Here is a 72,089-nt window from a genome sequence, read left to right as displayed (position 1 = left end):
CAATTAGTGCTATTTCTCATGGCATAGAGCCAGAAGCCCAAAGTCTCAAAATAGGTAATCAATACTGTTACACATAATCAGTTGAATTTAGACTGTAGGTAAACATAGGACTAAAATAAATAAGGTCAACTACAAATATGCTTATGTGAGTAAATAACACTCCATAGGGAAGTATAAAAGTACAGTAAGTCCCCTACATACGAACCTTCAAGTTGCAAACATTCAAAGATGCAAACATGCGTTAGCCTGTCCAATCGTGTAAGTCAGTTCACGTGTCTGGTGTACACTGTCACGTGCATGCATCCTCTACAAGTGGTTGTGCTTTTATGTACTTTACTGTACTGTAAGATTAAAAATATTTTCTTTATTTTTTGTGTTAATTTGTTTTTTATGTAATATTTGTGTGAAAAAGTATTATAAACCTACTACAGTACACTACTATATAGCCAATTGTGTTAGTTGTGTACCTAAGCTAACTTTGTTGGACTTATGAACAAATTGGATTTATGAGCACACTTTCAGAATGGAACTTGTTTGTATGTAGGGAACTTACTGTATTTGAATAAAAGTATCCATTGCTTCCAGGGTGAATTAATCTTACCTTAATACACTGTTAATTTATTTATTCAACCTGTGTTTACTGAACAGCTATTTAGATCCAGACACTCTGCTAGTAAGTGCTGGGGATATGATTGTAAAAAATGCAGCCTCTATAGTTTATAGTGTAGAGGAAGAGACAAATGTTAAATAATCACAAAAACCTATAACTACAAAATGTGATAAAACCTGTGAAGAAAGATGTAGTGGACAGAAAAGTGTCCCTTCCCTTCAAAAGATGTTCACATACTAATGCCTAGGACCTATGAACACGTTACCCTATATGACTTAGCAGATATGATTAAGAATCATGGGATGGTATCCATATGAACACGATGTGATCACAAGGGTCCTTAAAAGAGGGAGGCAGGAGGGTCAGAGTCAGAGAAGGAGTTGGGATAATGAAAGCAGAGGGTGAGAATCAAAGAGAGATTTGAAGATGCTGCTGGTTTTGAAGATGGAGGAAGGGGCCATGAGCTAAGGAATGCAGGCAACTGCAGAGGCTGGAAAAGGCAAGGAAACAGATTCTTCCCAAGAACCTTCAGAGAGAGTGCAGCCCTGCTGATACTTTGACTTCAATTCAGTAAAACCCATTTTAGACTTAAATATGTGTTGTTTTAAGCCACAAAAGGTTGTGATAGCAGCAAAAAGAAACTAATTTTGTTTTATTTTATTTATTATATTTATTTTTATTTATTTATTTGGCTTTGTCAGGTCTTAGTTACATCACGTGGGATCTTCGTTGTGGCATATGGGCTCTTTTAGTTGTGGCATGTGGGATCTAGTTCCTCGACCAGAGATCAACCCTGGTATGCCTGCATTGGGAGTGTGGAGTCTTAACCACTGGACCACCACGGTAGTCTCAAGAAACTAATTTTAAAAGTTCAAGGACCTATACAGAGAATATACAATGAGGGGATCTGCTTTGGAATCTCCCATTTCAAACATGATTTTGTAATTCTAGTAGGAAACATGCCAATCTCCTTAAAATGCTTCCATGATTTTCTTTTGCTGTTAGAATAAACAGCAAAATCCATAATATGACCAACAAGGCCCTGATGATCCATCCTGTGTATATTTCTCTAATTTCATAGAATGCAGCTGTCCCCTTGACGTCACCATTTCAGCCATGCTGCTCTACTTTCAGTTCTTTGAAATGAGTGATATCCCCTCTCACTGCAAGGCCTGTAGACAAGGTCTGAAATGATCCCTCCTACAGTCTCTGCCCTTCCTCCATTTCATTCCATCTTATCTTCAGATCTGTGTTCCATTGTTACTGCTCTAGTTCTGTGAATGGTAAGTATACTAAATGTTGGGGGGAATTTAAGCTTATTTATATATTGAGGAAAAACACTAAATTATAGAAGAAGAGGTGGCCAACACAAGAAACGATAACCGATACTGTGACTTTCTGGAAAAGGTAGGAAACCATGAGATTGAGGGCAAAAAAATGAAAGGAATAGTCTTAGGAGAAGATGACACTCTCTAGTTTTTTCCTCTCTCCTTTGTTCATTCTCATCTTCCGCACTTAAATTTGGGATGCCACAAGTTTTAGTCTGAAGTCCTTTTATATTGTCACTTTTTATATATTTTTCTACTTAGTTCATCTTATTCAGAGTGAACTTGGTGGGAGGTGGACTGTAGAGGAACCTAGCAGGAACTGGTTATCAAACTGGGTAAGCTATGGGCTTTGCCTTCCGTGGCCACAGGAAAGAGGAAAATAAGGATTTGGATTCTTAAGAGGTAAGATGCTGAAGTTGAAATGAGAGTCCTAATGAGCCAGTACAAATACAAATCTAAGTAAGGCTGGATGATGAAAACATCCCTGAGAAATGAAGAATAGTATCCATCAGAAATGAGAAATCAGCAGGCATGAATAACATTTAAAATGTAATAAAATAGAAATGTAGAAAAAAGAATTAGGGTCCCAAGTGCATAAAGAATAGAACTCTGAAAGAGACTACTGTACTTAAATGTGTATATGTTGATTAAATGTTCAAGGAAATAATAAGAGAATAGAAATAAAATGGGCTAAATTGAAGGACAAAACATATTCTAGAAATTGTCTTCTTTATGAATTGGCTTTTTTTATTATAAAATATTACTCTTTATCTCTACAGTATGTCTTGTAGTAAAATCTACTTTGTATACTAGCTTATATATCCTCAGTATTTGTATGGAATATCATTTTCCAATTATTTACCTTCAAATTTTTGTATCTTTATATTCAAAGTGTATATTTCTTATAAACATCATACAGCTTGGTCTTGAATTTTTATCAAGACTGTCAGTACCTTTTTTTTAATTAGAGTTTAATCTATTTACATTTACTGTAAACATTGATGTGTTTAAGCCTCCTGTCTTGTGATTTGTTTTCTATATGTTCCATCAATTTTTCATTCTCTTATTCCTCCTTTCCTATCTCCTACTATGTGACTCATGTTTTCTAAAATTTTCTGTAAAGATTAAGACAAACACTTTTCACTTATTCATTTATGACAGGGCTCCCAGAGCTGTATCAATTAGTTCATAATGGAAAGAATATCATATACATAAATTGGGATGGAAAAGGCAGAGTTAGAAAAACTCTGAACACTAAAAAGTTGTCAAATTGCACAGAAAACCAGAGGGGCTTAGAAAAGCTTTATATGTCGAAAAAGGATTTTGATGACTATCTCCAAAATCTTTCTGATGAAAATAAATTGACTCTAATCAAATCCTGCAAGAAAGAAAAGGATAAGTCCACTGGAGACATTAAGGATAAGCTTTTTAACAACTTCAGATAATACTCAGGAGTGTATCCTGAAGCAAATGTGAACATAGTTTTCTCCTCAGATTTTTTTTTTGTGTGTGTGAAAAGTCTTAACCAAAAATACAAGATTTAGTATGCAAGCAAAATTCAAATGGAAAATAGTCCCTTTGTAAAATATTCTGTCCATTGAATATTTTATGAGGCTGTAGAACAAAAATAGAATAATACCTAGAATAAACCAATGTCCTTACAAATAACGCAAATAAATATTCCAATCTCCGTCATTTTAAGGATCATAAGAAGAAACCTCTTCTTAAGACACCAATGCATATGCCATAAACAAAAGTGACATTGAGAAAAATTACAATTGTCCAATGTTAACTAAGAAAGTAAAAGAAAACAAAATGAAGTAGGCAATCAATAAAGGTCACATAAGGAAGAGTCAAATGTTCAAATTTCTGTTTTATTTTTTAACTTCCAAGAAGAAATTTATTGAAATATTTAAGGACAACTTTGTATATTTTTGATTGACACATAATAAAATAACTAAGCATAAAGTTTTACATTGTTATACACCTCTGCTTTAAAGCCAACAAACTGCTCACGGGGTAAGTGTGTTGACCCTCAGATACTCACTCTCCTATGTTTAACTGATATTTGTGACAGCACAGCTGCTAAATTCATAGAGAGGGGTATACCATTCTAATTGCCAGAGTCGATGTTCTCCTGATAGCCCCTTACTTTAAATTTTTCAGGATTTTCTTATTCATATTATGGTCATCGATAATTTGAACATTGACTTACATGAGTCTAAATCCAACTCAAATTGAAGATTTTCACGAAGAACTAGAATATCTCTGCATTAAAATGTCCACTGATATTAGCAGAATTATTGAGGCTGAACCCATGGAAGTTCAGACAGACCCATTCAAACCTCTATCAAAGTTTTTAGAACAGTCTTTAAAACTAGAATTAAAAAAAAAACCCAAATCAATAGATGAAAACCTAGAAAAGAAATGATACATTATGCCCATAGCAGTTATTGTAATATTTTTATCCTTCAAGTCAAGAAACCCAACAGGCAAGGATAAAGAATTGTTTCAGGCTCATAAGGCCACAGATAAAATAGTTATTCCCAACTTCCCTGTCGAGTCAAAAACAAAGACAGTTTTATATTTGTTGTCACAGGAGGTCTTTTTATGGTCATAGACTGGTATTCTGCTTTCTTTATTGTCCCTTTGGATCAAGATAATCCATACCTCTTGGCCTTCTCCTTGCAAGGTCAACAGTATACCTGGGCATTTATGCTTCAGGATTTACTAACCCACCTTCTTACTTTTCACAAGTTCTTTACCAGGGCCTTCACAACCTTACATATCCTTTTGATTCTATTGTTATTCAACATGTGGATCACCTTTGGCCACATAGTATGAAAGACTTGAACTCAAAGATGAATTCCTTTTATTTACATACCATTTTAGTTCAAAAAGGATATAAATATTCTCTAAAATAAATTATAATTTAATCAATAAATGTGCACTAACTAAACGTGAACAGGATTCAACTTACTCTTGACAGTTTAAAAGTCATGTAAAACTTTCATACATCTGTTACTAAGAAAAAAATAAAAGAATTCCTTGGTCTCATGAGCTATTGTAGGTAGCTTGAGTTTCCAACTTTTTCTGAAATTGACAAATCTCTTTGGTTTAAGCAAGTCTTCAGGAACAAAACTTCTTCTTTGGGAACATAAACATGAGCACAGAGTTTGTGATCTAAAATTAACTTTATAGAGTTCTCAATAAGAGATCTATGGATCTGGAAAGACTGTTGTTCCTAAACATAAAAAAAAAAAATGGACAAATGACAAGATCATGCTTTTTCTGAACTCATCAGAGTGAGGTAGTAGGGCAATGGACTGGACTAAAAGTGAAGAAGAGACAAGCACCTGAAGAAGAGAAGACATAAGTTCTGGCTTAATTTGGTGGGATGCAGAAACAACTGTAAGAATAGTCTAGTAAGGGAGTTTGGTATAGTATCGGAGTCTGAGTGCACAATAGCAAGGGTGGGTGGCACCTTTAGGAATGGCAAACATGGCATGAGTCCACAGGCTCTTGCAGGCTTTTCTCCATGTATGCAACTCATTAAAATAATTAGAAAAACCCCACAAAAGTCTTCTTAATGTTACATACATTAAGGAGGGGAATAAAAACAGCCACTGCAGGAAGGCATGAATTTCTTCTACTGGGATCCTTCTTCTCTAAATCCCCTATGAAACAAAGCTTTAATTTGTGAAGGAAGAGGAAATGCAATGAACATGGTGCTAATTAGGGTACTGGTGAAGACCTGTTGCACCCAGGAGAAGAGAACAAGGGGGAGAAAATGTTCCCTATCCTTGCAGAGAGGCATGGATAAGTACTCGTGTCAGAGATATACCAGAAAAGGGGCAGGAGTACTGAGAATGCCACACCCCTGAAACTTAGGATGTGATAATTGTCTAAGACTAAAGCTTAATTATATACATAAAAAAATCTCCCTTTCCCAACCCAAGACTAACAAGTATCAAATAACAAGTTAACTACAAAAAATATACCCTCTCTGAATGTGTGTTAAAGGGGATACCTACATCTGTGAATGGAGCAGCCACTGAAAATATCCCTCTGGCAAACCAGCCCCTACCCTAAACAAAAAGTACCCCCAGAGATTTTGAAGCCTGTGGTAAACTGAAAGTAACTATAGAAACCATTCAAACCCAACTCAACTCCTAAGTAGATTAACTAAAATCCCACACAAAGGACTAGCAAAAAGAAAGGTGTGTTTATTTTCAGGAGTAAAACATATTTACCTCAGTCTCTACTTTCCTACATAATATGACTGCTTTTCAATAAAAAAGCAAGAAAAAACACAACCAAAAGACAAAAGAATTCTTAAAACCATATCCACATATGACAGATGTTGAAACTACTATTTTAAAATTATTATGATTAAAATATTAAAAGTTCTAATAACAAAGTTGGGAAACATGCTAGATGAGATGGATCACTTCAGCAGAGATTGAAACTATAAAAAATAAAAGGAAAACACCAGAATTAAATAAAATAAGATAGTATAGAATACTTCTGAAATAAGCTTATCAGTAGACTCAATACAGCCAGGGAAAGAATTAGGGAACTGAAAGATAGGTAAATAGAAATTATCCAAACTTCTCCACAAAGAGAAAAAAAGAGTAGAAGAAGAATAAAAAACATACAAAGCATCCAAGAATGTTGGACAATATCAAACTCTCTGCTGTGCACATAATTACAATTCCTGAAGAAGAGGGATAAGACAGAAAAAAATTTGAAGAAATAATAGTTTGATTTTTTCCAAAATTAATGACAGACAACAAACCCAATTTCCTAAAAAAAAAAAGAGAGAAAAGCCAACACACATAGATGTATCATATTATCATATTCAAACTGTTAAACAAAATACAAATTCTTGAAGAAAGTCAGATGAAAAAAGACACATTGCAGATGAACAGAGATAAGAATTATGTCAAACTTCTCTTCAGAAACCATTCAAGCTAAAAGACAAGGACCAAAAATTTCAAAGTGCCTGTAGAAAAATTTGTCAGCCAAGACTTCCATATCCAGTGAAAACGTCTTTTTTTTTTTTTTTTAATGAAGGGGAAATATAGTCTTTCTCAGATAAACAAATAATGAGGGAATTCATTGCCAGCTCATCTATTCTCCAAGAAATATTAGAGATAGCTCTTCAAGCAGAAGGAATATAATCTCAGACAGAAATTTATACTTATATAAAGCAACAATGAAGAGTACTCAGAATGTATGTCATTGCCTTAACAAATTTGCCCAATGTAAATCAATTCCATTTTTTTTTTTGACAAATTCACTGTTTTCAGATCCTGGGCCCAGATCTAAGGTATTCTGTATTGTGTTCATTTCTAACATTTTAATTTGATTCTTTCACAGAGGTTACACTTCTCTTCTGGAACATCATCCCTTGAGTACCTCTTTCAGAGACAGCTTTAGGACTCTGCTGAAATGGCTTTTTCCCTTATTACAATAGGAATAATAAAGTTAGCTTTGCTTAACCAAGAAGTCTAACGATGCCTTATTTTATTTGAAAGTCAAAATCAACAAGCAAACACTTAAAACTTTTAGCATAAAACACAGGAGAATATGTTTATGAGCTTCTGTAAGGCAGGGTTTCTTAAACAAGGCACAGTAAGAACAGATCACCAAGGAAAAGACCAATCCATTTGATTGTTTATATGAAGAACAGTATGGAGTTTCCTTAAAAAACTAAAAATAGAGCTACCATATGATCTAGCAATCCCACTGTTGGACATATATCAGAGAAAACCCATAATTTGAAAAGATACATGCACTCCAAAGTTCATTGCAGCACTATTTACAATAGCCAAGTCAGAGAAGCAACCTAAATGTCCATCAACAGATGAATGGATAAAGAAGATATGGTACATATATACATTGAAGTATTAGTCATAAAAAATAAAGAAATAATGTCATTTGCGGCAACATGGATGGACCTGGAGATTATCCTGCTAAGTGAAGTAAATCAGACAGAGAAAGACAAATATCATGTGATATCATTTATATATGGAATCTAAAAAAATGATACAAATGAACTTACTTTCAAAACAGAAACAGACTCACGGACTTAAAAAACAAACTAATGGTTACCAAAGGGGAAAGGTCAGGGGGAGGATTAAATTAGGAGGTTGGGATGAACATATATACACTACTATATATAAAATAAATAATCAACAAGGACCTATTGTATAGCACAGGAAACTACTCAATAATCTGAAATAACCTATATGGGAAAAGAATCTGAAAAAGAATAGGTATATGTATATGTAAAAAAAGAAGCTTTCTGTATCAATAAAAAGACATCATAAACATAGTGTAAAGACAAGTCTTAGTCTAGTAAAGTTAGTTGCAATGTATATGACTAAAAATGAATTAATATACAGAATATATAAAAATCCTTCCACAGATTAGTGGTAACAAGTAAGTAAACTGATAAAATAAATGGGTTGTAGTACAATAACATATTCACAGAGGAGAAAACCCAAATGGAAAATAAATTTATAAAAATATATTATACTTCATTAGGAATTGGGAAAATGTAAATTAATACAAAAGTGAGTTCTAATTCAGGGCTATTTTGTTTGCAAAAAAAATAAGCTTCCTTGTATTTGAGGATATGAAGCTATGAATAAATTACTAGTAAGAATATATATTGGGTAGGGAGGGTGGGAGGGAGATGCAAGAGGGAGGAGATATAAGTATATATGTGTATGTACAGCTGATTCACTTTGTTATAAAGCAGAAACTAGCACACAATTGTAAAACAATTATACTCCAATAAAGATGTTAAAAAATAGTAAAAAAAAAAAAAGAATATATATTGGTTCAACCACTTTAGTAGATAATTTGGCCATTCCTAGTGAAGTCAAAGACCTGCATATCATTCAACTTAAGAATTTTACTTTTAGATTTTACTTTATATGAGCTAATTCATGCGCAAGGAAGCATATGCATTTATGTTCATTTGCTACTCTGTTTTTAATGGTGAAAATGTGGAAGTAACATAATGAACCTCAGTAGAAAAAGCCTAAATAAATTGCTGTATGATTGCAAAATAGAATTCTGAAAAGCAGTAAATATTAATAATGCAGATCTAATAATAATCTTAAAAATAATTTTGGATTTGAAAAGTTATATGTACATACAAATGAAACCATTATATAGCAGGTTGAATTAGCTAAAATTGGTTTTCTATAGATCAAATAAGGTCAACTATCATCAGTTTCATAGGGTTCAGCCTAATCTAATTTAAAATGATTTAAAGAATAGTATATATTGTTTGTGAATATTGTTTTGGTAGCTAGCTAACAACCTATTAACTAAATAAATTTCTTGACCATATAATGTGTCAAGCATTGTTACAAGCATTTTACATGTACTAACTAATTTAATCCTCAAAATAGTCCAATGAGGTAGATATATTATTATACTCATTTTTATAGAGGACACTGAGGTCAGGGAAATTGTGTAACTATTTAATAAAAGAGAAAGAAAAAAACCCTGGAAGGAAGCACATCAACCTTATGGTGAGTTTACTTGTGAGAAGGAAGGGAGGTGAGAATGAATATTATGGGGAGGCTGGAGAGGGGCTCATTTTATTATTAAAAAAGAAAAAAACAAAGAGGATGAGAGGTCTGAAGTTAATATGATTATAACCTGTTTTATTTCTTGGCAGTTCATAGTTGTCTATTATTTTCCTTTTTATACTTTTCTTAATGTTTGAATTCTTTTTTTATTTCAAAATAAAGACAACCCAAACTATTTGTGAATCGCTCCCCCTTAATTTGCTAACAGTTATTGGTCTCTAAGTGATCTTCAAGGTCCTTCAGAACAGTCCTTGATAATAACAACTGACACTTATGTGCCAGAAAAGTTTCTGTAAGAAGTAAAAAAGAAAAAAGCCTTAAAAAAAGATAAAAGAACTTTTCTCCCCAATACAAAAAATATGTATTTCATCTGTACATGTACTTCAAAGTTGCTCAGTAAATATTTTAGAGTTCAAAAATCATACAAGTATTTAGCTTCCTGCACTTGGAAGATAATTGCTCTTTGAAATTATTCAGCTGAAAATCAGTAAAAGCCAATAGAAAGCTCAGAGAAAGTAAACTAACCACAGAGAAGTAATCAATTCATAAAACTCTAGCAATGAAAATATTATGGTAAAGGAACACTTCTAAATTAGGGTAAGATCATAGGCGGTGCTTCTCCTAATTAAATTTTTAACTGTGAATGTGCTTAAGGGTCAAAAAAAAAAAAAAAGGAAGATAAGGTTGATTCTCCTTCTAGTTCATTTTTTTTTTAAGTGTAAAAGAGCACAAGGATCATAAGACAAAGATATTTTTTAGCCATTGTGACTGTGTTTGGAATTTTAACTGTGTTGAGGACAGGAGTGAAATGCTTAAGTTCCTCTGGAGGTACACTGTACTCAGGAAGGTTTTTCTTCAATGAGACTGGAATTAGGAGGAGTCTGGGGAGAGGCTCCTACCTGGGAGCAAACCTGACTCTGAAATTGAAAGTGCAGTGTTGATGGGTTTTATGTTTAATCCTAACGCTTCACGTTTTCCCTTATTCAACTTTCCCCTGATAAGGTGAATTAGGGTCTAAAGCTGCTTCTGTGACTTGGAAAGGTGTGGGGAGGATGATTTCAACCACTGGAAAATGGTTTTGCTCTTGCTCTTCATTTTTATCTTCATGTAACCTTCTTGCTTTTATATATCCCTCTGCTTTTGTCACTGGTTTCATTTTCCTTAGAATCTATCTCTATCTTTAGATAGAAATGGAAATATCTCTAGATAGAAATATTCTGATTGCTTTAAGACTATCACCTGACTCTTCTTGGTGGATATGGTTTAAGAGATGGTTGTGTGGGACTAAAACTGATCTGTGTTGATGGGTAAAACCAAACAAAATCATCCATGTTGGGTCAGGATGTGAATTTTGGTGTAATCAGCACTGCACTTTCACTAGAGAAGCAAACCTTTATTACAAACTCTGAATTTGGTTTTTAATTAATACTCATTATGATTATAGATATATTTCCTAAAGATTAACAACTGGGCAGGGGGACCTTCAAGATGACAGAGGAATAAGACGTGGAGATCACCTTCCTCCCAATAAATACATCAAAAATACATCTACATGTGGAACAACTCCTACAGAACACCTACAGAATGCTGGCAGAAGACCTCAGACTTCCCAAAAGGCAAGAAACTCCCCACATACTGGGTAGGGCAAAAGAAAAAACAGAGGCAAAAGAATAGGGATGAAACCTGCATCTCTGGGAGGGAGCTGTGAAGGAGGAAAACTTTCCACACACGAAGAAGCCCCTTCACTGGAAGAGATGGGGTGTGGAGGGGGTGGGGAAGCTTCAGAGTCATGGAGGAGAGTGCAGCAAGAGGGGTGCAGAGGTCAAAGTGGACAGATTCCCACACAGAGGAGTGGTGCTGACGAGCACTCACCAGTCTGACAGGCTTGTCTGCTCACCCACCTGGGCAGGTGGGGGCTGGTAGCTGAGGCTTGTTCTTTAGAGGTCAGACCCCAGGGAGAGGATTGGGGGTGGCTATGTGAACACAGCTCGAAGGGAGTTAGTGCACCACAGCGACCTGGGAGGGATTCTGGGAAAATGTCTGGAACTGTCTAACAGGAAAGAGACCATTGTTTTGGGGTGTGTGAGGAGAGAGGATTCCTTCCTGGTCTGCCCACAGAAGGCAGAGCACCGCTTAACTGAGCTCCAGAGATGGGGGTGAGCCATGGCTATCAGCTTGGATACCAGAGACAGGCATGAAATGCTAATGCTGCTGCTGAAGCCACCAAGAAGCCTGTGTGCAAGCACAGGTCACTGTCCACACCTGCCCTCCAGGGAGCCTGTGCAGCCCACCACTGCCAGGGTCCTGTGATCCAGGGACAACTTCCCCAGGAGAATACACGGCATGCCTCAGGCTGTTACAACATCATGCTGGCCTCTGCTGCCACAGGCTCACCCCACATTCCAATTATAACTACTGTACCCCTCCCTACCCCCAGCCAGAGTGAGTCAGAACCCCTTAATCAACTACTACTTTAACCCCCTCGTGTCTGGGTGGGGAACAGATGCCTGAGGGTGACCTACATGCAGAAATGGGGCCAAAACCAAAGCTGAAGCCCAGGAGCTGTGTGAACAAAGAAGAGAAAAAGAAATTTCTCTGTGCAGCCACAGGAGCAGTGAATTAAATCCCCACAATCAACTTGATGTACCCTGCATCTGTGGAATACCTGAAGAGACAATGAATCATCCCAAAATTGAGGCAGTGGATTTTGGGAGCACCTGTAGACTTGGGGTTTGCTGTCTGTGACTGATTTTTTTCTGAATTTTTATGTTTATCTTAGTATAGTTTTTAGCACTTGTTATCATTGGTGGGTTTGTTTACTGGTTTGGTTGCTGTCTTTTTTTGTTATTATTATTACTTTTAATATTTTTATTTTTACAATATTTTATATTTTAACAATTTTTAAAATTTTACTTTATTTATCTGACTTAATTGATATTTATTGGACAGTCCATCCAAAAATAACAGAATACATTTTCTTCTCAAGTGCTCATGGAGCATTCTCCAGAATAGATCATATCTTGGGTCACAAATCAAGCCTCAATAAATTTAAGAAAATTGAAATTGTATCAACTATCTTTTCCAACCACAGTGCTATGAGACTAGATACCAATTACAGGACAAAAAAAACTGTAAAAAATACAAACACAAGGAGGGTAAGCAATACATTTACTAAATAACAAAGAGACACTGAAGAAATCAAAGAGGAGATCAAAAAATGCCTAAAAATAAATGAAAATGAAAACATGATGACCCAAAACCTATGAGATGGAGAAAAAGCAGTTCTAAGAGGGAAGTTTACAGCAATACAATTGTACCTCAAGAAACAAGAAAAATCTCAAATAAACAACCTAACCTTATACCTAAAGCAATTAGAGAAAGAAGAACAGAAAACCCCAAAATTAGCAGAAGGAAAGAAATCATAAAGGTAAGATCAGAAATAAATGAAAAAGAAATGAAGGAAACAATAGCAAAGGTCAATAAAACTAAAAGCTTGTTCTTTGAGAAGATAAACAAAATTGATAAACCATTAGACAGGCTCATCAAGAAGAAAAGGGAGAACACACAAATCAACAGAATTAGAAATGAAAAAGAAGTAACAACTGACACTGCACAAATACAAAGAATCATGAGACATTACTACAAGCAACTTTATGCCAATAAAATGGACAACTTGGAAGAAATGACAAATTCTTAGAAAAGCACAACCATCCGAGACTGAACTAGGAAGAAATAGAAAATATAAACAGATGAATCACAAGCACTGAAGTTTATTAAAAATCTTCCAACAAACAAAAGCCCAGGACCAGATGGTTTCACAGGCAAACTCTATTAAATATTTTGAGAAGAACTAACACCTATCCTTCTCAAACTCTTCCAAAATCTAGCAGAGTGAGGAACACTCCCAAACTCATTCTACAAGACCACCATCAGACTGATACAAAAACCAGACAAAGATGTCCCCAAAATGAAAACTACAGGCCAATATCACTGATGAACATAGATGCAAAAATCCTCAACAAAATACTAGCAAGCAGAATCCAACAGCACATTAAAAGGATCATATATAGATCAAGTGGGGTTTATCTCAGGAATGAAAGGATTCTTCAATATACACAAAACAATGTGATACACCATATTAACAAATTGAAGGATAAATATCATATGATAGTCCCAATATACTTAGAAAAATCTTTTGACAAAATTCAACACCGATTTATGATAAAAACTCTCCAGAAAGTAGGCATAGAGGGAACCTACCTCAACATAATAAAGGCCATATATGACAAACCTACAGCCAAGATCATTCTCAGCGGTGAAAAACTGAAACCATTTCCTCTTAGATCAGGAAAAAGACAGAGTTGTCCACTCTCACTGCTATTATTCAACATAGTTTTGGAAGTTTTAGCCACAACAATCAGAGAAGAAAAAGAAATAAAAGGAATCTAAATTGTAAAAGAAGAAGTAAAACTGTCACTCTTTGCAGATGACATGATACTATACATAGAGAATCCTAAAGATGCCTCCAGAAAACTACTAGAGCTAATCAATGAATTTGGTAAAGTAGCAGGATACAAAATGAATGCACAGAAACAGAAAAATCTCTTGCATTAGTATACACAAATGATGAAAATATGAAAGAGAAATTAAGGAAACACTCTCATTTACCATTGCAACAAAAATAATAAAATACTTAGGAATAAACCTACCTAGGGAGACAAAAGCCCTGTATGCAGAAAACTATAAGACACCGATGAAAGAAATTAAAGATGAGACCAACAGATGGAGAGATATACCATGTTCTTGGATTGGAAGAATCAACATTGTGAAAATGACTATACTACCTGAAGCAATTTACAGATTCAATGCAATCCTTTTCAAACTACCAATGGCATTTTTCACAGAACTAGAACAAAAAATTTCGCAATTTGTATGGAAACACCAAAGACCCCAAATAGCCAAAGCAACCTTGAGAAAGAAAAATGGAGCTGGAGGAATCAGGCTCCCTGACTGCAGACTATACTACAAAGCTATAGTAATCAGGATAGTATGGTACTGATATATAAACAAAAATATAGATCAATGGAACAGGATAGAAAGCCCAGAGAAAAACCCATGCACATATGGTCACCTTATCTTTGATAAAGGAGGCAAGAATATACAGTGGAGAGAAGACAGCCTCTTCAATAAGTGGTGCTGGGAACACTGGACAGGTACATGTAAAAGTATGAAATGAGAACACTTCTTAACACCATACACAAAAATAAACTCAAAATGGGTTAAAGACCTAAATGTAAGGCCAGACACTATAAAACTCTTAGAGGAAAACATAGGAAGAACACTCTTTGACATAAATTACAGCAAGATCCTTTTTGACCCACCTCTTAGAGAAATGGAAATAAAAACAAAAATAAACAGATGGGACCTAATGAATCTTAAAAGCTTTTGCACAGCAAAGGAAACCATAAACAGGACGAAAAGACAACTCTCAGAATGGGAGAAAGTATTTGCAAACAAAGCAACTGACAAAGGATTAATCTCCAAAATATACAAGCAGCTCATGCAGCTCAATATCAAAAAAACAACCTAATCCAAAAATGTGCAGAAAACCTAAATAGACATTTCTCCAAAGAAGATATACAGATTGCCAACAAACACATGAAATGATGCTCAATGTCACTAATCATTAGAGAAATTCAAATCAAAACTACAATGAAGTATCACCTCAGACTGTTCAGAATGGCCATCATCAGAAAATCTACAAACAATAAATCCTGGTGAAAAGGGAACCCTCTTGCACTGTTGGTGGGAATGTAATTTGATACAGCCACTGTGGAGAACACTATTGAGGTTCCTTAAAAAACTGAAAATAGAGCTACCTTATGTCTCAGCAATCCCACTACTGGTCATATACCCTGAGAAAACTATAATTCAAAAAGTTTCATGTACCCCAATGTTCATTGCAGCACCATTTACAATAGCCAGGGCATGGAAGCAACCTAAGTGTCTATTGACAGATGAATGGATAAAGAAGATGTGGCACATATATACAGTGGAATATTACTCACTGTAAAAAAGAGGTGAAATTGAGTTATTTGTAGTGAGGTGGATGGACCTAGAGTGTGTCATACGGAGTGAAGTAAATCAGAAAGAGAAAAACAAATACCATATGTTAGCACATATATATGGAATCTGAAAAAAAAAAAAAGGTTCTGTTGAACATAGGAGCACGACAGGAATAAAGATGCAGATGTAGAGAATGGACTTGAGGACATGGAGATGGGGAAGGGTTAGCTGAGATGAAGTGAGAGAGTAGCATTGACATATATACACTACCAAATGTAAAATAGATATCTAGTGGGAAGAAGCTGCATAGCACAGGGAGATCTGCTCAGTGCTTTGTGACCACCTACAGGGATGGGATATGGAATGTGGGAGGGAGGCTCAAGAGGGAGGGGTATGGTGATATATGTATACATATAGCTGATTCACTTTGTTATACAGCAGAAACTAACACAGCACTGTAAAGCAATTATACTCCAATAAAGATGTTAAAAAATAGTAAAATAAAATACAAAATTTTTTTCCTTGTGAAAATAAATAAATAAAAGGTTGGATTTTACTAAAACTTTCTTACAATCAGTGAAATTTCTACACCTGGGGTTCAGCAAATTATTCTAAATGTAATTGAAGACTTTCACTTAGACTTAACTTCTTTTGATTTGACCCAACTGAGGCTCCATTTGAAAGCCTTTGAGCCTTGTTTCCTATTTTTCTCGACACGTTCCAGGAAGCAGTGATAGTTTTCTTGCTGTATCTCCAGTGCTGAGACAGTTCTAGACTTATACTAGGTGCACAGTAAATGCCCATTAAATACTGAATGAAATAAATGGGCATTGCTGTCAAGTGCATTTAACATGTATCTACCAATTCTCCTCTAGTGTGGATTTACCAATTGCTGGGAAGGTTCTGAGATATTTTGATTTCAATAAGTTTAGGTACTGGGAACAAGCAGGAATGTCTCTGAAAAGAATGAGCTACAACTGTTTGCAGAGAAAACTTTCCTAAATCAGGTGTGGCAAGCTGACCTATGAAGTGAATCTAGTGTCTAACCCTTAGCCTTGAGATCATTTTAGTGACTGAGTTTCAAGGTGGAGTATTGACTGTGAACTTCCTAAGGTCCTGAAAGGAATAGAACTCAAGAGTCGAGGCTTTGAGTGAAGTAGGGACTTAAACACTAGTGGTTCCTCCAACTGCCCCTAAAAATTTTGTCAAACTGCCAACAAGAAATAAGGAAGGAATGGAGAATATGACTATTTGTAGACCAGGTGTTGAACGATGTAGTAGCTCTTCTGCAAGTTTTAGGAATGGCTTTAAGGTGGAAGGAGGTGTCTAGGGATGTCATTAAGCCAAGGGGGACTGTATTAAATAAAACAATGTTAGATGATCAAAAAAAAAATAATAATAACTGAGAGAAAGAATCCACACCAAAAGAGCTTTAAATCTTTATCTCAGAGAAAGATTGTGCCACTTATAATCTCTTCCTTTTTCTTCCTGTTATTTTAGTAGAAGAGATATTTTGGGTCTTTAACCAGTTTATGCATCCTTGTATTATATAGTCCAGTTTTTCCAAAATGTTTAACTGCCACTCACAATAAGAAACACATTTTATCTATATTCATAAACACATCTATGTGTGTTTATGCATATATGTATGTACTTTACTGTATGAAACATATTTCTATGTGAAACAAAAGCTTCAAGAAGCAATACTTACATTTCTATGTGTGCTGCACTCTTATATTTCTACTCTATTATTTTTCAATTAAAAAAGCGTTGGTGTTATCTCATTAATTTCATGACCTACTACCAGATTACAGACTATAGTTTGCAAAACACTTGTTAGTTGACATAAATATAAATCTATCTTATTAAAGCAAATTATATATCTATATATATGATTGACCTTTGAACAATGCAGGGGGTTAGAGGCACCAACCCTCTTTGCGGTCAAAATCTGCATATAACTTTACTGTGTATGTGTATGTATGTGCATAAATAAATAAACAAATATTATATATATATATATATACATATATATATATATACACATGTTTACTATATACTATTTTTTTATTGGATTGCCCTACTCTTGTTTCTAAAATTTTAACTATACTAGTGAAATAAGTACATCCAATTTAGATTCAAAATGATATTTTTCTTTGCTTTAATTCAAAACTTTATGCAAACAATGAAAAAATTAGATAAGAATGGTTGAGCTCAGAGTTGAGATGAAAATAAAGTACAGCTTACTCCAAAATTGATATTCATATAAACATATGGAGCTACCTATATGTAAGATATCTTTTCAATTCTTCCTCAGTGATAACCTGTTAAAAAAAACAAAACAGAACAAAAAAAACCCTTAGTCTGTTATAATTAAAAAAACTGTCTTTCCACAAAGAAGATTCTCAATAAATGCTAGATGCTATCTACTCTTCATTCTGTGTTGGTTATTTTAAGCCCACCTTTATGGGTACCTGAAGATGACATCAGCTGAGATGAGGCACTGAGATTTTTTTTTTCATGTGATTACTCTGGTTGTGCCTAAATAATAGTGGAAACTTTTTGCTAAAATTTTAAGTTCTCTTGAGTTTTTAGTGGTTTTTGTGATAAATTCAGACAATAAACTACAGACAATTGCCTTACTCCTCCTTTTTCACATTTCTTTACCCTTACTGTGCTTGCAGGTCAAGCAGAAAAGTATTGTTTTTGGCTACGGTTTTACCTATTATCAGAAAATAGTGGATATTATCAATGACAAACATGTAGCAAGAATTGAAAGGGTCTTCCTGTCTGGGAAGAGGAATGTTAGAAAATCTACCTAGCTGTGACTGAATCTATGCATCATATCATATTCTTGCAATAAATAACTTTTAACTTAAATGTAATATTTAAAATGCCTTGTTCTATAACTTAGTGTTTAAATTATTATTTTTGTTTATGACACATTCACAAAGAAGAAAATTAAACTCACATAGTTTGAAGATAAGGGAATAAGTCAAATCCTAAAACCAGAACCTAGTTCCCTAGCAGCCTATAGGAGTTCTGAGAGGACACTCAGGTTTTTTAACAGAACTCCTTATGGGCAATTGGAGAAGGACTTGAATGACATTAGCAGAATTGTATTTCAGAAAGATCACTCTGATTGCAGTCATAATATCCAAGGTCAAAAACAAGAAGAGAAACAACCTCAATCCCTTTTTATCTCCTTGTTAATAGCTTCTAAAGCAGAGGAAATGTAGGATAATCAGATGCAATACAGAACAATGTAGGGACATATAAAGAAGGACCAAGTGTTCATCTGTGAACAGAGATGGTCAAGGAGCACTCAGTTTTATTGAGAACTGACCATTTGGTGCATGGCTGAGGCATCTGGAGGCAAAGCCTCCAGGTTAGATAACGTGTGGGTGCTTATTCTTTGGAGAGTCACTCAGGAGAGTGAGCAAGCTGCTTCACTTTATTCTGCTTTTTCTAATAATTCTCCCTGAATGTATGAATATCAAGTATTATTAGCATACACAATTAAACAAAATAACTTAGTAGAAGAATTAGAAAAATAATTTTCTAGTTATAACTGGATTCTGTACTCATACATCAAAACTGTAATAAGGTACACAAACATTTGAATGCTGAGCTATTTGTTTGACGGTTTTATATTCATCTTCTCTCGGTACTAAAATATCTTTAAAAAATCTGATACATTGAAAGATACTGCATGTTCCACATATACACTTACCTGAAAATATCTAGGTGAATCAACTGACCTGGAGTGTTTTCAAATGGAATGTTTTCAAAGTTGAAGAAAAATCCAGTTAAATCTGGTTGCTTCATTCATTGGGGAGCCAAGTGTCTAAGCAACATGCCACAGAATCACAAACACCTCCAAACAGCCTTTACTGTTCGGATTAGGATTTAAGACCCACAGGACACCTTTGGAACATCCTCCCATGTGAAGATATTCACAAGAAACCTACCAGCCCTTTAAGGTGTTCTCTTTCTACAATTTCTTCATCAGTGTTTTTTTACATGTACATTTTTATACACTCTGACTAGATGAGCTGATACTGCCTTAGATTTTATCAATTAAAAAAAAAAGTCACTTGGAAAAGTTATCCTTTCTTTCCTCATGAGAGACATTTTCTATTTATTCATTCATTCAACATACATTCATTGTGGTTTACTAATCTAATTCAGTAATTTAATAAGCTTTTGCTGTTCATCCACCTGCATGTCTTTCCTATGTTAGCCCTTGAGAATTCAGAAAGAAAAGGCACAATCTCACCTCTGGTAGTCCCTATTCTAGGGAATAAAGAGAATACTAATCTGATAGAGTGCCATTACTTCTGCAGTGTTGGCATAAAAGGTTTGAGTAGAACCCAGAGAGCTAGAAGCCTGATGATTGTAATCCCCTGATGAAACAGCCCATTACATCGGATGACCTAATTTGCAGTCCACTCAGGCAGACTGCTTAAAGCCTAAGAGAATGGCAGAATCTGGCTCAAGAATTTGATGTTGAATTCCAAAAGGGCTTAGCAGCTCAACATTGTTACGGATAGATTTTCATTTCAAGGTTTAGACCATCTGTCCACTTATTTCTCAATGAACATTTCACTTCATGGAAACAACTATTTTTTAAATTATATTCTACCTATAAAATGACACCCATATCAAATCAAATACAGAGTCAACTTCAGAAATGTAGAAAATATAAGCTTGTGATTTAATAATAGCATTGTGGAAATATTTTGACAACTAACTCAAAGGTGATTTTCTTATAATGATAATATGAAATTGTGTATAATTTTAAAAAATAGGCAGTGTAAAATCCTCTTACGTTTGAAATAAAGGTGACAAGGTGAAAGTCAAATAACACACTTGAGTCTGAGACAGGTATATTTCCAGTAGTGGCCCCTGATGAGTGACTGACAAGCAGAGAGGAAGAAATAAATATGTATGTGAAGGATTTCAATTATTCATGTTTCTTAGGAGGAAGCTCAGTTTAACCTAATGGCATCTCATTTACTGTCTGTTACACTTGGACCAGGTAGTCTAGCAGGTCTAGAGAAGAGAGTGTCTTTTTCAAGAAAACCCCTTTGCCATACAGAATACAGGAAAGGACAGCTTCACAACAGTTCCTAGGAGGGAAGGAAAGGCTGAAAATTCCATATTGCTTTGAATATACAATAGTCAAGTGCATTTAAGTAACATATCTAAATTTATTATGATAAAACCATGAATTATGTTTGCTCCACATTTGCAATTATATGGTACAACAGATGGTGAAGATTTACAGAAACATTTACATTCTGGATAAGACAAGTTTAATAAATTCATTGATGGGAGTCTCTGGGGCTATGGGAAAATATTTACATGCCAAATAAGATGGTAGTTAGGTTTATAAGAAGGCACAGACCCAGAGAAGGAGATTTTTCACATTTCCGTTATCAAATCCTGAATGCCAAAGATTTTTTTGCAAAGGTTTTTATTGTTGTGAGCACTCTAGATAGTTTCCAAATTTGTTTCACTGAAGCCCACATATTAAGCCAAGAGTAGACCTTCCAGAAAAGATGTCTATGGACAAAACTGCAAAACTTCTGTCTTTGAACATTCCCTAAACTCAGTAGCATCAGGTTATCTGAGGTTTGGCTTCTCTTTGAAATATAAGGAATGAAAAGTTTTTCAAATCAGAATCAGCCCCAATCTCAGCTCTCATGGCTTTTTCAGGCCACACAAACCATACACTTCACTTAGCAAGTCACTTGTTTATTCATTCATTCAAACAAACAAACACAAATTTATTAAACATTTCTTATTCCAATAGCATAATAGTAAATTTCATATTTTTTATATTGGGGAAAAAACGTTTATTCCCTAAACATTTTATTAACACAGTAAGAATCCAGAATCCTCTTTAGAATGGATTTAGCTTCACCAGTAAAATTATCTCTTGATTTACCTACGACTGAATTTTCTCATTTGCGGTGAAAAGCACAGTAATCAGATTACTAAAATATATTTTAAACAGTCAGTAAAATTTCATTAAAGCAAACAAATAAAAACATTACAGTTTTAAAGAAAAATGTTAAGTTAATCTTGCTTGTAAGAGTAGTTTTAATGCTGTACAACAAATCCTAAAATTTCTGTAAGAACCATTTCATAAAACTATACATCAAACCAGGACTACATGATGCCTTTTTAAGTGAATTGTGTGGGTCAAAATTCTAACCTCCTAGCTTCCTAATTTAAATGGTTTGATAATGCCGAGAACCACCCAGCTAGCAAAGGATGGGAATTAGATGGCCCTCCAGCTCTGTCTGAGCTGTTTCTCTTTAAGTTTCTCTCTAAGCATCTCTGCTATACTTTGCTAAAAATACTGCCTCTCCTCGCTTTCTTATGGGTGGGCAGCACCTCATACAGAGTTATTTCATTTCAGTAATGGCACCAACAAAGATTCAGCTGCTGTTAAGTTTCTGGAATATGTTTTAATTTTATTCCATTTTTAAATATTAATATCCTACTTATCTTAACCTCAGCGCTCTGGCTGAGACAAAACTTTGAAATTCTATTTTCCTTAGCATTGATCAGACTGCAGGATTGGCAACACCACACCACTGGCACTAGTATTTTAGTCTCTGATGCTCTCATATGTGAGAGCAAATCTAATAGATTTTCCATCTGTTATTCTGTCATCTTATTGGTGTATAATTATATTACTTTATGTGGTAGTGGACTTGAGGCAGGAGACAGATGGGACCCCAGGGCAAACGGTTTGAGTTTGTTCCTTATGGACCAATATTGCGAGACTGGAATAACAGGACAATTGAGAGAGGAGTCTGGGCCCTGACCAGATAGAAGATGAGACCACATATTCCTCAGTCTTGAAGTCAGGAGACCTCCCTGACTACACATGCACAGAAAGGCTCCTTGGAGGTCAAAAGGGGAGTGATGCTAGTGGCCAAACCTACCCATAGGCCTCTTTGGTAGAATCCATCTTGGCTAAGAGATGTGCACGCACACATGGAAAAATCCTGAGATACACCAAATGTGGACTCCAAACCAGGCAAATTAAAATGATTGGTCAAAGGGAGCACGGAAGAAATGGCCCATAAAAGTGACTCAAACTGCCACAAGGGCACAACTCTCACTCTGAGCCCGCCCATTGTCTATCCACACATATTATACTTCTTTTTGTTTTTCCTAATACTTTACTTGTTTCACTACTTTCTGTCTTTGTTGGAATTCTTTTCTGCAAAGCCATAGGGTCAGGGCCTTGTCACTGACCACTGGTCTAGTGGCTAGGATTCGGTGCTCTCACGGCCACAACCAGACCTCAGTCACTGGCCAGGAACTGAAACCCTGCTTCAAGCCACTGCAGGCCGAGGCCACCTGAGATCAGACTGAGTCATTGAAGACAGAGTCTCCAGCTACACCCTGAAGGGTAATTTAGTTAGAAACCTGCCCCATTCAATATCTCATACATTGTGTGTTTACTTCAGCAGTAACTAAAAACAATAAGATTCCTAATATTAAGACTATATAAAGCACACAAGCTTCAAAGCAATTTTAATATGTAAAATACTCCAAATATTATACTGCAATACTGTTGTTTGAGTTTTATAATTTTTTTTTTTTTTTTTTTTGCGGTACACGGGCCTCTCACTGTTGTGGCCTCTCCCGTTGCAGAGACCAGGTTCTGGAAGCACAGGCTCAGCGGCCATGGCTCACAGGCCCAGCCGCTCCGCGGCATGTGGGATCTTCCCGGACCGGAGCACGAACCCGTGTCCCCTGCATCGGCAGGCGGACTCTCAACCACTGCGCCACCAGGGAAGCCTTATAAACTATTTTTAATAAGGAAAACAAAAAATAGAATGGAAGACCTAACTTGGTAACTAAAACAAATATATACGCTTTCAAATAAAAAGAAAAGTAAAAATGTGTACAGTAAAAATCTATTAAATAAAAACCTGTTGACATTTTCAGAAAAAAAAATTATCATAAATTAGATGAGATTCAGCTCTATCTTGAGAACACAGATAGAGCTGTTGGAATACTGATAGAGCTGTTGGAACACAGATAGAGCTGTTGGAACACAGATAGAGCTGTTGGATAATCCTGTTGGAATGTGGTATAAGTAACAAGTTAACACTTAATCCGCATTTGCTTTCAAAAGACAAAAATAAATTTGTATATGTCATAGCTAAATATAAAACACATTTAAAATAAACAGTACATAGAAGAAGAGCTATAACATTGACTACATTTTCTGAATATAAAAAATCCAAAAATCTAGGAAATGAAAAATAACCAATTGTCATTAAATCAAATTAGAAAAGAATAATACCATTAATAAAGGCACCAGGCAGAAACTATTGTACACATACTTTCTTTCAAATTTTTAAGGGACAGAAAATTTCCATGCTACTTAAACTGTTCCAGAATATTTAAAAATGAAAATCTTTCTAATTCATCTTACTGAGAGCATATAACCTCAACATTAACAAGAAAATTACAAAGGCAGTACAAAATAAAGAAAATTATAAAACAATATAATTTACAAATACAGATGCAAAAATGTTAGCATCCAAAATTCAAAAAACCAAAACCAAGTAAAATAGACCCAGAAATAAAATAAAACAGTATGACCAAGTGAGGTTAATTCCAAGAATGTAGGTGTAGTTTAAAATTTGAAAATAGTACATTATATCAATATATGGATGGTAAATGTTATCTTGCAAAGGCTGTAGTAGTATTATGTAAAACTAATGTAAACTGCTTCTGATAATAACTCTCAGAATGAGAAAAACAAAGATATCTTCATAACAAAGGAAACATATATATCTTAAGACTATAGCCAATATTTAAATGTGAAAAGAGGGAAACAAACTCAATTTTCTTGTTAATTATATTTTCATTTTCAAAATATAGTTAGTTTTCATTAAAAATGGTGATATTTGTGTTTACATGCAATGGGTTTATCATTATTTTTAAAATAATATATATTTTAAAGATCTCAGCTTTCATTACTATTATGATAGATATTGATGCTTGTAACTCACTACTGTATCTTGGATATATGCCTAGAGGTGGAATTTTGGGGTTACAGGAGAGGTGTCTATTTAATTGTATAAGAAACTACTAAACAGTTTTCTAAAGTGGTTTACCATTTTATAGCAACAGTCCATGAAAATCCTTCTGCTTCACATCCTGGGCAACATTTTGGTGGTTTCATAATAATATTATACTTGGTTTTCATTTGCATGTCCCAGATATATAATAACACTGAGCACTTTTTTATATACTTATTGACTATTTGGATATCTTCTTTGGTGAACTCTCTTCAGGATGTTTGCCATCTTTTTAAAATTTTGTTAGAGTTATGGAGCTTGCCTTTTCTTATTGACTTGCAGATGTTGTTGTATTCTGGATGCAAAAACAGAGAAATCCTTGAAACCAACAAGGAAACATCATACATACCATTAGAAACATGGTATTGTTTATGGGTTGCAAAAATGGCCCTAATTTTCCTTTTTCTCCAATGTACGGTATACACATCCTTTGTTATATAATTTTGCAGTGTTCTCCCATTCTGGACAGAGTCTCCACCATCCTGGCCTCCTGCTCTTGTTTCTGGGTCCAGCCATGTAACTTGTTTTGGTCAGTGGTATGATGTCAAACATAACATAACTAGAGCCTTGAAAAGTTCATACAAACTCCTATTCTCTCTCTTGTTTTTCTGCTTTTGCCATGAAAAAAATGCCCAGAGAAGCCTTCTGGAGGATGAGGCATAAGGAGCAGAACTGAATTAACCTCATTATCACAGCCAATGGCAACCCTGAGCAGGTGACAGTCAACCAACCCTCCAACACTTGAGACAGCCCAGGCAAGATAAGCAATGCTTCCTCACAAATGCAGATGCCTGAGTAAACCTAGACTAGAAAGATCACCAGCCAGCCCAGAACTATGAGCTAAATAAATGATTATTCTTTTAAGCCACTGGGTTTGTGGTTGTTTGCTATGAAGCACAATTTTTACAGTAGATAACTGATACACATGCGCAAGCAATTACATAAAAGGAATTAACACAAATAATGCAAAAGGTGTTAAAATTCATTAGCGATCAGAACAATTCAAATTCATTCAACAAGGAGATATCATTTCTCACTCATCAAGTTGGAAATCATTTTGTTTGACAATGCACAAAGTAGCCAGCTGTAGTGACCATAACAGTGGAACTGAAATGTGTTAAATCCTTCCTGAGGAAGGCATACAATATATATCAAAATTTAAAGCATGACCATTTGACACAGCAATTCCAATTGTCTAATAGCCTTAATTAAAGACTTGCAGAAGTTTTATATATATTTACAAAGATGTTTATAAAACAATGTTCATTAAAAAAAATTTTAACAAAACTAAATGCAAACAATATAAAGATCCTTTAATGTGGGAAGAGTTAGTTTATATTACTTCCATATTATAGAATGCTATGCAGCTGTTAAAAATAATGAAAATTATTTCTTGATAAAGAAATATATCTGAGAGTGCTATTAAATAAAAAGCAAGAAAGAAAACATTAATATAATATAATTTACATAAATATGTATTCGTGTATATATGTGTGAACATGTGTATTTACAGATACTTAGAAAAACACTTATGATATACACCACATGTTAACTTTATGACTTTGGAAGAGGAAAGAAAATGGGGAGGAAGCAAGGCAAAACTATCATATTTTATCAAGATTTAGATATTTCTTGAACCGTTTTCAATGAGTATACTTACTTAATAATTGTGTAATGAATACATTCATAAATAAGAAGTATTAACTGTTTAAAAAAGTCAAAACTGTAAGAAGATCTAGGAGACAAATTTGTGAATATTTAGTATATTTTAGACTCTAGTAAGCTGTACAAAGGGGGGTAAAAAAAGGAAAGAAGTCATAAAAGAAAAATAATGATAAATCTTAATATGTAAACATTAAACACTTCTCCATGTCATAAAACAGTGAAAGAAAATTAAAAATTAATCAACAAAAATGTTTAAAAAGCATTGCCACAGACATAGAGTTAAAATCCTTCATACATACACAGATCTTACAAAACAAGAGAAAAAGACTAAAAAGTACTAAAAAAGTAGTAGGCACAGGATATTCTTTAATATCTCCACTTATAATGGAAAAATGTTTATATAACTGTTATTTCATTGGGGGAAAGAATGGTTCTCAAACTATAGAACATCTTATGTCATGTGGTTCTGTTTCAATCTATTTTTAGTATCTCAAATGATAAGAACTTTCATTTTTTTAACTGCAAGTGTTTCCAGTGTTTTGTTTTATTTTGTTTGCCTTGTACTATCAAAAAACTATTCCTATTCTTCATCCTATATTTTTCCTTTTATTAACATCTTCCCCTGGCCCTTGAAAGGTAATTTCAAGAGCTCAAAGAAATCAACATTCTCTATATGCAGTACTGGTTTGTTTTCTTAAATAATTTTAAGCTTAATACTTTTTGTTGTTTTTTTAAGGTACTCCCTTTCATATCAGCTGATTTGTTCCTCTTTCTTCTGTGTGCTGCCTATAGAAACCCTACTTTAATTATACCACTGTTGAAACTTCAAAAGAAATCCACAGCACAATGGATTTGTTGTTCTTCAGTTTAATTCTACTTGCTAAAGGAATTTTTCTTTACTTATAGGTAAAGAAACCAAAATAGAGTTGAGTTTTATTGAAACTTGTCCTATAGCAAAGTTTGAGTTTAGGCTTTTTGAATCAGATTTGGTATGATGAAGGTCAGTCACTCTATTTTTTTAGATAATAATGCACACATACAATCAATCTCCCAATTTTTACTCTATTCTTTTATTAAAGGTATTTCTATGAAAGAAAATATGTTCTCTTTTCCCATGTAATATACAATATTGCTCTAAAATACCTTAAATTAAACTGAATGAAACAAACATAGTAGCTTAAATAAAATTTAGCCTGGACAGAGGATCAAGTTAATCATGCACTTACAGTTAAAATACAGAAAAAAAAAGGGAAATGCACAATCTTAAAAGTCTTATTAAGGACAAAAAAAAAATCTGAAATCTAGACTACTGACAATTTTTATCCCTTTTCTGCTGTAACTTTTGATTTAACTCACTAACCACTCTGCTAGCATTCACTGGCTTCCCACTTAAGTTTAAATAAAATCCAAATGCTTGGACATATACTACAAAGACATTATCTGTTTCATACTTACCTTTGTAACTTCATCTGGTGCCAAAATATACTCTCCCCATTCTGGCTGTTTTCTAGTTCCTACAATACACGTCATTCCCACTTCAAAATCTCTGAATTTGCAATTCCCTATACCCAGGTTGTTTTTGTACCCACTTCCTATAGCTGATTCCTTCCCATCTTTCAAGGATGACAATGTTCCACCTTAATAGATTGTCCTCTCATTAATTACTTTTTAATTTCTGTACCCAGACTGTTTCCTTCTAAGCATGCATCACAATTTGTAATTGTGTATTTATTTATTGTGCTTCTTAATGTCTGTCTCCCTCTATGGATGCTGAGAACCTAGAAAGAGGGATAGTATAAATATAACACTTAGCGTCTAGGAGAAAGTTAGCCTATAGTGCATGGTCAATAAATAATTGGGAACCCTCCAAGAAGAAAACTGGATTCTTTGGAAAGTAATCCAGGAAGGTTAAGGAAAACTCTCTTCTAAAAGTTTTTCTTCCAGAGTGATTCCTGAGTACTGAGAAGATGCCCTTTGAGTGAAGTGAATGTGAGCTGTGTGGAGGACAGGCTCTTGGTTCTCCAGCCAGGCATCAGGGCTGTGCCACTGAGGGAGAACCAAGTTCAGGACACTGGTCCACAAGAGACCTCCCAGCTCCACGTATATATCAAATGGTGAAAATCTTCTAGAGATCTCCATCTCAACACCAAGACCCAGCTCCACTCAATTACCAGCAAGCTACAATGCAGGACACCCTATGCCAAACAACTAGCAAGAAAGGAACACAACCCCATCCATTAGAACAGAGGCTGCCTAAAATCATAAGGCCACAGACACCCCAAAACACACCACCAGACATGGACGTGCAGAGAAGAGAGACAAGATCCAGCCTCATCCACGAGAACACAGGCACTAGTCCCCTCCACCAGGAAGCTTACACAACCCACTGAACCAACCTTAGCCACTGCGGATAGACACCAATAAAAATGGGAACTACAAACATGCAGCCTGAAAAAAGGAGACCCCAAACACAGTAAGTTAAGCAAAATGAGAAGATAGAGGAAAATGCAGCAGATGAAATAGCAAAACAAAAACCCACCAGACCTAAAACATGAAGAGGAAATAAGCAGTCTACCTGAAAAAGAATTCAGAATAATGATAGTAAAGATGATCCAAAATCTTGAAAATACAACGGAGAAAATACAAGAAATGTTTAAAAGGGCCTAGAAGAACTAAAGAGCAAACATCAGAGATGAACAAAACAATAAATGAAATTTAAAATTCTCTAGAAAGGATCAATAGCAAAATAACTGAAGCAGAAGAACAGATAAGTGACCAGAAAGATAAAATAGTGCAACTAACTACTGCAGAGCAGAAAAAAGAAAAAGGAATGAAAAGAATTGAAGACAGTCACAGAGACCTCTGGGACAACATTAAATGCACCAACATTCAAATTATAGGGGTCCCAGAAGAAGAAGAGAAAAAGAAAGGGACTAAGAAAATATTTGAAGAGATTATAGTTGAAAACTACCCTAATATGGGAAAGGAAATAGTTAATCAAGTCCATGAAGCACAGATGGTCCCATACAGGACAAATGCAAGGAGAAACACGCCAAGACACATACTAATCAAACTATCAAAAATTAAATACAAAGATCAAGTATTAAAAGCAGCAAGGAAAAATAACGAATAAGGGAATCCCCATAAGGTTAACAGCTGAACTTTCAGCAGAAACTCTGCAAGCCAGAAGGGAGAGGCAGGACATATTTAAAATGATGAAAGAGAAAAACCTACAACCAAGATTACTCTAACCAACAAGGATCTCATTCAGATTTGACAGAGAAATTAAAAGCTCTACAGACAAGCAAAAGCTACGAGAATTCAGCACCAACAAACCAGCTTTACAATAAATGCTAAAGGAACTTCTCTAGGCAGGAAACACAAGAGAAGGAAAAGACCTAAAATAACAAACCCAAAACAATTAAGAAAATGTTACTAGGAACATACATATTGATAATTACCTTAAATGTAAATGGATTAAATGCTCCAACCAAAAGACATAGACTGGCTGAATGGATACAAAAACAAGACCCATATATATGCTGTCTACAAGGGATTGACTTCAGATCTAGGGACACATACAGACTGAAAGTGAGGTGATGGAAAAAGATATTCCATGCAAATGGAAATCAAAAGAAAGCTGGAGTAGCAATTCTCATATCAGACAAAATAGACTTTAAAACAAAGACTATTACCAGAGGCAGAGAAGGACAACACATAATGATCGAGGGATAAATCCAAGAAGAAGATATAACAACTGTTAATATTTATGCACCCAACATAGGAGCACCTCAATACATAAGGCAAATACTAACAGCCATAAAAGGGGAAATCGACAGTAACACAATCATAGTAGGGGACTTTAACACCCCACTTTCACCAATGGACAGTTCATCCAAAATGAAAATAAATAAGGAAACCCAAGCTTTAAATGATACTTTAAACAAGATGGACATAATTGATATTTATAGGACATTCCATCCAAAAACAATAGAATACACACTTTTCTCAAGTGCTCATGGAACATTCTCCAGGATAGATCATATCTTGGGTCACAAATCATGTCTTGGTAAATTTAAGAAAATTGAAATTGTATCAAGTATCTTTTCCGACCACAATGCTATGAGACTAGATATCAATTATAGGAAAAAATCTGTAAGAAATACAAACACATGGAGGCTAAACAACACACTACTTAATAACCAAGAGATCACCGAAGAAATCAAAGAGGAAAAAAAATACCTAGAAACAAATGACAATGAAAGCATGACAACCCAAAATATGGGATGCATCAAAAGCAGTCTTAAGAGGGAAGTTTACAGCTATACAAGCCTACCTTAAGAAACAAGAAACATCTCAAATAAACAACCTAACTTTACACCTAAAGCAATTAGAGAAAGAAGAACCAAAAAACCCCACAGTTAGCAGAAGGAAATAAATCATAAAGATCAGATCAGAAATAAATGAAAAAGAAATGAAGAAAATGATAGCAAAGATCAATAAAACTAAAAGCTGTTTCTTTGAGAAGATAAACAAAATTGATAAACCATTAGCCAGACTTATCAGAAAAAAAAGGGAGAAGACTCAAATCTATAGAATTAGAAATGAAAAAGGAGAAGTAACAACTCATGCTGCAGAAATACAAAGGCTCATGAGAGATTACTACAAGAAACTATATACCAATAAAATGGACAACCTGGATGAAAGGAACAAATTCTTACAAATGCACAACCTTCCGAGACTGAACAAGGAAGAAACAGAAAATATGAACAGACCAATCACAAGCACTGAAATTGAAACTGTGATTTAAAGTGTTCCAACAAACAAAAGCCCAGGACCTGATGGCTTCACAGGCAAATTCTATCAAACATTTAGAGAATGTTTGATTGACACCTATCCTTCTCAAAATCTTCCAAAGTATAGCAGAGAGGAGAACACTCACAAACTCATTCTACGAGGCCACCATCACTCTGATACCAAAACCAGACAAAGATGTCCGAAAGAAAGAAAACTACAGACCAATATCACTGATGAACATCGATGTAAAAATCCTCAACAAAATACTAGCAAACAGAATCCAACAGCACATTAAAAGGATCATACACTATGATCAAGTGGGGTTTATCTCAGGAATGCAAGCATTCTTCAGTATATGCAAATCAATCGTGATACACCATATTAACAAATTGAAGGAGAAAAACCATATGATCATCTCAATGGATGCAGAGGAAGCTTTCGACAAAATTCAACACCCATTTATCATAAAAAGCCTCCCTAAAGTAGGCACAGAGGAAAGTTACATCAACATAATAAAGGCCATATATGACAGACCCACAACCAACATTGTCCTTAATGGTGAAAAACTGAAACCATTTCCACTAAGATCAGAAACAAGACAAGGTTGCCCACTCTCACCACTACTATTCAACATAATTTTGGAAGTTTTAGCCACAGCAATCAGAGAGAAAAAGAAATAAAAGAATCCAAATTGGAAAAGAAGAAGTAAATCTGTCACTGTTTGAACATGACATGATAACATACATAGAGAGTCCTAAAGATGTTACCAGAAAACTACTAGAGCTAATCAATGAATTTGGTAAAGTAGCAGGATACAAAATTAATGCACAGAAATCTCTGGCATTCCTATACACTAATGATGAAAAATCAAAAAGACTCATGTACCAAAATGTTAATTGCAGCTCTATTTACATAAGCCAGGACATGGAAGCTACCTAATTGTCCATCAACTGATGAATGGATAAAGAAGATGTGGCACATATATACAATGGAATATTACTCAGCCATAAAAAGGAATGGAACTGAGTTATTTGTAGTGAGGTGGATAGACCTACAGACTGTCATACAGAGTGAAGTAAGTCAGAAAGAGAAAAACAAATACCGTATGCTAACACACACATATATATATAGAATCTAAAAAGAAACAAACAAACATAAAACAACAAAAAAAGAAAATGTTCAGAAGAACCTAGGCACTAGACGGGAATAAAGATGCAGACCTACTAGAGAATGGACTTGAGGATATGGGGAGGGGGAAGGGTAAGCTGGGACAAAGTGAGAGTGGCATGTATATATATACACTACCAAACGTAAAATAGATAGCTAGTGGGAAGCAGCCACATAGCACAGAGAGATCAGCTTGGTGCTTTCTGACCACTTAGAGGGGTGGGATTGGGAGGGTGGGAGGGAGACACAAGAGGGAAGAGATATGGGGACATATGTGTATTTATAACTGATTCACTTTGTTATAAAGTGGAAACTGACACACCATTGTAAAGCAATTATACTCTAATAAAGATGTTTTTAAAAATAGTAAAAAAAATAAACAATTGGTAAGTGAATGATCAGATATAAATAAATAAATAAGTAAATTCATACATACATACAGTCCATACTAATAAAAGCATACTTCAAAGCCTCTTTTGTAAAGAGCCATAGCTTGTCTTATAGCAAATATATTTTTTAACCTGTCTTGCTGCTGAGTGTGTATCCAAAGTTCAAAGCAATATATAATAATTAACAGACAAAATTCATAGAGCCACAAAATATTAAGGTCAAAAGGGATTTGAAATACTCGCTTTAGTATTTTACTCTTTTCTAGAGCTTAATATAATGTAGATCCAGACATTTAGAACACAAAATCAAGGCACCACTAAGCAGCAGTCCTAAAAAGTAAATCCAGAGGAGAAAGACCAGAGGTTGTGTCCCAGAAGCTGTCAAAGGCTAAGGGTGAGATTAAATGTTAAAAAAAAAAAAAAAAAAAAGCTGAAGATTCTAAAGGGAATCTTAAAATGTTCTGCTTGCTCCACCCTGCCTGCCTCTCTATCCAACACCCACTGCTCTCCCACTCATTCAGAGAATTCCATTACACTGGTATTGCTCATATAGTTTTCACTGGCTAAAATAATTTTCCTTTTATTTAGCTGAATGACTCACTTTTAAATATCACCTCCATGTTCCTGAAAAATAGATCATCCCTGTTTTACTCATTTGTAGCATCCATAATTTTCTTAGATAGAATCTGTATTAATTTTTGCCTATGTAGTGTCTTTGTTTCTGCCCCCTTACTTGATTTATTTGTAGGGCACATATTGTATCTATTTTCTTTGCCATTTTGTATTAGTTTCCTAGGGAAGCCATAACAAAGTACCAGAGATTGAGTGGCTGCAACAACAATTACGGAGGCTGGGAATTGAGATCAAGGTGCCCGCAGGACTGGTTTCTTCCAAGAGCTCTCCGCTTGGCTTGTAGATAGCTGTGTTCTCCCTGTAGCTGTGCATGGTCTTCTCTCTGTGTGTTTGTGTCTTAATCTCCTCTTTCTATAAGGACATCCGTCATATTGGATTAGGACCCATCCTAAAATTTTCACTTTAACTTAATTACCTCTTTAAAGATCGTATCTCCAAAATGCAGTCACTTTCTGCAGCCCTGGACTTTAGGACTTCTTTGGGGGGGCGTATAGTTCGGTCCATAACACCATTATATTACCAGCTCATTTCTCAGAACCTGGTACATAATAGGTGTTTTTATTTTAAAATAAGATATTTATAAAAGACATGATTATTTAGTGCAATATTTCTTTGTTCAGTTAAAAGAAATGAGGAACAAACCATTTTTGATGAAATCCTGCAAAACAGCTTCTCAAAAACTGTACTTCCAGTAAAAATATAGTGATTTTGGCTTTTAAATATTAAACAGCCAAGTTTTCTCTGAAAGGTTCAGGTAGGTCTTTTAAATGAACACCTCAAGAAAGGACAGGGCTTCCCTGGTGGCGCAGTGGTTGAGAGTCCGCCTGCCGATGCAGGGGACACAGGTTCATACCCCGATCCAGAAAGATCCCACATGCCGTGGAGTGGTTAGGCCCGTGAGCCATGGCTGCTGAGCCTGCGCGTCCGGAGCCTGTTCTCCGCAACAGGAGAGAAAGAAAGGACAATCCAGTAAACTTTTCAGCTAGAGAAGCAAAACAGATAAATCTTGAGGCTAAAATCTATGGATGATTTCAAAGATTCAAATGTTTGTAAGTAGAGTGTTTAGTCTTAGTTGTATCAAACATGTGAAGTGTTTGTAAATTGTACCTTCCTTGTTAATGAAGTCATTGCTCTTAAATTTGTGAAGTAAATACATTTGAGGTTGGATTTTGTTAGGTCAATAATAAGATACTATCTTCATAGATTCCTCATGTTTTAGAATAATTATAGGAATAACCATAAATATTAATTCCTATTCAATATGTATGTGCTCTGGAACCCCAAGGCGCGAATAGCAACATCTTATTACATGAACCAGAGTATTCATTAAGTGCTTTTGGATAATCTTTAAAGAGTACATTAAAATTCAAGTGTTACTATGCATATGGATAGTCTATAAAACTCAAAGAAAGGTTTCAGGAGTAACTGGTGAATACCTCCCTAGAGTAAAAACTTATTAATCAAAATATCAACATTAAAGAAAAGAAAGTCAAGTGGTTACACAGAGCCAAGTTTCTTAACAATAAACCTAAGAGAAGGATATTTTGATAAAGAATGGCATTGTGTGTCATAATTCCAGAATTCCAACAATACGTTGTTTCAGTGCAGTTCATTTATAAATGCTTTGTTGCTCTTTTGCTTTTCATTGTTATTGTGTTCTATTTTATTTTGTTTTGTTTTTATATTTGTAAGGTGTTGGCATATATTTGTGAAACACCAGTAAAGAGACATTTAGAAATACTACTATGAAATTTGATGACTTCGATGTTTTTAAATTTTATTTTTTAAATATCACATACAATTCACTTTCTCTTTTGATGTACAGTTTTATGAATTTTAACACATGTATAGATACATGTAACTATGCCCATAATAGGACAGAAAGCTGTTCCATCACTCCAAAAACTCTCTTGGGCTATCTCTTTATGGTCATACTCTTCCCTCAAACCCAACCCCTAGAACAATGATGTTCTCCCTCACTAGAGATTTGTATGTTTGAGAATGTTACATAAATGGAAGCACATCCAATTTACCTTTTTAAGACTGACTTCTTTCATTCATCCTAATATATTTAAGTTTTGTCCACTTGCATGTATCAATAGTTCATTCCTTGAATATATGTATATGTATAACTGAATTACTTTGCTATACACCTGACACTAAGAAAACATTGTAAATTAACTATAATCCAATAAAATTTAAATAAATAAATGGGAGAAGAAAAATGAGAAAAATAGTTCATTTCTTTTTATTGCTCATTCTCTTTAATAAAATAGTATTCCATTTTATCAATTTATCACAATATATTTACTCATTCTCTCATTGAAGGACATTGAGTTGTTTCCAGTTTTGGCAATATGAATAAAGCTGCTGTAAACATTAATATGCAGTTTTTTATTGTGAGTGTAAATTTTCATTTCTCTAAGGTAAATGCCTAAGAGTAGGATTGCTACATTATATAAATGGTGTATGTTTAAACTTATAAGAAACCATCTAATTATCTTCCAGAGTGGCTGTGAAATGTTGAACTCTCACTAGCCATATGTGAGATATCCAGTTATTCCACATATCACTAGAAATTATTGTCAGTATTTTTTCAATTTTAGCCATTCCAGTAGGAAATACAACGGTTTCTCATCCTGGCTGTAATTTGTATTTTCGTAAAGATGAATAATGCTGAACATCTTTTCATGTGTGTATTTACTATTTTTATATTCTCTGTGGTGAAGTTTTGCTAAAATCCTTCACCTGGTTTTCCATATGGTTGGTTATTTTCTTATTGTTGAGCCTTATTTGTCTTTATATATTTTTCATACAAGTCTTTTGCTGGATATGTGTAAATATTGTAAATATTTTCTCTGATTTGGTCACTTGTCTTCATTCTTTAGACATGTTTTCTGCAAGGAAAAATATTTGATTTTGATGAAATCCAATTTATCATTTTTTATGGACTATACTTTTGGTTATCTAAGAATTTTTTGCCTCAGCCTAAGTCACAAAGATTTTTCTCCTAAATCTCTTTCTAGGTGTTTTATATTCTTATGTTTTATATTTATAATCAATTTTGAGTTAATTTTTGTATGGGTGTGAGGTTTAATTTGAGGTTTATTTTTTTACATATGTATGATCAGTTGGTCCAACACCTCTTGTTAAAAAAAAAAACAAAAACAACTAACCTTTCTTTATTGATTTGTTTTTGCATTTGTCAAAAATGAATTGCTCATATTTGTTTGGGTCTATTTCTAGAATATTCTCTTCCATTCATCTACGTCTTTATTCCTTTGGCAATACCACAATATTTTGATTATTGTAGCCCTTTATATTAAGTCTTAACATTGGTAATATGATTCCTCCCACGTACTTCTTCTATTCCTAAATTATTGTAGCTGTTGCAGTTCTTTTGCCTTTCCATATAACTTTTAAAATCACCTGGTGAATATCTACAATATCATCTCCTGAAGTTTTGGTTAGTATTGTGTTAAATGTATGGATCAATCTGAAGAGAACTGACATGTTTACTATGTTGAACATTCAAATCCATAAATATTGTTAAGTGTCTCTATTGAGGTCTTTTTGATTTCTAACATCAGGATTTTTTTAGTTTGTAGCATTCAAATTCTGCACATGTTTTGTGAGATATGTACATATTTAATTTTCTGGAGTTGTAATTGGTTTTATTTTTTCTTTTAAAATTTGCTTTCTATTTGTACATTAGTGTATAAAAATACAATCGACTTTTGTGTGTTGATTTTATATCCTTTGACCTTGCTAAATTGACTTGTTAGTTCTAGGAGGGATTTTAAAAAATATAGTCCCTGGGATTTCCTACATATATAATCATGGTGACTATAAGTAGAGATAATTTTATTTCTTCATTTCTAAACTACATGTCTTTTATTTCTTTTCTTTGCCTCATTGCACTAGCTAAGAACAACAGTACTACGTTGGAGAGGAGTGGTAAACACAAATATCCTTCCCTTCCTCTCAACCTTAAAGGGAAAACATTCAGACACTTTGGATAACCATGCCACTTTTGATGTACTAGGCTGTGTAAGAGAAGCCAGTAACCAACTGTTTCTTTTTTCCTAGGTAAGAGGTCTTTAACTTCATCTACAAACTAGGCTGTTATAGTTGATGTAATTTCTATCCCTTTCAGATGACACCTTGAGACCCGACCCTATCTTTCCAGCACTTTCTGGGGAAGGAAAGGAAAGAATCCTTTCAAGTGATCAAAACCCAAAAGTGGCTATTGACTCTGGCAAGCCACATCTAAGTTGATGAAAAGTCCACATTCAAAAGAGCCTTCTACTCTGAGGTCAGTATTTATTTAAACTTATGATTGAGGAACATATTCTCTTTCCTAAACTAAACTAACTTAAAATTAACAGTTTCATATCTTTTCAAATGCTGTGCATGAAATATTACTCAAATCATTTGAATCATCTTATGGTCTAGAGATAATATAATGTAATGTCTAAGTAAGCCACAAAAAATAATTCTTCAACAAATATTAACACATATACATAGGATAATGAGATGCATGTTTAAATATACATGCTATATTATATACTTGTATTCATGTTAAATGTATGATACATATATATGTCATATATAGATGTACATAATTATATAAACTCCTCTGAAAACCTAGGAAAAGTTAATAGTGTTTAATACTAATAGGTCTCTCAATTGATAATCAAAAATAATAAGGACCTATTGTTTTTGTTTTTTGGGTGATTAAAAATCTTTATTGGAGTACAATTGCTTTATAATGGTGTGTTAATTTCTGCTTTATAACAAAGTGAATAAGCTATACGTATACATATATCCCCATATCTCCTCCCTCTTGCGTCTCCCTCTGACCCTCCCAATCCTACCCCTCTAGGTGGTCACAAAGCACTGAGCTGATCACCCTGTGCTATGTGGCTGCTTCCCACTAGCCTATCTTTTTACATTTGGTAGTGTATAGATGTCCATGACACTCTCTCACTTCGTCCCAGCTTACCCTTCCCATTCCCCTTGTCCTCATGTCCATTCTCTATGTCTGTGTCTCTTCCTGTCCTGCTCCTGGTTCTTCAAAACCACTTTTTTTTTTCTTTAGATTCCATATATATGTGTTAGCATACAGTGTTTTTCTCTTTCTTACTTACTTCACTCTGTATGACAGACTCTTGGTCCACTCATCTCACTACAAATAACTCAGTTTCATTTCTTTTTATGGCTGAGTAATATTCCAAGGTATATATGTGCCACATCTTTATCCATTCATCTGTTGATGAACAATTAGGCTGCTTCCATGTCCTGGCTATTGTACATAGACCTGCATTGAACATTGTGGTACATGACACTTTTTGAATTATGGTTTCCTCAGGGTACATGACCAGTAGATGGATTGCTGGGTCATATGATAGTTCTATTTTTAGTTTCTCAAGGAACCTCCATAATGTTCTCCATAGTGGTTGTATCAATTTACACTCTTATCAACAGTGCTAGAGAGTTTGCTTTTCTCCACACCCTCCCAGGATTTATTGTTTGTAGATTTTTTGATGATGACCATTCTGACTGGTGTGAGGTGATACCTCATTGTAGTTTTGATTTGCATTTCTCTAATGATTAGTGACATTGAGCATATTTTTTGTGTCTGTTGGCAATCTGTATTTCTTCTTTGGACAAATGTCCATTTAGGTTTTCTGCCAATTTTTGGATTGGGTTGTTTGTTTCTTGATATGGAGCTGCATGAGCCGCTTGTACATTTTGGAGATTAACTTTTTGTCAATTGCTTTGTGTGCAAGTATTTTCTCCCATTATGAGGGTTATCTTTTCATCTTGTTTATGGTTTCCTTGGCTGTGATAAAACTTTTAAGCTTTTTGTTTATTTTTGTTTATTTTTGATTTTATCTCCATTTCCCTAGGAGGTGGGTCAAAAAGGATCTTGCTGTGATTTATATCATAGGGTGTTCTGCTTATGTTTTCCTCTAAGAGTTTTATAGTGTCTGGCCTTACATTTAGGTCTTTAACCCATTTTGAGTTTATTTTTGTGTATGGTGTTAGGAAGTGTTCTAATTTCAATCTTTTACATGTAGCTGTCCAGTTTTCCCAGCACCATTTATTGAAGAGGTTTTCTTTTCTCCATTTTATATTCTTGCCTCCTTTATGAAAAATAAGGTGACCATATGTGTGTGGGTTTATCTCTGGGCTTTCTATCCCGTTCCATTGATCTATCTTTCTGTTTTTGTGCCAGTACCATACTGTCTTGATTGCTGTAGCTTTGTAGTATAGTCTGAAGTCCAGAAGCCTGATTCCTTCAGCTCCGTTTTACTTTCTCAAGGTTGCTTTGGCTATTCGGGGTCTTTTGTGTTTCCATACAAATCATGAAGTTTTTTGTTCTAGTTCTGTGAAAATGCCATTAATAGTCTGACAAGGATTGCATTGAATCTGTAGATTGGTTTGGGTAGTACAGTCATTTTCACAATGTTGATTCCTCTAATCCAAGAACATGGTATATCTCTCTATCTGTTGGTATCACCTTTAATTTCTTTCATCAGTGTCTTACAGTTTTCTGCATACAGGGCTTTTGTCTCCCTAGGTAGGTTTATTCCTAGGTATTTTATTCTTTTTGTTGCAATGGTAAATTAGAGTATTTCCTTAATTTCTCTTTCAGATATTTCATCATTAGTGTATAGCAATGCAAGAGATTTCTGTGCCTTAATTTTGTATCCTGCTAGTTTACCAATTGCATTGATTAGCTCTAGTAGTTTTCTGGTAGCATCTTTAGGATTCTCTGTGTATAGTATCATGTCATCTGTAAACAGTGACAGATTTACTTCTTCTTTTCCCATTTGGATTCCTTTAATTACTTTTTCTTCTGTGATTGCTATGGCTAAAACATCCAAAGCTATGTTTAATAGTAGTGGTGAGAGTGGACAACTTTGTCTTGTTCCTGATCTTAGAGGAAATTGTTTCAATTTTTCACCATTGAGAACAATGCTGACTGTGCGTTTGTCATATATGGCCTTTATTATGTTGAGGTAAGTTCCCTCTATGCCTACTTTCTGGAGGGTTTTTATCATAAAAGGATGTTGAATTTTGTTGAAAGCTTTTTCTGCATGTATTGAGAAGATCATATGGTTTTTCTCCTTCAGTTTGTTAATATGGTTTATCAAATTGCTTGATTTGTGTATATTGAAGAATCCTTGCATTCCTGGGATAAACCCCAATTGATCATGGTGTGTGATCCTTTTCATGTGCTTGTTGGAAGCTGTTTGCTAGAATTTTGTTGAGGATTTTCGCATCTATATTCATCAGTGATATTGGTCTGGAATTTTCATTTTTGTAGTATCTTTGTCTGGTTTTGGTATCAGGGTCATGGTGGCCTCATAGAATGAGTTTGGGAATGTTCCTCCCTCTGCTATATTTTGGAAGAGTTTGAGAAGGATAGGTGTTAGCTCTTCTCTAAATGTTTGATAGAATTCACCTGTGAAGCCATCTGGTCCTGGACTTCTGTTTGTTGGAAGATTTTTAATCACAGTTTCAATTTCAGTGCTTGTGATTGGTCTGCTCATATTTTCTATTTCTTCCTTGTTCAGTCTGAGAAGGCTGTGCATTTGTAAGAATTTTTCCATTTTATCCAGGTTGTCCATTTTATTGGCATAGAGTTGCTTATAGTAATCTATCATTATCCTTTGTATTTCTGCAGCATCAGTTGTTACTTCTCCTTTTCCATGTCTAAATCTGTTGATTTGGATCTTCTCCCTTTTTTTCTTGATGAGTCTGGCTAATGGTTTATCAATTTTGTTTATCTTCTCAAAGAATCAGCTTTTAGGTTTATTGATCTTTGCTATTGTTTCTTTCATTTCTTTTTCATTTATTTCTCATCTGATCTTTATGATTCCTTTCCTTCTGCTGACTTTGGGTTTTTTTTTGTTCTTCTGCCTCTAACTGCTTTAGGTGTAAGGTTAGGTTGTTTTTTTTTGTGGTGTTTCTTGTTTCTTGAGGTACGACTGTATTGCTGTAAACTTCCCTCTTTGAATTGTTTTTCTACACCCCATAGGTTTTGGGTCTTTTGTTTTCATTGTTATTTTTTTTCTAGGTATTTTATGATTTCCTCTTTAATTTCTTCACTGATCTCTTGGTAATTTAGTAGTGTATTGTGTGACCTCCATGTGTTTGTAGTTTTTACAGATTTTCTCCTGTAATTGAGATCTAGTCTCATAGTGCTGTGGTCAGAAAAGATACTTGATACGATTTCAATTTTCTTAAATTTACAGAGTGTTGATTTTTGACCCAAGATATGATCTATCCTGGAGATTGTTCCATGAGCAATTGAGAAGAAAGTGTATTCTGTTGTTTTTGTATGGAATATCCTATAAATATCAGTTCAGTCCATCTTGTTTAATGTATCATTTAAAGCTTGTGTTTCCTTATTTATTTTCATTTTGGATGATCTGTCCATTGTTGAACGTGGGTTTTAAAGTCCCCTACTATGATTGTGCGACTGTTGATTTCCCCTTTTGTGGCTGTTAAATTTTAGTTATGTATTGAGGTGCTCTTATGTTTGGTGCATAAAGATTTACAACAGTTATATCTTCTTCTTGGATTGATCCCTTAATCATTATGTAGTGTCCTTCTTTGTCTCTTGTAATAGTCTTTATTGCAAAGTGTATTTTGTCTGATATGAGAATTACTACTCCAGCTTTGTTTTGATTTCCATTTGCATGAAATATATATTTTTCCATCCCCTCACTTTCAGTCTGTATGTGTCCCTAGGTATGAAGTGAGTCTCTTGTAGACAGCATATGTATAGGTATTGTTTTTATATCCATTCAGCCAGTCTATGTCTTTTGGTTGGAGCATTTAATCCATTTACATTTAAGGTAATTAGCAATATGTATGTTCTATTACCATTTTCTTAATTGTTTTGGTTTTGTTATTGTAGGTCTTTTCCTTCTCTTGTGTTTCCTGCCTAGAGAAGTTCTTTTAGCATTTGTTGTAAAGCTGGTTTATTGGTGCTGAATTCTCTTAGCTTTTACTTGCCTGTAAAGGTTTTAATTTCTCCATCAAATCTGAATGAGATCCTTGCTGTGTAGAGTAATCTTGGTTGTAGTTTTTTGCCTTTCATCACTTTAAATATGTCCTGCCACTCCCTTCTGGTTTGCAGAGCTTCTGCTGAAAGATCAGCTTTTAATGTTATGGGGATTCCCTTGTATGTTATTTGTTGTTTTTCCCTTGCTACTTTTTAATTTTTTCTTTTTATTTAATTTTTGATAGTTCGATTAATATGTGTCTTGGTGTGTTGCTCCTTGCATTTATCCTGTGTGGGACTCTGTGTGTTTCCTGGAGTTTATTGACTATTTTTCTTTCCCATATTAGTCAAGTTTTCAACTATAATCTCTTCATATATTTTCTCAGTCCCTTTCTTTTCCTCTTCTTCTTCTGGGACACTTATAATTCGAATATTGGTGCATTTAATGTTGTCCCGGAAATCTCTGAGACTGTCCTCAATTCTTTCCATTCTTTTTTCTTTATTATGCTCTTTGGCAGTTATTTTCACTATTTTATCTTCCAGGTCACTTATCCATTCTTCTGCCTCAGTTATTCTGCTATTGATTCCTTCCAGAGAATTTTTAATTTCATTTGTTGTGTTGTTCATCATTGTTTGTTTGCTCTTTAGTTCTTCTGGTCCTTGTTAAACACATCTTGTATTTTCTTCATTCTATTTCCACGATTTTGCATCATCTTTACTATCATTGCTCTGAATTCTTTTTCAGGTTGACTGCCTATTTCTTCTTAGTTTGTTAGGTCTGGTGAGTTTTAACCTTGCTCCTTCATCTCCTGTGTGTTTCTTCTCATTTTGCTTAACTTACTGTGTTTGGGGTCTCCTTTACACAGGCTGCAGGTTCATTGTTCCCGTTATTTTTGGTGTCTGCCCCCAATGGGTATGGTTGGTTCAGTGGGTTGTGTAGGCTTCCTGGTGGAGTGGACTAGTGCCTGTGTTCTGGCGGATGAAGCTGGATCTTTTGTTTCTGGTGGGCAGGACCATGTCTGGTGGTGTGTTTTGGGGTGCCTGTGACCTTATTATGATTTTAGGCAGCCTCTCTGCTAATGGGTGGGGTTGTCTTCCTGTCTTACTTGTTGTTTGACATAGGGTGTCTAGCACTGTAGCTTGCTGGTCATTGAGTGGAGTTGGTTCTTAGCATTGAGATGGAAATCTCATAGAGCTTAGAGGTCTCTGGTGGACCAATGTCCTGAACTTGGCTTTCCCACCTCAGAAGCACAGGCCTGACACCTGGCCAGAGCACCAAGGCCCTGTCAGCCACAAGGCTCAGAAGAAAAGTGAGAAAAGAAAGAAAGAAAGAAAGAAAGAAAGAAAGAAAGAAAGAAAGAAAGAAAGAAAGAAAGAAAGAAAGAAAGAAAGAAAGAAAGAAAGAAAATAAAGTTTTTAAAATAAAAAATAATTATTAAAAATTAAAAGGTAATAAAAAAAAGAAAGAAGGAAGAGAGGCACCAAACCAAAAAACAAATCTACCAATGATAACAAGCACTAAAATCTATACTACAAAAAAAAAAAAAAGGACAGACAGATCCCTAGGACAAATGGTAAAAGCAAAGCTATACAGACAAAATCACACAAAGAAGCATACACATACACAGTTTCAAACAGAGAAAAAGGAAATATATGTGTATATACATATATATATATATATATATATATATATATATATATATATATATATATATATATATATAAAAGGAAGAGAGCAACCCAATCAATAGACAAATCTACCAATGATAATAAACTCTAAATACTAAACTAAGTTAAACATGAAACCAGAAACAAATTAGATGCAGAAAACAAACCCCAAATCTACAGTTATTCATAAAGTCCATCGCGTCAATTTTGGGATGATTTGTTGTCTGTTCAGGTATTCCAGAGATGCAGGGTACATCAAGTTGATTGTGGAGATTTAATCTGCTGCTACTGAGGCTGCTGGGAGAAATTACTTTTCTCTCTTTATTTGCTCAGCTCCTGGGGTTCAGCTTTGGATTTGGCCTGCCTCTGCATGTAGGTTGCCTGAGGGTGTCTGTTCCCCACCCCGATAGCACAGGGTTAAAGGAGCAGCTGAGTAGGGGACTTTGGCTTACTCAGGCTGGGGGGAGTGAGGGGTACAGAATGCTGGGGAAGCCTGCGGCAGCAGAGGCTGGCATGATGTTGCAACAGCCTGAGGCATGCAGTGTGTTCTCCCAGGGAAGCTGTCCCTGGATCATGGGACCCTGGCAGCGGCAGTTTGCACAGTTTCCCAGGAGGAGAGGTGTAGTTAGTGACCTGTGCTTGCACAGAGGCTTCTTGGTGAGTGCAGCAGCAGCCTTAGCATTTCATGTCTGCCTCTGGTGTCTGCACTGATAGCTGTGGCTCACACCCTTCTCTGGAGCTCATTTAGGCAGTGCTCTGAATCCCCTCTCCTTGTGCACCCTGAAACAATGGTCTCTTGCCTCTTAGGCAGTTCCAGACTTTTTCCTGGACTCCCTCCTGTCTAGCTATGGCACACTAGCCCCCTTCAGGTTGTGTTCATGCAGCCAACCCCAGTCCTCTCCCTGGGGTCTGACCTCTGAAGACCGAGCTTCAGCTTCCAACTCCCACCCACACCAGTGGGTGAGCAGACAAGCCTCTCAGGCTGGAGAGTGCTGGTCGGCACCTATCCTCTGTGAGGGAATCTCTCTGCTTTGCCCTCTGCACCCCTATTGCTGCATTCTCCGCCATGGCTCAGAAGGCTCCCCATCACCACCCCCCATCTTCACCCGTGAAGGGGCTTCCTAGTGTGTGGAAAGTTTTCCTCCTTCACAGCTCCCTCCAAGAGGTGCAGCTCCCATCCCTATTTTTTCTTTTTCTTTTTTTTTTTTTTGCGGTACACGGGCCCCTTACTGTTGTGGCCTCTCCCGTTGCAGAGCACAGGCTCCAGACGCACAGGCTCAGCGGCCATGGCTCACGGGCCCAGCCGCTCCACAGCATGTGGGATCCTCCCAGACTGGGGCACGAACCCGTGTACCCTGCATCGGCAGACAGACTCTTAACCACTGCGCCACCAGGGAAGCCCCCCATCCTTATTCTTTTTTCTCATTTTTTCCTTTTTTCTTTTGCCCTACCCAGGTCTGTGGGGAGTTTCTTGTCTTTTGAGAAGTCTGAGGTCTTCTGCCAGCATTCAGTAGGTGTTCTGTAGGAGATGTTCCACATATAGATGTATTTCTGATGTATTTGTGGGGAGGAAGGTGATCTCCACGTCTTACTCCTCCACCATCTTGAAGGTCTTCCAATAAGGACCTTTTGAATGAACAAATAAAGCATGTAATCATACTGACTCTCCCCCACATCTCAGGACTGTGTTAAAGACTTAGTAGAAAATAGGTTCTTTAAATCCTTAAAGAAAGTTTTGTGTAAAAAGTTTTTTTGCATTTACATATCCCATATGTATGTTAATAACAAAGTTTCTCTGGAGATGATTTTCTGCTTGGGGCACTATATATTAAAGGTGATATCAAGTTATGTTCATCTTGTGAAAAAATAAAACAGCCCTGGTGTATCAAGCTTAAAAATAAAGTCACAGAAGAAAAAAATGATATATTATTTTAATAACACTTTACATTCTTATTGCACGTTTTATCATAAAGATCAATAAAATGTTCCAACTAATAATAAATGCAGGAATTATTCAACCTCTTGTCTTAGCAAATTGTCTCAGGAATGGAAGACAATAACTATATTTTCACCCACACAGCCATGCAGTTCAGTTATTTACCATAGAAAGTCAAAATCTCAAGAATTGTGAACTTTTCAGGAGTCATGTCAATCAGAGCTTGAGTCAGGGAGAGACTGACCCCAGAAAGTAACCAAAATTCACATACTAGGTTTTTGCATCTGGTTTTTCACAAATAAAAATAAAATCTACAACAGTTGCTCATTGTTGTTTTCTTAAATCTTTAAAATTGGAATTTTTATCACATATGTTTCAAAATTATTAACAAAATAGTAAAATGGAGGGAACTGAGATCTTTTTTTCCATAGCTAGCCTAACTACTTTTTGAGGAGGGGGGATGATAAGATTTTTCCACGAGATCTTCTAGTGCATAGAGAATGTGAGTCTTACACCGTCTATCCATTGCAAAGCTTCCTGTTTTCAGTGAAATAACAACCTCCTTCAGGCATGCTGTTGCTAGGTTACTATTAAATAGAATTCCTGTAGTGTAATATATTCATAAAGGAAGAGTCAGGAGATAAGTAAGAAAATAGTGATAATAACTTTGTCATCAAGTTTATGCAACTTGATGCATTAATATATATCCAGAGGCATTATTCTAGTTGGAGGGAAGAAAGATTTATTTTCCATTTTGAATATTCTTAGTGATTAATTCAATGTTTCTCATATATCCCAAACAACTTGAAAGCATTTCAGTTAAAGAGAATACTTAATCCACAAGTCTAGTTTCCTGGATTTCTCAATCAATATTGCAACTGATTGGCACAAATGCTGACATTTGACAGGGAAAAATTAAAAATGTTATATTTGGAGGAGACCTAGAGTTGTACATATTCTAGCCTACAACCTTAAAAATAAGTGCAAAGAATCTCAGTTTAATGGATTATGTGGTTTATTATTGAAGTGTTCCATCAAATAATGCTTCTTCTACAAAGGGCTCAGTGTAGTTAATACATTTACTTGCCCTTGTTATACAAACTAATGATCTTTTATGTATTATAATCACTGGACACAATTTTAAACATGAGATAGCCAAGTCAGGAACTCGTAGATAGGGCCTGGCATGAATATATTTTAAAAAGCTCCATTGGTCAATTTGATGAGCAATTTGATTTTTAGAGACCTGCAAGTCTGTAGATCATCAGATAGCAGTTCCTTCCCTCAGGAGGTTTTAAGATGAAAGGGCAGAGGAACATATACATTTAGAATTCTGCACTGGTTGTGTTAATGTTAGTAGAATACCAGAATAACAATATATAATTTACACTCAAGAGGACAAATTTTAACTGAATTTGTTTCTTTCACCAGGTCGCTCCAATCTTGCTCATTCACACTCCAGAAATTATATTGCTTTAGAGAAAATGAAAGGATAGAATGAGCAACTAACTCCATCTGTAAATTCTTAAAAATACAGCTAGAACCATAAATTGCACCTCTAAAGTGTGAGTTTTGGATTTGGACATTTTTGCAAATGAAGCGAAAAAATAAAACCTGCCAGAAAATAGAATTCTTTTCCATTTACCACTTTATGCAAGTGACTGTAAAATGTGCAAAATCACCATTGACATCCAGGCAATCCCTGAAAAATAGATTTGAGTAGGATGGAGGATTAAATATGAGCTGAACTGTGTGAATTATGCATGACCAAAAAAATAATCCAAAAGGGTATAGAATGTACTGATTTTTTGAAATTCTACTTTCCTATACTGATGGTTCAGAGAGCAGGGACAAATGTTATCAAAAATGTTTCTCTGCTTCACAAAGGAAGGTTTTATTCTTCGGTACCTCATCATAAGTATTAACTAGCAATACATATTGATATCCTTCATTTTAGGAAAATTCAGAAAAGTGAGGCTCTAGTAGGATTCTCAACATTTGAAAGAGAAATCCTTTTGAATTTCTATTTTTTCCATCCTTCAAATTTTTTACCTGTGGGCTGGAAACCCTGCAAGATAAAGACCAGGTTTTCCCTCTAATTCTTAAATGGGAACAGCCAGCTTGTTACCTCTCTCTGCCTTTCCTCTCCACTGTCAGCCTCAGGCCAACGAGTCATCTGCTTCTGAAGAGAGCCAAATTGTCTTGGGGCCTGTCAGGGCGGCTCCTGATCCCTCCAACTCTCAGGCAAAGGCTACAAAGTCTATAACTGAGCCCCAGCCTTGCCACCTTGCTCTTGCATGTTTTTGAGTGTTTCCCAAAATCTGAGAGGGAATTTTAGCATAAATCAATTAATGAGGAGCTTGTGAAAAATGAGTATTCTCGATTGGCAACAGTTCCTAACAAGGAGCCATCTATGTTTCACAGTTTATCATCAGCATTGAATTTTCATAATGCATAGAAAAATCTGTAAGGATAATGTACCTCACTGATAACAGTGGTTATCTCTGGGAAAGAGAGTGGGATTGAGGTTGGTGGTCAAAGTAACATCCACTTGTTCTATAATATTTTAACTTTATATAATTAATTTATAATTTTAAATGTATAATATTAAATTTTATATCAATAGTTAATAAGAATTTAGTATAAATCAACATTTAATAGAATGACAAGTTCTGTGAAATATTCTGTAAAATAAGGACTTCAATATTGGAGACCTTATTGCAAAGGAGATCCCTTTTCTTTGAGAATGGGAATATATTCAAATTGATTATGATTGATTCCAGTCAGAATACGAGTATTTTGTTGGCTACTGACGCAGATGACCAGATATTGATTGCAGACTTTATAACATTGCTAATCAGCTGAAGGTGAGAGGGAGGGAGGATAAAAATATGGTGTGTGGTCCTCAGCTCTCCACTTCTATGCCCGAGGTAGTCAGCACTGAGACGGCACATACCTGCAAAATCCTCTATAAGTGTTGGTCCATACAACCCTCTAACATCTTCTCTGAAAGCCAAGCTTTCTTTATGAAACAGACACTAAACCTCTGTGTACTGAGTCTTCTTACCATGAGGTTGTATCTGAATAGCTCAGGGAGGTTTTCAACTCACACATACTCAAGTTCCAACACTGGAAAGTTTGCCTTTGTACAAGTATGATTCGACCTTAACATGCACATGTGGAAAACAAAACTTCCAGCTGATTCTGATTAATTGGTTATGAACTACAGCATAATATAATGGCCATTATAAATTCATAAATATTGATCGTCATATAGGTCTATTACATGTAACTTCAGATGTCTTGATTCTCATCCAAGAACTTATTAGCCTGTGACCTCAGGCAGTCATATAGTTGCCCCAAGGTTTAGGGTTTTCACTGACAAATGGCGTTAATAATATGTTGCCTCTATTTCCATACTCAATTCAGTTCAAAAAGATGGCTTGCTTGGCTGTATATTCTCTGTGGGACCCCGGATGGATCACTTCACCTCTGGGTCCTCAATATCTTCATCTTAAAAATTGGGATTATGTTACTGGATCAGTGGTTCTCAATCTCTACTCTGAATCAGAACCCTCAACTGCAAAGTAGGCTCAGGGGATGGGGGATGGGGGGAAGTGTAGTTAACATGCAACAAGGTCCTGAGCAGTCTTCCTCGCTTCAACCACAGCATCTTATATTTTCATATTGGATCTTTTTGTGAGATTCTTTTACAGCCAAATATATTTTAAAGCACTGAACTCTGAGGTCATATCTAGCTCAAAATTCTCTAAATCTAATTCACAGCATTGTTGGGCTCAAATTAAGTAATTGTTGTTAGTGTGTTTTGGAAAATGAAAAGCTATCAAGCTTAGTGGCCTTGGAAGTATTAGAGTACAGGCTTGAATTTTCTCAACTTGCAGAGTAGATTAACCTTCATTGTTCTTGGCCTGATTTCTCTTGCCCTTGCACCCTTATACTGCTCATAAAAGAACCAACAGTTTCCTGATCACACCCTTTCACAGACTCTGCTCCCAACCAAACGCTGACCTCAGGTAATTTCAGCAGAGGTAGAACGCATATTCATAGTAACTCTGTTTCCTCCCCTTTTCCATCTGGCAGATCTTAGAAAATAACCCCATGCCTCCACTGGGAATACGGGTGCTCAGGGAAGATTGCTGGGTCCCCATATTAATCATCCTAACCTCTGCACAAACTCGAGTCTGTGGCAGTGAGTCCTTCCTTGAACAATATAGCTGAGCAAGCAGTTTTGCTTTGGCAGTGGGGTCTCTTCAGGGTCCTGCTCAGCTCACCCTTCTCACAAGCTCTATTCTCAAATCCATTAATGCTTCATCCCTGAAGGTTCTCAATATGAAAAGGCCCAATTTTGAGTGTAGCCATTCTGTACTGATAACAGTGAAGAAATAATTTCACACATTTGAGTTAGGAATGACTTGTGAAGACTCAGTACAAGTATATAATTTATAATGTGCCTACTATGCATCAGGCTCACAGGTTATATAGGTGAATAGATAGACTGATTGGTCTTGGTGAGCAGAGAAACTCGAGGAAGAGCCATACACATAAACAGTTACTATAAATACAACACAGTTAAGTAGAAAAATAAGAGTCCATGTTGGGTATTATGGAGTACAGGGCATGGTTAGCTAAATTTGGATGCTTTCAGTAAGTTTCACAGAAATACACATTAAAAATGTATATTTATGGAAATTAAGTAAGAATTAGCCAAATAAAGTTGGAATGGATTTTTTTCAATTGAGAGAATTGCATAAAGTAGGCAAAACTGCAATCAGATTGTTGTCACTAAAGCATAATATGTGAAGTCCATGCAGAATGACTGGGAACTTAGTTGAAGAATCAGAGTGTGTCTTGGAAGGAGTTTATGCTAATATTGAAGCATTTGGACTTTATTCTGCAAGTTACAAGAGAACCCTTGAAGCGTTTTAAACTGAGAAGTAATCTACCTCCACAAATTCTGCTTATTTTTACATATGTCTTGAAATGGTTGTTGGGGTAGACTTCTGCTTCTAATTTGCTATTTACATTTGCACATCAAGAGATTTTTATGGAAAAGTACATGTAAATTATATGATACCAGTGCTATCAATGTAACTACTTTGAAAACATTTTACAAATACTGTTGTGGAATATTTTAAAGCATATACGTTTACATCAAAATCCAGATCCCTAAATGTTAACCTCTTTCTGAGTGTTTGCAATGATTCCATCACTGGCAAACACATAGCTCATTTACTAAGGCTTATGTTTTACTGACTCTGGCTTAACAAGGCACTAGAGGCTTTAGTTTACATTTCTCCCTAAAACGCTGTTAGAATTATGCAGATCTATTCCTGTCACTGTTATTGCTCTACCCAATTATTTTTTGCATATTCATTTGAGTGTTTGATTCATTTTCTTCAACATATTCTCTGACTTCAAAGTGTTCTGAGGTCCCCTCAAACACTTTTGATATTTCTCTCCCAACTAGGCTCTAAAAGGTGCCAGTTGTCTACCTTTTATGAAGTGGTTTGGGAGATTTTGATGCTCTGCCTTTGTAGGTTGAAGTGATGGCATCTCACATCCTCTCAGGTGTGTTAGCAGGAAAAGGATGAAAGAAGTCTATCATAGTTCTTCCTCCCCAGTCCATTTTCCTGTACTTTTATATCCCTGCCACCCCCTTCCCCATATAATTTTGAATAATGGAAAAGAAGACTGATCTAAATTATTTCCTCCATTCTGTTTCCACACATGTTCTGCTATTTGATCCCACTTCATGTAAGGCTATCAGAGAAGGAAGATATCTTGACTGACCTCCAACACTGAAAGAATGGACACATCAAACATTTCACGTTTCTAAGCTACATCTTTATAACAAGATCTGAATAATAATAATAATAGCAGCTACCAGAGATTGAGCAAGTACTATTATGATTTACATAAACTATCTTGTTTAATTTTTTCAACAGCCTTATAAGGATGTCATTACGGTTATCTAGAATTTGCAGAAGGGTAAACTGTATTTATTCAGATGGAATAACATTTCCCAGATCAGACAGCTAGTAAGTGGAAGAGCTACTATCCCCAATCTCTCTGATGTTAAAACCTGTATTGTTAGCCTCATCCCATGTCTGCTCTGCAATCCATACCTTCAGACATTCATTGATTCATTCAGCAGATAACAGCCCACCACCGGGGAGCGTTAGAAACTGCAGAGGATACAAAGAGAGCAAAGTCTGCATTTTGCTCTCATGAATCACACCATTCAGCAAATAAGTATATTACAAGACAGAAAAAGAAAACAGTAAAACAGCACATTGTAGAACATGTGTTGCCAAAGTTCCAAGGAACAGGAGATTTCCCAGCTGAATGACTAGAATGTCTTTTAAATATGCTGCCTCATTAATACTCAGCGAAATGCAGTTCTATGCAGAATTGATTCTATATAGATGTAGAATGAATTTTCCATAATCTAGAAAAATTGAGGGGACACATGCCTTAGGATGCAACAATTCCTCTTCTAGGATATCCCTGAGAGATACTCTTGAAAAACTTTATTGGGTGAGGCATACAAGTATGTTGATAGAAGTATTGTTTGTAATAAGCCAAAATTGGACAACATAAGTATACATCAATAATAGATTTGATAAATACAAAAAGTGTGATACATCCATGCAATGGGATACTATATAGAATTAAAATAAATACACCATGACTAATGCCTTATCATCAGTGCATTTCACAAAAAACATTAAATGAAAAAAGCAGATCACAAAATAACCCAGAGTGATTCAGTTACATAAAATTTTAAAAGAGGCAAAATCAAGCTATTTTTAAGGTTATATACATACAAGATAAACCTTGTTCTCACAAAGACCAGGCCATTGATGATCTCTATTAAGAAGGCAGAATGAGGAGCACAGAGAGTTTATATGCAATGGGCATATCCTAGCTCTTAAGCTAGGTATTAGATACTTGAATGATTTCTAATTAGTCTTTATGCTTTACAGTTATCTTTTAAATTGTCTGCATGTTTCAGATATTCTATATGAAAGAGAACTTTTAAATACACACAGTTTTTTAAAAGACTGAGCTAAGAAAAAGTTTATAATGGGATTATTATTTATCTAAGCATCAGAAAACAAGGCTTTGGCATTAGAGAGAAGGGTAGAAAAGGTAACATAGGCAAAAGTACTGTATAACTACCACAACTATAATTTAGGCTATAGTTATCATAAAATATGGAATGAGTACTCAGAATTTTTGTGGAAATGAAGCCTCTAAATAATTAATATTTGTGTGTTTGGGAGCTCAGTGGAGAGGTAACACATGTGTGACACATGAGCTGCTGTAAACAATAGTTCCTGGAGATGATTGTGAGTGGGCTGAAGAAAGAGACCAAAATCAACAAAATGAAACGTTTTTGCAATAGTATCTGCCTGTTGTAGGAAGTTCTAAAGATGTGCCTGTGATGAAGTAATAGCTACTTAACAAAGACAGCTGTGGAAGATATGGAAGTGAGTCCATTTGAAGATCATAAGCCCTAAACTGTAGTAACAATCTAAAAGCATACGTTATGTCAATATTTATTACATAAAAGCAAGGTAGTTACGTAGCACTATGCAAATAAAAGAGGTAAATATTACGATAAAGAGAGTGCAGGGCTTCTGAGAAAAAAATCTACAATAAGGCTAACAGAGGAAAACAGAGTGTTCAGACATTTAAAGCTTACATATAGAAAGGCTGAAAAATATATGTTGTCCGGGCTTTTTGGTGGCACAGTGGTTGAGAGTCCGCCTGCCAATGCAGGGGACACGGGTTCGTGCCCCGGTCCGGGAGGATCCCACATGCTGCGGAGCGGCTAGGCCTGTGACCCATGGCCTCTGAGCCTGTGCGTCCGGAGCCTGTGCTCCGCAACGGGAGAGGCCACAACAGTCAGAGGCCCGCATACCGCAAAAAAAAAAATAAATAAATAATATATATATATACATATATATGTGTGTGTGTGTGTGTGTGTGTGTGTGTGTGTTGTCCTAGCAGGAACCAAAATTCCTAACTTTCCATGACTGCAAAAGACTCAGGGCTCACAAATCCTAAATGCTTTCAAGGGTCAGAGAAAAAGCAGTGGTAGAAAATGTAATTAACTGAAGAGAGCCCATATCACAGACAGGTACTCAGAATCAAATTTTAAAAATGAGTAATACAGATATGCTTTCTGAATTCAGCCTTCAGAAAGTGATCCAGGCCACGAGACTGAGACTCTTGACAGATGGTTGCCCTGGATGAGCCTGCAGTCATACAACCAAGAAATGGCATAACATGATGTGTCTTGGTCCTCGTCCTTGTCACTCAGCACTCTTTCAATTATCGTTGCATGTTACCCCTTTCTCAGTGTCATGTCATGAACTGAGAATGATAGGGGTTGGAGCAGATAGAGAGATTTCTATTTTCTATCCTCGAGTATACTGGAATTTAGACTTTCAGTTTTTAAGTATTATCAATTCATTTCAAAGGAACACAAACCTATATACAGGTGTGGATTTTAAATTCTCATGAAATAAATGAGGTCATTGTATTCAGCATATTCTTGACCTTTTAATGAAGCATATTAACAAAAATTATGTGTCAAAGTCGTTATACTAAGCTATTATGCTCTGTGATGCTGGAACAGCATTGGATCTGAAGGAAAAACTAATAAAATTATGTTATGATAATAGTATCAGTAATGACATAATTATAGTGACATTAATGACAATATGAGGGACTTCATTCTAAAATTATCACTACAAGGTCAAACAAGTTGAGTGTAAATAAGAAGCCATCATTTGTAACTCATGAGCAATTCTCTGCTTACTTTTTTGTATTATAGTGTGCAGTAAAAATGACAACATTGAGACCTATATTTTACTTGACAAGAGGAAAGCTGAACTTTCTCTATTATCCATCACTGAAACTATCCATTCCAGGCCATTTGAATTTCCCATTCTCTCAACATTTTGATAATACAGTGAGACTATTAAAGTATTCTAATTTTGGACCCACTTATTATTATTAAACTGATCACCTGCAGGTGGCAGATTTAGTGACTCCAAAAGTGAAGCATCTGAACTTCTACTCACTCAATCAAGTCAGATGACTGGTTTTATTTCTAAGAATAGTCTCCACTAAAATCTAAGGCAGACAAGCATTTTTTGCTTCCCCACTTGCCAGCTTTAGGGCTTTTGATGTGTCACTTAAATTCTTTGAGACTTACTTGAATGGTTTATAAAATGGGAAGTTCCTAATGGAAAAAGAATAGCACAGTGAAAGACCAAGAAAATCAATAAGGGAAGATTGGCTGGCCACATGGGCAAATGAATCCACCTTTCCCAAGGTCATGCTCACTGTTGTTAAGGCTTAGATTCAGTCTTTCGAAAATTCTGAAGTTGATCAAGTACTGTAAAATGATTTACACTAGCAAAACTTGCAAGACGTGGAACATTGAAGACAATTCATGACAATTTTATATGATGGAAGAGAAACAGTCCCTAAGTACACTATAACCCCCACAGAGTCTCTGTGAACAGTATGAATAGCAATGTTCATGCTATTTAATAGTGGGTTACACTATATGGTGATCAAAACTTACCATGGGCTTATTCACCTTTTTGCTGCCAAATAGCATCCAGAAGCCTAATATGATGTTACACTCTCTAATACGCATGCTCAAGCAGATAAGCCATCTCTCCTTTTTTTTTTTTTTTTTTTTTTTTTTTTGTAGTATGCGGGCCTGTCACCATTCTGGCTTCTTCCATTGCGGAGCCCAGGCTCCGGATGCGCAGGCTCAGCGGTCATGGCTCACAGGCCTAGCTGCTCCGTGGCATGTGGGACCCTCCCAGACCAGGGCACGATCCCGTGTACCCTGCATCGGCAGGTGGACTCTCAACCACTGTGCCACCAGGGAAGCCCCAAGCCATCTCTCCTTTGATGGACATCTTCTGATTACACAAAGACTGAACCAAAGTTTTGTAATGACGACTTTTCTATACTTGGTCAACCTCAGCTCTTAGAGTGTCCCAGTAATATTTTTTAAAAAAGAATATACTGCCTCCTTTTCAAATATATGAACAATTCAAAAAATAAAAGTAGAGAGAATGGTTGTAATGAATCCTTATATATCTGTCACCCAGCATAAACAATATCAGCATATATCTGATCTGTTTATCTATAATCCCCTCTACCCTGTTATCACTTTTAATAGCCACAACAAACCTTTATGATGTTAGAGTCCATCATTATCTCAGTTTTACAAAGCAATTTATGCTTCCAAGGACTAAATAATTTGGCAGAGGTCACATCTAGAGAGAGCCAGACCGAGAATCAAAGACAGTTCTGTCTATTCCAGAGTTTTTATCTCTGGTCTGCTTTTTTATGCTCCATGAAAGTTGACGGATTCTAGAACCATGTGAATTGCCATATCAGTCACAGCACTGCCATAAGATAGATGGCACACTTAAACTGGGTAATTTGAGGAAAGGTTGATAAAGTGACTATTTACAAAGGATTAATGACGTTCCAGGAGTTATTAAAATCAGGAGGAAGTGTCACTAACCCTAGGCCCAGACAGGAAAGGGAATGAGTGTTTATAGGAACCCAGATTCCGAAATGGCTATGTCTACAGAGTTGCTTGATAAGAGCCCCTTCATTTAAGGGACACTGTCAACTTGAATGAGTCCAGGGAGAGTGGCCAGGGCTATCTTGCACTCCCTTCTTTATTTCCTTACTTCTCAAATGGACATTCAATCAAATGCCAAAGGCCAGGGTAGCCCGTATGGTCCACAGAGATCAGCCTCCCAGGGCACAGAACAGGGTGAAAATGGTGGATTTGAAGGGACCAAAAGATGATGTCTGGCTATAGATGGGGAAGATATGGTGTGTTAGTTTGATGTAATGACTCCATTCTTATTAGAAATGTAGGAACCTTGGTGAAGAATAAAGATGATATATATGTTTCATTAAAAAAGCCTGCATTACTTATTCCATTGGTAAAGCAGACAGAATTTTTTCAATAATTTCTAGTAATCATTAAATCAAAACCTGAGTCAGCTAGTTTAAAATACGTTTGCACACCACACTTAAAGCAGCATGTAATTACTAACAGAGTATGCAACACATTGTATATACTTAATAAATGCTTGTTGAATACATGTTGATATGGAGAATAACCAAGTTGCGTTTGAAAGACCGTGCTCAGGCTTCCCTGGTGGTGCAGTGGTTGAGAGTCCGCCTGCCAATGCCGGGGACACGGGTTCGTGTCCCGGTCTGGGAGGATCCCACATGCCATGGAGTGGCTGGGTCCGTGAGCCATGGCCCCTGAGCCTGTGCGTCCGGAGCCTGTGCTCCGCAACGGGAGAGGCCACAACAGTGAGAGGCCCACGTAATGCAAAAAAAAAAAAAAAAAAAAAAAAAAAAAAAAAAAAAAAGACCATGCTCATGGTATTAGGGAGGAATAGAAGAAAAATATAACAGCCCTGTTCCTTTACGATTTCACTGGTGAGCCAGTGACAGATGTTTATGACAGTGGCCTCACCCCAGCTGCACTTCAGAAGTTCTGGGGGAACTTTAAAAACATGAAAATGTTTAAACCCACACCAGCCACACCTACTCAGTCAGAATCACCAGAGAGAGGGCCTGGTGTATATACTTATTAAAGCCTCAGAGGTGACTGTCAAGCATAAATGGGGTGAAGAAGCTCTGATTTGTCTTGAACCTCTTTATAGTGAATACAAGCTATATCTAAAAGTTTGAATGTGGACTGAGGAAAGAAAGAGGAAATCCAAAATGACTTTGCTGGAATGTAATCTCTTTGAAAGTAGAGATCTGTGTCTCTTTTCTTCACTTATACATTCCGAATGCCTAGAACATTGCCTGCCATAGTGTAGTGGGTATTGGATAATAATTTGTAGAGTAAAAGAAATTGTTTAATTCCAAAATTAGGTAATGCACACAATAATTTAGCTCAATGACCACCAAATTATGTCATAACAACAATTTAATCTCTTTATTCTTCTACTTAATTGATTACACATCTATTTGCTTTTATTAGCAAATTGTTCACACATTCCTTTTTGGCATTTCTCAGTCTAGTGATATATCTAAACACTAGGCAAGCAGAGAGAACTAAATAATCATAAACTGCCATTAATTCTCACAGTTTTACTGTCTTTTGGGAAGATAGCCCTTCACAGTCAATGGAATGGATATTGTTTGTCCATTTCTGAGTAATGTGCTTGCTGGTTCAAATTGTGCCCTATCCACAAAGATTCCTCTTATCCATTTCTTATATTGCATATTCCTATGCCTATCAAAACTTTAAATATGACAGGATGGCCAGGTCATAAGAAGCATTAATGTTTCACTCAAAAGAGCTCTTCCTAATGAAAGGTTAAGGTGCTGTGTGGCTCCTAAGGTACCAGTTCAGATGCTCCTTTCCCATCTTCTTATCACTTGCCTAGTAAGTTCTTAACAAAGGTTAATTAGATCTCTCTTTCCTCTCATCTCTCCCCTCCTACAAAGAGCTTTCTTTCATATTTTTCAGAAGCAAAAATAATTTTATGTATATACTGTTGACCATTACCTAACAATTTAAGTCGAACACATGCTAGAAAGTAGTATTTATTAAATGCTGACTACACATCAGATGTTAGAGATCCTAAGGTAAGGTTTATGAAAATGTGTCCTGTCCATCACTATTTTGAAAGGCTTTAATTTGTTCTCAGTGTCCAAAAGATTCTCTGGTCCACATATTGTATGATTCTATTTATATGAGAGGTCCAGAAGAAGCAAATCTAGAAAGACAGAAAGTAGATTAGTGATTGCCAGGGGAGATGGCGACATTGGCAGGAGGAGTGGGGGCTGGTAGCTCATTGTTGTCGGGTTTCTTTTTGGGATAATGAAAATGTTCTAACATCAGTTGTGGTGATGGGTGCACATCTGTGAATATGCTAAAAACCAGTGAATGTAAGTCAGTTAATTGTTTGGTATGTGAATTATATATCAAAAATGGTGTTTTATAAAAAGAATTCCCTGATAAGTAAGCTTGGAAGCACTCATTACTAAAACACGTTGACATAATAAAAGTTCTGAGGAATCCTACAGTGAAATATATACAGTTAAAGTATGGTTAAATATATTTGCACATGGATAGACTTTTTTTTCATTTTGCCTTACTACACCCATTAAGATCCTTAAGAGTTTTCCCCTAGCATTTTCCTAAACAGTAGTTTGGGAAGTACTACACATATTTGACAAGAACTCATTTAATCTTTACAACAGTTCTTAATGAAAGAAGTATTCCTATTTTAGCAGATGAAATAACTGAAACTTAGGGAGGTTAATAAATTTGTCCAAGATGTCACAGATAGTAACAAGTGAAGATTAGCTATGAACCCAAGTTACCACACACATCTATGTGATTGAATGCTAAGCAGACATTAAAAATATGACACAATTCTATATTTGTTGATGTGGAGAGAGAGCTACAATAATTCTTGGGGGAAAAGTAGACAATCATAATGTTTATGTAGTATATATTTAGTAAAAAGTATATATTTGAATGTGTAAATGTCTATGTGTATTTGAGTGTGTGTGTATGTATGAATATATACTAAACAGGTGGTAATGTTACAGACTGATAAAAAGTGTATTTTCAATTTATGAGTATATTCTAATTTTTCAACAGAATACATATATTAGTTGTAAACAAAACATAAGGATAAACAATCCTCTTCTCCTACTTCCTACCTCCTTTTCATATTTCCTATAAGGATAAAAATCATCTTGAAAATGTTTTATATGACAGGGATATAGCTAGGAATCCCAAATATTCTTTTTTAGGAATATGAGAATTTTAAGTTTCCTACCAAATATCTCAGAATGACCCTGATATTGATATTTTTGTTTTTAACCTTAAAATTCTGCTTCTTCCTCCACAGATAAAATGAAATCTAGAATATTTATTTTATTTTTATAGTTGATAAGTTGTGGCAATCTGAAAAACACCAAGAAAATCAGAGTTAGAGAGACCTAAGTGAGAAATGAGCCAAGTCCCTTCACATTAGGGCTGAGGGCAACAGAAGTGCAGAGAGCTCAAATAATCTCTCACACGGTGCTGAGGAGAGTGAAAGTTAATCTTTACCCCTCACAATTCCCAGCCCAGCCCTCTCTCTGCTAAATGACATTATGTCCCCCAGAAAACCTGATTTGCCACAAAGTTCCACACTAATTAAAAATACTCAAACTTCCTCTTTGCATGGGCAAAACCTGTCGGATGATACCCAGCAGGTGTCTCGAGACCAAAGCTTTCAGAGCTGCAAGAATGAATGCTTTTAGTTGTCTCGCTATCCCAATAAACAAGAGAACGAATGTTTTCTTATATGGTTCTGTGGCAGAACATGCCATGCTAATGTAGTGTCACAATGTACTTGCCAAAGAGAGATTTCTGGACCTCCATTCCAATCCTGGCCACTGGTTGATATGCTCTAGAGCTGGGTTACAAAACCTCCTGCTCTAAGTTGTTGCCCTTACAAGATTTTTCTGCATGTAGTCTGTGTTTAGTTTTGTCTTTCATCAGGGAAATGTAGGGATCTCAGGAAAGCTGAAGAATATAATACCTAGGAGTCCAGGGATTTTCCTTTTCACATTATAGCAGTCAAGTTTCAATTCAAGAAGCAGAAACATGATAGCTAGCTAGCTAGCTAGCTAGATATAGATAGAGGACAAATAGAATCTTTTAAAGCAACCTGATTTTTTGGAACTGATCTGACATTCATAACTAAACCTCAATGTTATTACAAACTGATCTGATGGTTATAATTAAATCATATTGTTATGTTGGACATAATCTCACAGAACACCTGTTTCAAACAAGGTCACTGTGTAACACAAAATATCAAACATTCCCCTCTCATTGAATAAGTGACTACTACTTCTTTACTAAGGAGAGCTTAATCCCTCCATTTGTATACACCCCAAAATTGCTTCTGCCTTCCAATAACATGAGATTTATTTTGAACCTCTGCTTCTTTAGACCTTCCCCAAATTTACTCAACCAAAACCCTAATCCTGCAATAGATATTTCTGATATTTTCTTACTGAGATACCCCACATTTTTCCATGGTATATAGTCTCTCTCACTTCAATGAGTAATAAACACTTCTTCAAATTAGGTATTCCTGTGGTCTTTGGCTGAAGAGCATTGACTATACATTCTCTCTCTACATAGATATACAATTGACCCTTGAACAGTACAGGTCCATTTATATGTGGAGTTTTTTTTCAATAAATATGTACTAAAAGTTTGGTTGAATCTGCAGATTGTCTACTGCACAGATGGTTGGTGCTCCTAACCCCCACATTGTTTAAGGGTCAACTGCATATATACAGAAAGATAGATATGGATATAGATAGATAGATGAATTTATTTTTGTAACAGGTATTTGAACTTACACAATTATGAAAGCTGGTTTAATAGTCTCTGTAATGCTGTTATCTTCCCATCTGATGCTGGATCTTGAAGTGCATAGGGCAGGCAGTTGGGAAAGAAAGGTGGGTGAGAGCAAGAGCAAGCTGATCATTGGTGACAGCAATATGAACTCATGTTTAGCTTAATATAGATAACGATGGTTACATATAGAAATATTTATAGATATGCCTCTACATACTGGTTAGTATATACACAAATATCTTCTGGCCCAATCAGTTGTGAGGGCCAAGAAGCAAAAACACCTCAGTAGCAAGGAGGGCACCTAGGAACCAGATCTTGGTTTCTAGTACCATTCTCTAATAAAAGTAACCAGAGGGCTTCCCTGGTGGCGCAGTTGTTGAGAGTCCGCCTGCCAATTCAGGGGACATGGGTTTGTTCCCCGGTCCAGGAAGATCCCACATGCTACGGAGCGGCTGGGCCTGTGAGCCATGGCCGCTGAGCCTGCGCGTCCGGAGCCTGTGCTCCTCAACTGAAGAGGCCACAGCAGTGAGAGGCCCACGTACCGCAAAAAAAAAAAGAAAAAAAAGTAACCAGAGCTCCTTGGAAAAATGGCTTATTCTAGCACTGGGGCAGAAAATATACAATACAAGCCTGAAGTATCTTTTAACTCCAAAAAATAAGAAAGTTCTCCCCCAAAATCACTCTGTTGGAGATATGTTAAAGAGATATAGGAGCCACTGAAAGAGCTCCTGATAGACAACATTGGAACACTTTGGGCAACAAAATAAAGTGGTATTGAATTATAACCCCCAAAATAAAATAAATATTTATGAGTCCATACTAATACAAGTAAATTATTGAACAAAAAACAAATGAGGGAGAATAGACAAATCTCTCATGTAGAAGGATCCCAAATAATAGATGTTGCTCTTCTGCATTGAAAGAGGTAGAGCCTAACTAGCACTCCTAAGTCTGAGTTGAGACTAGTGGCCTTCTTTCAAAGAATACAGTGTAGAAGGGAGAAGGAAAAAGAGTAACTTTACAGTGGACAAGCTCGACAAATACTACCACAAGCCAGGATATAAAAGCTAACAACAGTTGATAAGTCTGTATGCTTGAAATCATGTGATGAGAATGCTACTTTACTTCTGTGTTCTTCTTCCCCAGATCTCGTTACTCTAGAATAATTATGAGAAAGAAAAATCAGAAAATTCAAATAACAGGACTTTCTACAAAATTCCTGACCAATAATCCTCAAAACTGTTAAAGTTACCAAAAACAAGGATAATTTGAAGAACTGTTATAACCAAGAGGAGCCTAAGGACTTATCACTACTAAGTGTAATTGTGGTATTCTGGTTGCAAACAGGAAGCAAAAAGATAACACTACTGAAAAAAAGTGAAGAAATCTGAATAAAGTATGCATTTCAGTTAATATAATATATCAATATTGGTTTACTAACTGTGACAAATATACGATACTAATGTAAGATAATAATTGGGAAAATTGGGTGTGTGGTATATAGAAATCCTAACTTCACAATAATTTTGAAAATCTGAAAGCATTCTAAAATTAAAAGTTTATTTAAAAAAAGAAAGAATGATATAGAACCTACAGCATGAGCTGTGGCCCACAAAGATGGACTGAGACTTGCGTCAGTTCTCATTGCCCTTGACCTTGTTGGCATGTGTGTCCAGACCATGTGTGGTTAGGTCTTCACCATGGAGGGACAGGCACACGCTCAGGAGTCAGAGAAGCTGGAGGAGGATCCTGAGGAAGACTTAAATGCACTTTAAGGTATTTATTATAAATGTTCATCATCTCTTTGGAACAGATTTTGATAGAAAGAGGGCAGCTAGAGCCATTGTGAGTTTAAGAGTCCCTGAGAGTGAGTAGGAGGGAAGTGGGAACAGAGCTAGAAAGTGGGCATGAGAGAAGACAGGTTTCGGCCAGATGCCAAGGCCCAGCACTAATCCCCAAACAAAGAAAATTCTCCTCTCATGGATAAAACTGTTTATTTTAACCTAATAAATATTGATATTAGTATTTGTTAAGGATCTCACTCAAGAATGACCATTGTGTTTTAATAGTTAACGTAAAATTTAATGATAGCTTGGTTATTTCCCAAAAGCAATTCACAGCTAGGAATTTATCTATTTGATTCAATCAAAACAAGTGTTGAATTTTAATTTTACATCCTGACTCAAAAATACAACAGCTGGCCTAAAGTCACTTCTTTTCTGCCTTCTTTGTCATTGAGGCAATAGAAGCTTATTGACTCTTTTAAACTGTGATCTTCTTAAATTGCCTGAGACTGTCTCTCAACTAGACTGTACAAGTTTTAAGACAAGGAATCTTACAGCTTGTTTTCATCACTTCATCCTCAGCAACTTGCAGAGTGTCCAGCACACAGGAGGGTCTGGTAAATACTTGTTGAATGAATGATTTAACAGAGAGGGTGAATTTGCAAATAAAAATATTAATATTACTATAGTAGTATCATGGTTTAATGGAAAGATCATGAGCTTCAGAGTCAGGCAACTCCACCACTTGGGCGTTGAACAAATTATTTAACACCTAAACTGAAAGCACATATAATCTACACTCTGATGACTCATAGTTTTACACCTTTAGCTCAAACTACTTCTCTGAACTACAGTTCTGTGCATCCAGTTGCTTGCTTTACATCTCCATTTGGACACCTAGTAGACTTGGCAAACTCAGCATGTCCAAAATTGAGCTCCAGAGGAGTTCCTCCCCCATAAAAATAGCTTTTCATGGACTGTTCCACATTTATTTTTTCGGTACGCGGGCCTCGCACTGTTGTGGCCTCTCCCGTTGCGGAGCACAGGCTCCGGACATGCAGGCCCAGAGGCCATGGCTCACGGGCCCAGCCGCTCCGCGGCATGTGGGATCTTCCCGGACCGGGGCACGAACCCGCGTCCCCTGCATCTGCAGGCGAACTCTCAACCACTGCGCCACCAGGGAAGCCCTGTTCCACATTTATTAATGCCTATTCCATTCTTCTAATTTCTTACACCAAATATTTGATATCATCTTCAATCCTTCACTTTTTTTCAAACTCTTCAACTGGTTCATCAGCAAATTTTGTTATATCTAATTTTCAAAATATTTATTATTTGACCATTTCCCACCATCCCTACTGCCATCACTCTGACCTAAGCCACTATCACTTCTCACCATGATTATTGCAATAGGATCTTACTGATCTCCCTGCTTCTGTCATTGTACTCCCTGAAGCCTGTACTCAAAACAGTAGTGTGAACAAAGATTGTTGCCTGCATATCAGTAAACAAAGGATGTTGTAGCCATCAAGCCACCAACAACTGTAGCCACCCCCAACAGTGCACCCTGAGGGAATTCAAACTGGAGTAGAACAGGAAACTGGCCCTAGATAGTTAAGGTGCATATCGAAGGAATAATTTCATTAAGCTGAGGCTCTTGCATTTTCCAATACATAGAAAAGTGTCTGTTTTCTCTGTAATTAGCAGTAATCTTTTGATGTTCTACTCTCTGTGTTTTTTGACAAAAACTCCTCCTCTATATTCTGGGTCCTCCCTTACCTCTTTGAAACAGTCCCTCAGAGCTATCTGAGAGGCTGTCTTCCTGGTGCAAGTCCTCAGTGATGCCCCAAATAAAACATAATGCTCTACTTCTAGGTGCATTTTTTTTTCAGTTGATAGTAGCCACATTTATCTCCTTAAAAACATAAGTCATAATTGTGTTTCTATTCAGAGAAAAGGACAAAAAGCCAAAGTTCTTACTAAGGGGTATAATGTCCCATAAAATCTGCCCCTCTTATCCCTTGCTTTACTTCTATGATTTATCTCCTATTAGTTTGTCCCTTATTCACTGAGTCTAGCCACAATGGCTTCCTTAGAGTTCAATTTCATCTGCAACAAACTAAGGATAATGATAAAATACCTAATCTAGGTTTTATCAAAGGTAGTAAATGAAATAATGTATATAGAATTTGGCTCAGAGCTTGCTTCTGGGAAGCACATCATCACCATCATCATTGCCATTATTAGTGCTTCCCAAAGAAGAATTATTCAGATAGTATATTCATCTTTATCACTGACCTCTTTAACCATATGACTAAAAGTCACTTTCAACTGCTTACCAAAGTCAAGTTTATTCTCCTAGGTTAAAAAAATTGTCGTAAATTTATTTCCTTAAAAGTTTTCTTCAGGCTCAAGAAGGACTTCCGAAATGCATTTTCAAAATTATTCTGAATTTCAGAAACAACACTTGCAAAACACTATTTGGCTGGGTAAACACTCAATTGATCGCATAAGTTCCAATGTTTATTGTTAAAAATCAGCTCTTACTTCAATCATGCTTTATACAACAGACAGTGTAATATATTTGATTCATATTTTAATAATATTGTGAACAGCTAGCAATAAATAGGACAAATTTAGGTAATGCTTTTGTTTTCTTTCTGAGAAGTTTTTGAAAGATGGGAGCAAGTGGAAGTTTTTGTTGCTACCATTGTTTTTGCTGTTTATTTGTTTGTTTTTAAGTTTCCCTTTGTGTTTGGCTTCAGAACTTGAAAATAATTGACACCAGTTTTATCCTGCTATAAAAATGGTGAGCTTGAGAAATAAAATTTCTTTATACTTTTACCATTGATTTATTTAAAACTGGGATAAGAATCTTTGTCTCTGTGCTTTATAGTAGTATTCCAAATTTTAAGAGATGTTTGGAAATATCAATTCATATGATTTGAAGAAAGATCCCTTGATCATTGGCCTATCACTGGTGGACCACCATCATGTTTCTCACCCAATAGCAGTCCTTTGGGTAGGAGATTCACTTTCCTGTACTGATGACTTCCTAGGCAGACCAGTGTTCTCTTACATGGAGCTACACGAACTGCTCAGGTTCTTTTCAATGGCCTCCAAAGGCCCAGAGACCTTGAGTTAGAAGGGATTTTGCCCACAACCTCTTCCCTTCTTTTGTGTTATTCCATCAGGCTTCCCACATTCAGAAACCTCAAGTCAAAAATAGCCACAGTGTCCCTGCAAGTCTCCTCAGTGCAGAGTCTGCATGTCAAAATATTTTATGTTTAAGACCCATCTCTCTCTCTCTCCATAAAACATAAGTTTCAGGCACACACAAAATTTTTTGTTTTTTAAAATGTTTTCCTTGGTGTATTCATCATATCTAGAATAGTGAATGTAGACTGAATGAATGAATCTTTCCCCCTATAGAACATGTAGGATCCATGTAATTTTAGTATCTATCATTCTGTTAATGTTACATGAGGGAAATCCAAGAAATTACCTTGATTTGGAGATTTTGAGAAATCTTCCAAAGGTCATATGTGTGGGTACTGTATGATACAAAATGTCAAAGCCTTGCAAGAAAAAAAAACTAAAGAAAATTATAAAGGACAAAGATCACCATGGGGTTTACAGAAAATATCTTATTGTTACAGTCGCCTATTTTAAACTGATAACAATTCAATTTCACTTGCATACAAAAACTGTACATTTTTCCTTCTCTGCTCACATTATATGTTATTGATGTCACAATTTACATCTAATCATTTTGTGTATTCATTAACATAATTTAGTTATGGTTATTTTTAATACTTTTGTCTTTTAACCTTTTATACTAGAATTAAAAGTTATGTACCCACTACCGTTACAGTAACACAGTATTCTGTATTTGTCTAAATATTTACCTTTACCAATGAGTTTTATACTTTCTTATGCTATCACTCAATGAGACCAGAGCTCTGGGACACTGAGGGTCCACCACCACAGCAAGCATTGTGAGCGATAACAGCATTGCTACATTTTCCTCACAAGATGAGATGGAAAAGCAGCCAGAAGAGTGAATTTGATAATGAAAAGCACAAAGATATAGTTCCTGGAACCTGAATGGGAAGAGATGGGGTAGCTGGACTTGCACTGATCACACAATTACAAATATGTAGCAACCTCTTCTTTACCCAATATCCTAAATCTTCATCAATTAATCACTACATATCACATGAACAGTTGAATTTTGTAAAACTGTTTAAAATAAAATTATTTATATAAACGAGGACCCATAAAAAAAATTTATCCAGGGTCTGCACATGCCAGGGCTGTCCCTTCCATATTAGTCGCAAATTGTAATCATGGTGTGCAAACAATTGTGTCTCCTGATATACAATAAATATTTATGTTATAGTGCAAGGATTTCCTAGCCCCTTTTATAATGGCTTCATAACAGTACAGGAAGTGGATCTAGCACAATTTGCATAATAATCCTCATAATATTCAACAGATTATTTGGTAGTGAATTCATTTCTGCTTGACCTTTCAGTTTTCCCCTCATTAATATGGTTTTCCCTTGAAAGTTGTTTTTTCCCTTATTTATTTTTTTTTATTTTCTCTACTGTTGTTTTAATTTCTTTTGTAAGGTTTGTTCCTCCATTAATGACTTTGTTATTTATAGTTATTATTTTGTTTCAGTCTTTGGCTTTACTCTATATACTTAAATTTCTCTTCACATCATAAATTGACAGCCTGATCCTGCGGTGGCTTCTCCTATTAGACAACCTTCTCTCCTATTAGACATCCATTTGGCATTTTCTTTTTTTTTCTGGTTTTAATTCCAGTTTGCACTGGTTCTACTTCTGCCAAATTTTGAACTCTTCAGAAATTAACTTTGGTTACTATTATAATGCAATCTGTATTTTATTCTATGGTGAAATTGTAATTTCTTTCCCTTAACTCACTCAAGTTCAGGAACCCTCTTCTAAGCCTTGACTACAGGAAATTCTCATCCATTTTTAAAACTCATGCTCAGATATTACTTCTATGAGGCCTTCCCTGCCCTTACTCTCAGGCAAAATTATTTCCTCAATTGTCTGATGCCTCTGGTTTATGAATATCTCTTTTACTATGTATCTGTGTCTCACTGTCTAGACTGGGCCTCTGAGTAAAGGAGACTGGTCTTGCCAGTTGGTTGTATGTCTAACACTTAGCACAACTTAGAGTAAGGGCATAGCTGATCAATGGATACCTCTCTTTGTAGGTGTTCCTCAGAAGAAAAACAAAAATTCAAATCTATTTTCCACTCTGGTTTCATTCTTGTTCATTTTACTTAATTTTCATTGTAATTATAATCAACCACAAAGTACAATCATTCATGCATCTCCTTCTGAGATTAAAGAGATTTTAATAGTTTGTACTCTTTGCTTTTCACATCTCCTTAGTTTAAAATAAATGAAACATTATAAATATGATTAAAGCCTTCATTCCTCCTTTCCTCCTTCCCTACCTTTCCAGGGCAAATGTCCTGATGTTGGTGTATATAATTCTCATGCTTGCTTTTTGACATTTAAAATATAGATAAGATCTATAAACAATTTCTATTGCTGTTATGTGTTTTAAAAAATCTTAAAATTATATTGAGTAGAAAAAATGTGATAATTTTTTTTTTTTTTTTGCTGTACACGGGCCTCTCACTGTTGTGGCCTCTCCCGCTGCAGAGCACAGGATCCGGATGAGCAGGCTCAGCAGCCATGGCTTACGGGCCCAGCCGCTCCACGGCATGTGGGATCTTCCCAGACCGGGGCACGAACCCGTGTTCCCTGCATCAGCAGGAGGACTCTCAACAACTGCGCCACTAGGGAAGCCCAAAATGTGATAATTTTTACCACTACTTTTACATTTTTAGACTTGCATTTTAACATGTATGAACAAGAAAAGTAAACAAACAAATAAACCAATAAATAAACCTTCATTCCTATAATCTCACTGGCTATATCCAAGCTTCTAACATCATAAGTAATTTTTTGCTTATCTATCTCATGTATTAGTCAGGGTTCTCCAGAAAAACAGAAACTGTATGGTGTGTATGTATGTGTACAAAGAGATTTATTATAAGGAATTGGTTCACGTGATTATGGAGGCTGGTTAAGTCCAAAATCCACAGAGTGGACAAGCAGGCTGAAGACACAGAAAAGCCACAGTTCCAGTTTGTTTCTGAAGGTTGTCTGCTGTACTATCAGGAAGAGCAGATGTTGTAAATGAAGTCTGAAGGAAGTCTGCTGGAGTCTCTTCCTCAGGGGATGTCAATCCTTTTGTTCTATTCAGGCCTTCAACTGATTGGATGAGAAACATAAATTAACCATCACACTTGCCAAAATTTGTTTTCTTAGTTTCTTGTGTTCAGGAGAGGTGTGCCATGGCTGAAACATATTTCTTTCAGAAGATAGAGCCTCATATCTAATAGTCACTGTAACCTTAATGATAGTCATAGATCTCCTCATTCCCAATCTTGTATTTTTCCCTGTACATTACAAGTAATGAATAAATCCATCCTGATACATCTTTCTTCATTTAACTAATAGGAACGAATAAAACCCAATTTTTTACATGAAATAATTACCCTTCCTCAAATTGTTCTGTTTCTCATGTGAATGTTCCTTCTGGTTCTTTTATGTCAGTAAACCTTAGGTAAAACCTTAGCCTTCTGCAGCCTTGTGCTCTATGTCATTCATGCCTAATTGAAGTGATGTTTAAACCAGTATGTGAGGTTTTAATGAATCCTTAAAGCTTTCCTTCAAGCAAACATTACTACTTGAAGTTTTACTTCACTTATGTTTGTATGATTTTAATTAGTTCTCCAAGGCTGCTTCCTTTGAACTTTCTCTTTGACTCTACCAATTCTCCTGCCACTTTTTTTTTTTTTTACATCTTTATTGGGGTATAATAGCTTTACAATGGTGTGTTAGTTTCTGCTTTATAACAAAGTGAATCAGTTATACATATACATATGTTCCCATATCTCTTCCCTCTTGTGTCTCCCTCCCTCCCACCCTTCCTATCATACCCCTCTAGGTGGTCACAAAGCACCAAGCTGATCTCCCTCTGCTATGCAGCTGCTTCCCACTAGCTATCTATTTTAAATTTGGTAGTGTATATATGCCTATGCCACTCTCTCACTTTGTCACAGCTTACCCATCCCCCTCACCATATCCTCAAGTCCATTCTCTAGTAGGTCTGTATCTTTATTCCTGTCTTACCCATAAGTTCTTCATGACATTTTTTTTTTCTTAAATTCCATATATATGTGTTAGCATACGATATTTGTCTTTCTCTTTCTGACTTACTTCACTTTGTATGACAGGCTCTAGGTCCATCCACCTAACTAAAAACAACTCAATTTTGTTTCTTTTTATGGCTGAGTAATATTCCATTGTATATATGTGCCATATCTTCTTTATCCATTCATCCGATGATGGACGCTTAGGTTGCTTCCATCTCCTGGCTATTGTAAATAGAGCTACAATGAACATTTTGGTACATGACTCTTTTTGAATTATGGTTTTCTCAGGATATATGCCCAGTAGTGGGATTGCTGGGTCACATGGTAGTTCTATTTGTAGTTTTTTAAGGAACCTCCGTACTGTTCTCCATAGTGGCTGAACCAATTCACATTCCCACCAGCAGTGCAAGAGTGTTCCCTTTCTCCACACCCTCTCCAGCATTTATTGTTTCCAGATTTTTTGATGATGGCAATTCTGACTGCTGTGAGATGATATCTCATTGTAGTTTTGATTTGCATTTCTCTAATGATTAATGATGTTGAGCATTCTTTCATGTGCTTGTTGGCAGTCTGTATATCTTCTTTGGAGAAATGTCTATTTAGGTCTTCTGCCCATTTTTGGATTGGGTTGATTGTTTTTTTGATATTGACCTGCATGAGCTGCTTGTAAATTTTGGAGATTAATACTTTGTCAGTTGATTCATTTGCAAATATTTTCTCCCATTTTGAGAGTTGCCTTTTGGTCTTGTTTATGGTTTCCTTTGCTGTACAAAAGTTTTGAAGTTTCATTAGGTCCCATTTGTTTATTTTTGTTTTTATTTCCATTTCTCTAGGGGGTGGGTCAAAAAGGACCTTGCTGTGATTTATGTCATAGAGTGTTCTGCTTATGTTTTCCTCTAAGAGTTTGATAGTTTCTGGCCTTACATTTATGTCTTTAATCCATTTTGAGCTTATTTTTGTGTATGGTGTTAGGGAGTGATCTAATCTCATACTTTTACATGTACCTGTCCAGTTTTCCCAGCACCACTTATTGAAGAGGCTGTCCTTTCTCCACTGTACATTCATGCCTCCTTTATCAAAGATAAGTTGACTGGGCTTCCCTGGTGGCGCAGTGGTTGAGAGACCGCCTGCCGAGGCAGAGAATATGGGTTCATGCCCCGGTCTGGGAAGATCCCACATGCCGCGGAGCGGCTGGACCTGTGAGTCATGGCCGCGGAGCCTGTGCTCCGCAACGGGAGAGGCTGCAACAGTGAGAGGCCCGCGTACCTAAAAAAAAAAATAAATAAATAAATAAATAAATAAAGATAAGTTGACCATATGTGTGTGGGTTTATCTCTGAGCTTTCTATCCTGTTTCATTGATCTTTATTTATGTTTTTGTGCCAGTACCATACTGTCTTGATTACTGTAGATTTGTAGTATAGTCTGAAATCAGGGAGCCTGATTCCTGCAGCTCCGTTTTTTGTTCTCAAGGTTGTTTTGGCTATTCCAGGTCTTTTGTGTTTCTATAAAAATTGTGAAATTTTTTGTTCTAGTTCT

The sequence above is a fragment of the Delphinus delphis genome, chromosome 19, assembly GCF_949987515.2.
Source record: "Delphinus delphis chromosome 19, mDelDel1.2, whole genome shotgun sequence".
Lineage (NCBI taxonomy): Eukaryota > Metazoa > Chordata > Mammalia > Artiodactyla > Delphinidae > Delphinus > Delphinus delphis.
The sequence above is the reverse complement of the archived record's forward strand: the minus strand, read 5'-3'. Positions refer to the sequence as shown.